This window comes from Malurus melanocephalus, unplaced genomic scaffold (assembly GCF_030028575.1).
Source record: "Malurus melanocephalus ecotype Western Australia unplaced genomic scaffold, MMel_1.1 scaffold_13, whole genome shotgun sequence".
Lineage (NCBI taxonomy): Eukaryota > Metazoa > Chordata > Aves > Passeriformes > Maluridae > Malurus > Malurus melanocephalus.
The window spans coordinates 3339031-3410226 of record NW_026623245.1 but is presented as its reverse complement, the minus strand read 5'-3'; the positions used below and the strand labels follow the sequence as shown (position 1 = coordinate 3410226).

The 71196-nt window shown below is 40.0% G+C and overlaps 3 protein-coding genes across 7 annotated transcripts in view; 1 reads left to right on the top strand and 2 right to left on the bottom strand.

The window, feature by feature from the left end:
- USP34 (ubiquitin specific peptidase 34) overlaps positions 1-21488 on the top strand; it is a 110199-nt gene extending 88711 nt beyond the window's left edge. For 3 of the 5 annotated variants that reach the window (XM_057382559.1, XM_057382567.1, XM_057382550.1), the window contains exons 58-81: positions 781-861; positions 2018-2103; positions 3234-3402; positions 3486-3560; positions 4109-4260; positions 4668-4716; positions 4811-4915; positions 5026-5070; positions 6085-6189; positions 8021-8168; positions 9146-9780; positions 10813-10970; positions 11803-11881; positions 14091-14217; positions 14562-14669; positions 15640-15744; positions 15869-15993; positions 16995-17147; positions 18067-18190; positions 18894-18973; positions 19538-19678; positions 19805-19951; positions 20388-20547; positions 20831-21488. In XM_057382559.1, the coding sequence (XP_057238542.1) occupies positions 781-861; positions 2018-2103; positions 3234-3402; positions 3486-3560; positions 4109-4260; positions 4668-4716; positions 4811-4915; positions 5026-5070; positions 6085-6189; positions 8021-8168; positions 9146-9780; positions 10813-10970; positions 11803-11881; positions 14091-14217; positions 14562-14669; positions 15640-15744; positions 15869-15993; positions 16995-17147; positions 18067-18190; positions 18894-18973; positions 19538-19678; positions 19805-19951; positions 20388-20547; positions 20831-21441 (3768 nt within the window). In that variant the 3' untranslated portion in view covers positions 21442-21488. The remainder of the gene's footprint in view (positions 1-780; positions 862-2017; positions 2104-3233; positions 3403-3485; positions 3561-4108; positions 4261-4667; positions 4717-4810; positions 4916-5025; positions 5071-6084; positions 6190-8020; positions 8169-9145; positions 9781-10812; positions 10971-11802; positions 11882-14090; positions 14218-14561; positions 14670-15639; positions 15745-15868; positions 15994-16994; positions 17148-18066; positions 18191-18893; positions 18974-19537; positions 19679-19804; positions 19952-20387; positions 20548-20830) is intronic. The other 2 variants (XM_057382575.1, XM_057382583.1) reach the window with 2 other exon arrangements.
- Positions 21489-24752: 3264 nt separating this feature from the next.
- Positions 24753-34193, bottom strand: LOC130583312 (activator of 90 kDa heat shock protein ATPase homolog 2-like). The gene is made up of 9 exons (XM_057382595.1): positions 34076-34193; positions 33791-33981; positions 30116-30201; positions 29393-29507; positions 28035-28123; positions 27730-27852; positions 26876-26977; positions 26043-26094; positions 24753-25805 (listed from the first exon to the last, which is right to left on the bottom strand). Exons 1-9 carry the CDS (start codon positions 34153-34155, stop codon positions 25630-25632), a joined length of 1014 nt encoding a protein of 337 aa, XP_057238578.1. The 5' UTR covers positions 34156-34193; the 3' UTR covers positions 24753-25629.
- Positions 34194-34859: 666 nt separating this feature from the next.
- LOC130582697 (protocadherin Fat 4-like) lies at positions 34860-69732 on the bottom strand. Its single transcript, XM_057381568.1, has 41 exons — positions 69729-69732; positions 68782-68942; positions 67187-67285; positions 66774-66863; positions 65977-66087; positions 65185-65301; positions 64070-64160; positions 63405-63514; positions 62426-62533; positions 61967-62125; positions 60947-61127; positions 59867-60000; positions 57934-58869; positions 56840-56965; positions 56441-56698; positions 56026-56124; positions 55759-55931; positions 54688-54836; positions 53456-53763; positions 52565-52834; positions 51293-51430; positions 50313-50529; positions 49540-49698; positions 49004-49155; positions 47755-47923; positions 46656-46864; positions 45540-45719; positions 44713-44932; positions 43555-43691; positions 42739-42882; positions 41423-41667; positions 40841-40950; positions 40000-40134; positions 39750-39886; positions 39381-39578; positions 38954-39048; positions 37740-37895; positions 37050-37247; positions 36282-36404; positions 35680-35890; positions 34860-35132 (listed from the first exon to the last, which is right to left on the bottom strand). Exons 1-41 carry the CDS (start codon positions 69730-69732, stop codon positions 34860-34862), a joined length of 7290 nt encoding a protein of 2429 aa, XP_057237551.1.
- Positions 69733-71196: the final 1464 nt, after the last annotated feature.

The following is a 71196-nucleotide window of genomic DNA, read 5'->3' as shown; positions in this document are numbered from 1 at the left end:
AATGTACAAGGAGCCCAGCATAGACTGAACTGCATTAGACTTCATTCAGCAGAAAGGAATTAAATTGCTTATTCTTTTATAAATTGTTTCTAGGTTGATAAATTATGTGAYATTCAGTATCTGGGTGATAAAAGTGTCTCAGTAGTCCTAAGATGTTTGRGGGAAGACATTTAATATAGGAACAAATACTCAGGTACAATTAAAATAAAAAATAAGAAYGTTGATTCTTTATTTTAAACTGTCTTTCCTTGTGACTCAAACAAAGAAGTTCTGGGGGTCAGAAGACTCAGCTGTATTACTTGCTGAGTCTAACTTGGAATGARTCATTCTCTGTTAGTTTTATAATTTTGGGTGTCTGGAGGCCATAAGGCTTTTCCATGTGTTAAAATGCAAAAGGGATCTAATTTGGGAAGCACTGCTTAATCCTATCACTATCCTAGAAGATCCTTCAGCTTATGCTTTATTGTAAGCACAGTTTTTATTCTGTTTGCRTCACTTTGCAGGATGAGTATGTTCTTCCAGATAATTTTCTAATGGCATGCAGAGCACAGGGATAAGAAGATACTGGATATAAATCTATATCGCTGTTTACTGCTGTTGATCTTTATTTCCTTTATTCAATCATGCACAGAAGACATTTAGATYTCCCTTGGATTAAAACTTGCCTATTTCTTAATAATAGTAACATCGATTTCTCTTCAGACTTTAATATCATGCAAAAARGAAGATTGGACTAGAACAAGTTTGGAACAAAACTAACACAGTATGTATCTTCTGCAGTGGTTTTTGGATCGTATGGCTGATGATGATTGGTGGCCAATGCAGATTCTAATAAAGTGTCCCAATCAGATTGTGAGGCAGGTAAGAAAAAAATGTTCCTTACAAGTCAGGTGAWTGCTTGACCTGTGACCAGAATCAGCCAATTAGGGTGGCAGTTACAGTGATTCTGACAATTTTACGGTATACCTGTAATTGATTGTTCTCCATTCTTGCATGTGATCTAGGGTAGATGTTTGGCTATGGGAGTTACTGTTTGAAACAACACTGATACGTAGTGCCAGGGCTGTACAGTCGGGATCACTAAATCACAACAAGTTAAGGCAAATTAAGGATTCTGTGACTTCCTAATGATCTCTACAAATCTGAACATTTTACATTAAAAAAACGGCATTTTTTTCTGAATTAGTTCAACAATAGTTCATCAATATCCACCTGCCTAAAATAAAAAAGAATAAATTCTTTACGGTTATTATTCCTCAAAGCTACAATTTGAAACTTCTGTAGTAAATTTTTGTGGGTAGATTTAATTTTACAGTATTATGCCCCAGAGGTTTGTTAATACCTGTTTCTGGAGAGACTTTTAAAAAAACATCCCTGTGTTAGTAGCATTTGGACATTCACAAATGCAGCTATTAGTAGTGTCACTTACAAGTGTATTTCCTTTGCAAGCTGTTAAGGCACAAATCTTAGCAATTTTATTATCTCACCTGAATTCTTCAGTTGGGTTTCTGTTATAAAAAYGATATTTCCATACAAACTCATACCTAGTTTCGGTATGCAATGCATCAGTAAAGGAATATATTTCATGGGGAAAYTCTATGCAAGGTCTTCTCCTCATGAATGCTTTACAAAGTAAAAAATACTGAGAGGAATTGCCTTCAAGTTTTCACATTAATTCCTATGAGCCAGTGGCAAAATTAAAAAAAAAAATCCTGCCAACAATATCAGTGTTTCAGAAAATAAAGATAGAAGAAAAAAGAAATATGAGCAGCAGTTTAGTCATGTTTCAGTGCACAGCAATATTTAAAGTTGGGTTTAGGGTTGGTTCCTCCATGAGATCTGTTCATAAAAACCAGGTTTGACTGTTCTGCTAAAATATGATCTCAGCTTTACCTTTGAAACTGAACCTGTAAGAGCTGGATGTGGGACTGGAGAAAGAATATTTGCTTAGAAAATWCATATTGACCTTTTTGTAAAGGACTGAAGATGTGGAACTCATTCCCTTCTCCGTTTGCAGATGTTCCAGCGCCTGTGTATCCACGTGATCCAGAGACTGAGGCCAGTGCATGCACACCTTTATCTGCAGCCAGGAATGGAAGACTGGTAAAATAAACCACCTGGAAACTTCTGCTTATTCCATGCATTGMTACTTTTATTAATTAATTACTCAAAACAGTCATGTGAAGCTGAAATAATGCTGTTTGAATTGTACTTTGTTATTCTGCCCAGACTGCTCTGATGTATTTTAAAATACTGGTAGGGTTACAAAAGGCAGTGTCAAAGAGACATTGTTTGAAGCATTCACTTCCTTAGAGTAGGTTTTCAGCATGCTCTTTATTTTCCCTGTCAGTTGGACAGTGCAAGTGTAAATCTCACTACTTACATGAGAATCCTACTGTGAATTGGATCCAGAGGCACAAAGGTGGAAGTTTTTTTTTGTACATCCAGTGAAAGAGGCTGGAGATRAGAGAGGCTAACCCTATAACAAAATCACAGGTTTTGTTAAAAAGGAGGAAGAGGCCTCTTGGATTCTACTTCACTATGCATATTATTAAGAAAACTGTTATTTTATCCTCAATTATGAAATAGTTACACTCTTTGATACATGGTGAGAAGAAGAAAGTGKTTTTTTCTTTAACTCTTGGATTGAAGTTGTGATTGTGGTAATAACTTTTTTATCCAGAGTGAAAATGGCAGAGTTAGTAATAACTATGCTGCCAGATCAAAATTCAGGACATTAAGATACAGTTTTTATGGCAGAAAGTGGAATTTAATTTTCTTTGGAAAAGTTTCTGACTTGTTTTGTTCAGTGGTAAGATCAAACTTAGGGCAGATGGCTGAGGCTGAAGGTGGATGTTTTCTGCCTTGCCAGGATGGTGTGTGTGTTGGTTCCACAGTACAAATAGCCACAATTGTATTCTTGTGAAATTTGACATGAAAATCAAGAGGATGATTTTAAGTAGGAGATCTCCAATACTGTTTTTCTAAGAATTCTTTYCCTGACCTGATTCTTGATTCAGAGCACTAATTTGATAAACCTTTCAGCATTTGAAGTGGCTGATTCTCCGCTAGGTTTAGCGGTGTTATCCAGGCTGTGGATAGGGGTAGAAAAATATGAGACCAGGACAAAGTATAAGACAGGAATTTTTTGTGAATTTCTTTGGACTGGCTCAGGATGATTTTATGCTCCATGTGCTGTGTGAAATACCTACACTGGCTCTTGTTTTTGTCAGTTCGGATGACATGGACGGTCCCGTGGAGGACATYGGGAGCCGCTCGTGCGTCACGCGCTTTGTGAAGACTCTGCTGTCCATCATGGAGCACGGGGTCAARCCCCACAGCAAACACCTCACGGAATATTTTGCCTTTCTTTACGAATTTGCCAAAATGGGAGAAGAGGAAGTGAGTATAGCCTTGTATTTGGGGAATTAGCGGTGTCCGTGCACGAATATATTTTCAAGTAATTCCATCCCTTCATATTTCAGAGCCAGTTCTTGCTCTCTCTGCAAGCCATATCCACAATGGTCCATTTCTACATGGGAACCAAAGGGCCTGAGAATGTAAGTTTGATTATCTTCTATAACAAGAACTAATTTTTCATGTTTTATATTTGTGATCGTTGGTGCGGTGCRTCCTGAACTGTGTTTCATCTGTAAATTAAAATTGCTTCTCTTCCAGAAATTTTTTCAATGTTTAATGGGATATAATGTTAAAAAATATGTTGAATTAACTCTTTTTGTTTAATATAGAAATAGATAGAGTAGAAGCAATTAAAGATGCCCTTAACTTGATGCTAATGGTAATAGTGTTAACTATTGATTGATTGCTTAGTCCTGTTGTACAACTTGGGTTCTGCAACAAAAAATTTACCTGCTTCTKTTGCTAAATAAACTGTATCTTCAGCTAACCTGCTTGCATTTGTAAACACAATTTAGCTTATGCAAAATGAATGTATCAATATGAAAATCAATTGGTTAGATACTTACCTGGTTTATTCATACAAGTTGATGAAGTTGTTTGGAATAAAGGATAGGATATATGCAAAAGCTCTGTGAAATGAAGGCTCAAAATGTCCGTATTGAAGTTATCTTTTTTTTTTTTTTCTTAGCCACAGGTTGAAGTGCTTTCTGAGGAAGAAGGGGAGGAAGAGGAGGAAGAGGAAGATATACTTTCTTTAGCAGAGGAGAAATACMGGCCTGCTGCACTTGAAAAGATGATTGCCCTGATAGCTCTTCTGGTGGAACAATCTCGCTCAGAAAGGCAAGAGCTTCTGAAAAAAAACTGAATTCTAACCTAAGCTGGTTCAGAAGGGAATCAGAGATTTTATGGGTTTGTCTGAGGGTTTTATTGTGGGCTTTTTTAACAGCATAAATAACCTTGTGTATAAGTCCATTACATTTTTAATCATTTCAAAGAAAAAAGGGTTTGTCATTGTTAACCAAGTAAAAGACTTGGGTTAAACACTTAAACCCATTCAATTCACAAAAATCCCACATTTGGATTTTTCTTTTTATCTCGTGTAAGTACAGAATTGGGTTCTTGGTCCAGTTTTATGCCAATACCTTAATTGTCTTTTGTATATTTTGAAACTGAACAATATAATCTAATACTCAGGCCTAACCTTAATCATGGCTGAAGTAAAATGATCATTTTCTTTTGTATTTTAGGCATTTGACCTTGTCACAAAACGACATGGCAGCACTGACAGGAGGAAAGGTAATCAAGTTAAAAATGACTGCTTATCTTCCAAAAACCTTCTGTGTGTATGTAGTAGTGTAAGCAGTGTACTGTATCTGCTTATTTGTTGCAGGGTTTTCCTTTTTTATTCCAACATATCCGTGATGGGATCAACATCAGGCAAACCTGCAACCTCATTTTCAGTTTGTGCCGATACAACAATCGCCTTGCCGAGCACGTGAGTATCAGCTTATTGAAAACCTTCTCTAGTAAATGTCATGGGGTAATTGTTAYTATTTTAACTGAATAAACACAAGTCTAAGTGAGTTTTCTGTCTTTGTTTTTAAGATTGTGTCCATGCTTTTCACATCTATAGCAAAGCTGACTCCTGAGGTATGTAAACATACAACCTGTCTGTTAAATAGACTGTATTTATATTTTGCTTGCTTAAATTACATAAATAATTGTTTGCTTATCAAAAATCTTGCATGGAAGGTGATCCATGGAAGTTTTTGTGCCATTAAATGAAGTCTAAYTGCACCTTCTGTGAAGTTTTCTGAGACAGAAAATGGCTGTGCCACTTAGGATAAAAATGTTATTCACGCCAAATAACATTTTTAGATTTGCCACCAATATGAATTTCTTTTAAAAAATTGGTAACATTTAAATATGTGGGCAAGAATAAGTGGAGATAAGCAATTATTGTCTGGTTGTTCAGGATTGAGGCACTATTTTGCAGTTCTGGGCAGGCAAACACACTTCTCATTCAGAGTAAATTTCTGCCCTGGTAATAACATAYTGAGAGTTCCAAATGGATTCCAGATGAAAAATACATAATTATAGTTGTAACTACTTTGTTGAAACATTGTTAAAAACTGAGTGAATCTTGGCAGTGTAAAACCTCAAAATGGGATGCTKCTGGATAAACTTTCCAGGATCCATGTTCCAAGCTATACAAATCCAAGTAACATCTTATGTGAGCTAGTRAAATCTTCCATAAATATAAACCATGGTGAATTCTTCAATAATGGGCAGCTTGATTCCCTTCCTTTTTCCAGAATAATGTCTGACTTTTACTGTTATTTCCTATGTATTTCCTATAATTAATATATATAGAGAGAGTATAAATATATAAAATAGCTGTATTTCCTATAACTTCTCCTAGACTGATTCTGTCTTGTATGATCCTGTTGCTTTGCACTGGCTGTAACCAGTGTCTTAATTCTGCTGTATCCCTGTGGGGATRTGGATATATATGGATTATGTACAGATTAAATAGCAAAGGATTAAAGTATTATTATCAATGTTCATGCCTGAAGTTCATAAAAATGTTACAGAGTTTGGGTTTTTTAAAAAAACACTCTAAAAAAAGTGGATGAAAGATATTCTTCTTTTTCTGCATTACAGGCAGCCAATCCGTTTTTCAAATTGCTCACCATGCTCATGGAATTTGCTGGTGGACCTCCAGGAATGCCACCCTTTGCTTCTTACATTCTACAGAGGATATGGGAGGTACAACATGTAAAATAAAACAGAAGCTAAATTGTCTTTCTCTTGTTGGTTGTTTTCTTCTGTTTTGCATTTCATTGTCATCCTTCTTGCATCAGTCCATTATTTTTTATTACCATTCCTCTTCTGAATAAACAGCAACAGGCATTAAAAAGTTCTGTCATAACTTTTAATTTATTATAGCAGCATTTGGGTTAATGGCTCTTCAGTTTAACTTAAAATTTTAGTTTAATGAGAAATTGCTTGATTCATAATAAGGTTCTAGAATGTTTTTTCTAGACGAATTCCACATAGTTTTCTCAGTTATCCCATTGCAAGGACTGTAAAATGTTTCCAGACCCGTTATTTGTTTGTGGGGCTTTTTTGGCCTTATGTACAAATTCCTTGAAAATTCTTTGACGTTTTTAGTTCTCTGTAAAGTGTCCATTAACACTTTCAACCCATGAAATAATGCTAAACTGAGTCTGGTGGCTAATTGCTGCTGAGGACAAGTTCATTCCCTTTAACACCCCTTAAAAAACAAGACTGGAGTTTGTAAAAGGCTTGTACTGCACAGCATTGAGACCTGTGGTAAAACAGAACCCTGCCTTACCCACTGCAGCACTGGGATATAGGACATGGATTTCTGTTCCAAAGGGTTTCCTCCTGGTTAGGAGCAGTTGTAGGATCATGAGTATTGCCAGGTGACTGATGTGATGCACCTCAGGTAAAGGGAGTTCAAACAGCACATGTCAGGGTCCACAGTGGCATCCAGCTGGTGACACAGGTCTGGGGATATCAATGGTGCAAGCAGGGATGTGAGACCCAGCAGTGATTGCACAGACTTGGGGTGTAAAACCTACTTTTACAGCCACTCCAGCTTCTGGAAGTCGTTAAGAAGTGATTGAKCTCTGCAGACAGTGAGCAATGATCATCTCTTTCTTGGACATTCCCTCCAGCCATTAGGCAGGAAACCTGACAGAGCAATTTGTCATTTCTAAATAAAGGGAGGAGATTGTTCTTAAGGTGTTTAATTTTAAATTGAGATTAAAATTTTATAAGYAGAGTTATGGTTGTGTCAGCTGCTCATATTCTTCAGGTGGATTAGAGGAACTGGGAACAGCTTTAGCAACCCAGTTACTACCTTTGAGCCCTTACACAGGGTTGAATTTTTTTCTTGTCTAGCACCTGGGCCTTGAGGTAAAAAGAAAGTGCTTTTTAAAAACTAAAAAAAGAACAAACTACATTTACTGGCCACGTGTCAACAGATTTCCAACTACACAGAGCCAGAAAAGCACAGGAAGCCACTTTTTCTCATTCTCTGAAGGTTTGCTGACTGCACGACAGCACTCATTGCCTTTGGAARGTGCTGGATAAATTTATTCCTTGAAATTTTATATCCAGAAAAAAATGTAACAGATACCCTCAGCATGAAGCTGTGTGAACATCTTTGCATACCRTTTATGTTCTTTTGATGTAACTTACAAAAACACTGATTCGGTGTTAAGGTTTTGTGTTAGATATTTTTAAAAAATACTTTTTTTATAAAGGTTGTTCTATTTTAGTGCTTAATATTTCAACTCCTGAGTATCTCATAATATGCARAAGGAATAGGCAGAGTGATTTTCTGGACTTAAACTGAACTTTCAAAAGCTCTGAACAAGGTTCAGAAGCACAAACCAGTGAAATTTAATAAGGGTGTTCTTTGTGTGCAGAGCAGCTCAGTCTTGAAGGTGCTTTGAAAGCCCCAAGTGATTTTAAAAAGAAATGTTGAAAGCTATTTTAGGGATCTTTAATACATCAGTGCATATTAGGAAGTTTAATTATTCCTTTTGATTTTTGTACTCTTCTTTAGGTCATCGAGTACAACCCATCGCAGTGCCTGGATTGGCTGGCTGTGCAAACACCTCGGAACAAGCTCGCTCACAGTTGGGTCCTGCAGAACATGGAAAACTGGGTGGAACGTTTTCTCCTGGCACACAACTACCCTCGAGTGAGAACTTGTAAGTGAATTTTAATTGAAGAAAATTAGTCACCTGTTGCAGCAAGTTACATGCTCCTGTGTTTGTCTTTTCTTCCTTTTCCWATTGTTTTAGAATTGCTGGGGTTTAAAAAATCTTAGTAAACTGTGGTGCGTCATTCAGATGTGTTACCAGTTTTGATGGTTCAGTTTTTTTCTGTTTTCATTTGATAACTTTAATGATACATTGATAGGTTCTTTATCTTAAGTAGTTAATCTACAAGGTCCAGGAAAACCTAAAGAGGGGAAAGAGGTAATTCCAGAGGTTTTCCAGTGTCCCTCACATAGTTGTACAATAGGTAAGAGTAGTACATGTTGTTCTTTCACAGTAATCTTGAGCTGAGTCATTTGAACTTGTGGATCAAGGAGGAGCCACCTGTGCTTTCTCTCAAATTCCAGAGTGTCCTGGGTCTCTGGTTTGTTCTGCCAGGAATGACACTGTCACATTGCCAGAGAACATTTTCAGCCTTTCCTGTGTCAATTTTTTTACAAAGGAGATTTCACAGTACAGGCCACTGAACTTTTAACACATTTCTATGGCTAAGATGGAGGGTCAGCTTTGCAATAGGCTTCAGTTGTAACCATTTCTAGAGAGGTAATGACCTCTTGATTGAGCAGTGGGCAGTTCAGTCATAGAAAACATCTGGGATGCATTTTGTAATGGGATGTGAGATTCCATTCTGTGGTGGGATGCACTGTGTCAGCACAGGGAGAACCAAGCAGCAGACAGGGATATTGGTGAAGGAGCCTGCAAGCACAGCTCAGCACCACTTCTAACATGCATTATACTACTCTTAGCCACTTGGATTTTTTTTCTACTATGAATATAGTAATACCAGCTTCTGTAAAATGCTTTGAAATCTGTAAATGGAACATGCAGTGCAATTTAATTGCTGTTTACATGGTTGTTAAGCAGATATGTCACTGCCAAAGGTGTAACAAATCTGTTTTTATTTGAAGCCGCAGCCTATCTCTTGGTGTCGCTTATTCCAAGCAATTCCTTCCGTCAGATGTTCCGATCGACCCGCTCTTTGCACATCCCCACACGGGACCTGCCCCTCAGCCCAGACACCACAGTAGTYCTGCACCAGGTCTACAACGTGCTCCTTGGCCTCCTCTCACGAGCCAAGCTCTACGTCGATGCTGCTGTTCACGGCACCACCAAACTCGTGCCCTACTTCAGTTTCATGACGTACTGTTTGATCTCCAAAACTGAGAAGCTCATGTTCTCCACTTACTTCATGGACTTGTGGAACCTCTTCCAGCCGAAGCTCTCGGAGCCGGCCATCGCCACCAACCACAACAAGCAGGCCCTGCTGTCCTTCTGGTACAACGTGTGCGTGGACTGTCCCGAGAACGTGCGCCTTATCGTGCAGAACCCCGTGGTGACCAAGAACATTGCCTTCAATTACATCCTCGCGGACCACGACGACCAGGATGTGGTGCTCTTCAACCGCGGGATGCTGCCCGCCTACTACGGCATCCTGCGCCTGTGCTGCGAGCAGTCCCCTGCCTTCACCAGGCAGCTGGCTTCTCACCAGAACATCCAGTGGGCCTTCAAGAACCTCACCCCTCACGCCAGTCAGTACCCAGGAGTAAGTGACCGACACCCAAACTACGCCATTCCATTGTTCCTGTTTCCACGCTCACCTGATGGCTGTTGTAACTTACTGTAGCCAGTGGTGAAAGTATTACACTGGGTTTCCTGGTAGAAATAATTAATGTGTTTAGATCCACTTACTCTACTTTGTGGGGGGTTGTTTTGGGTTTTCCTTGCTGCATGGCAGCTGCAGAGCTGCTGTTGTTTCCTGGAAGCAGACACTGTTCAGCCTCGTCATAAGGAACAAGGACTAACCTTTGATGGTGGCCTCTAGAAAGAGGGTTGCATTATAACACACAATGTTGGAGGAATGCCCAGTTTCTTCTTTGTTTTCTGTTTCTGGAATAGGGCCAAGATTTAGCCTGTTGCATTCCAGTGGAGGACAGCCTGGTGTTCCCTTGGGAACACCCACACACCTTTGGCAGAAYGCTGGGAGTTGTGCTGTCACTACACAACAGTGACACCTGCAGTAGAGAGCAGGTGCTGGTTCAAGTAGTCCATGTGTGATGGTCAAACAACAAAGAGGCTTACAAAAGCTGGAAGAGACAAAGGGCTTGAGTTTGAATGATTACAAAGTGAAGCTTTGGGATCTTTAGGGGTGTGCAGGGACAGAAAGAATGCAAAGTTTCCTGTCAGTGTGGAGAGAAGGAGGATCCATGGAATCTTCCAYGTTGAACTTCTGGCCAGATCAGCCCACAGAGAAATTTTTATGCTCTGACAGGCCTATTGCTCTCCTTGCTGGCATCTCCCCTCAGAAGTCTCAGTTTGTCTTGCAAGGGACCTGAGTTACTCCACTGTATTTAGTGTTTCCCAGGCAGGTTTTAGCACAAGCAGCTTTCCGAATGTTTGATCCCGGGGATGGGGATTGCAGATTGCTTTGCACATATATGGGTGTATGTACATATGTGTGACAGTGAGCTGTGCTCTTAGGAAGCATCAAAACATCTAATTTTATAACTTTGAAATGAGAACTAAACCATGACATACTGAGAGAGCTGACTCTAACAAGTATTTCTGTGTCTTTTAGGCAGTAGAAGAGCTGTTTAACCTCATGCAGCTGTTTGTAGCTCAGAGGCCAGACATGAGAGARGAAGAGATAGAAGACATAAAGCAATTCAAGAAAACCACCATAAGCTGTTACCTGCGCTGCTTGGACGGACGGTCTTGTTGGACGACTCTCATAAGGTACAGCCCTGTGCTCCTCCAGCATCTCAGCTGAAATTCCATGCTCAGCCTCTCACCATGAGCAAAGCTGTAATTCCAGCTGCTGTTCTTGGCAGTTGTTACTTTGGAGCAGAAATGTGATATAGAAATTGTGCCTGGGGTATGGTTTTATTGTATCGTGTCTTCAAAGAGTTTTTAATTTCTGGTCTGAGGGAGTACTGCTGAACGTGCTGCTTGGGCATTCTCAATAGAACTATAAATTGCCTGTGCATGTAGGTCAGGTCTGTGGTTTTGAATGGAGCTGTTGATGCACTGAAACCCTAGTGGAAAGACAAACTCTGTTACCTGGAGGGGCTACATGTATTCACCTGTCACAAAGCACAGCTACATTGTCCCAAATAATCTTTCTGTTGTGAGAAATCATTTATTAGCATATCCTTTCCCTTTCCCTTTCCCTTTCCCTTTCCTTCCCTTGTTGGCATAAAATGTTCTGATAAAAATGTTTTCAAACATTTAAAAGGCCAAACATATGCTTGTCTGAATCTATTTAAATGTATCATTTAAGAAACATAAACTTCAGTCTTTCAAAGTACATTGTTTTGCACATTTTTGCTTGGGTTGTATAGGAAATACTTCTGTAAAGGTTATTTATAAATTACTTTTCATAACATGAAGTCAACAGCAGGGGCATTTTTAAATTAAAAAGTTGGGGGGTTAATGGTGAGAAGAATGATATTATTTTAGGGCTTCTTTGTTCTTCTGTGATTATTTTCCAAAATAACAGCATGAACGTAACAATTTTAAGGTTGGGAATGCAATTTTCAGTATTCTAAATGTTTGTATTTTTTTCTAGTGCCTTCAGAATATTATTAGAATCTGATGAAGACAGACTTCTTGTTGTATTCAATAGAGGATTGATTCTGATGACTGAGGTAATTACATTGTTATTTAATTATAGCAAACATCTCACCTTGGTACTTCCCCTGTCAGCTTTAATAAGATTTCTTTTTACTACTAAAAAGATCAGGAAATTGTTTGTCTGCTTCTCAGGACAGAAGAAAAACCACCAACACATCATGCTGAGAGGAATAAATTCATGCTTTTTTGGTGTCATTCTCTTTATTGCAGATAATTGGGAATGAATGGCTGAGTGCAGTCAGACAACTGTTACTGGTTAAAAAGCAGAAATAACTTTAGGATACTCAGCTGCATTTGTGGTTAATATTTCTGACTCTTCCTTGAGGCCCTCCTGAGGCAGTTCTCCCCTTCTTGGCATTTGTACTTCAGTTTGCAAGGAGTGATCTGAAAACACATGAACTCAATTTCTTCCTGATAAAACTAAACTTAAAATGTATTTCTGAGAACAYTGAATGTATTCAAGTTGTAAATGGGCATTTGGTCCATGAGGCCAGACCAGAGTTAGTTCAAAATTGAAAAGAAAAATAATGAAATAATGCATCTCTGAAATGGATACAGTTGGAATGTCAGCCCCTGCCTTCAGCAGCTTCACTCTACAGATCCACATGTCCTGATGAGTGGAATATCCTGGACTCCATTCAGCACTTCCATTATTGAGGTGATGGATGAGAACCTGTGTTTATTAAAAACAGTGGCGGTGCACCACAGGGAAGGATCCCTTTGAGAACAAGAATAAAAATCTGCATGTGTTRGAGAAAAACAAGATTCAGTTCATTCTTGGCACATGTAGAACAATGTATTCAGGAGAGATATTAAACTGGTAAAATCCATGGTGCAAGACAGGTGGCTCAGAGGTATTTGTGGGTGTACAGAAAATATAATTTTGGAATAGGCTGCTGCAGGAGGGGGCAGCCAACACAACTGGAAGTCATCAGGAGGCCTTGGAGCAAACATCTGTCAGAGATATTTAGTCTGCCTGTAGGCACACGAGTGATGCTTTGTGATTGATTCCAGTCCCRTTTTTATATGGTTTATGTAAAAAATTCTCTTAACTCTTTTTATGTCGCTGTTTAGCATTTTCTGGGAAAAAGTGTGGTAGAAGGAGCTGGAATTACAGAAACAGTGCAGTGCTATTTGAAAATTGAGTTTTCAGGAGCTTGTTATAAATATAAGCCTATAGATTAATTAACTGTAGTTAATTACTTAAGAATAGCTCTTCCTCTTTGTTATGAAAATGCCTCCATCCAATAAACTGGTTGTAAAAAGTCAGGAACTGAGCTCTAAGGTTATCCATAYGTGAAGCACAAGTAGATTAAGATATATAGAGATGTATGAAATGAATTTGTTTGGCTTAGTTAGCCCTCATCCAAACTAAAAATGGATAATTAAGTTTATGAAGAGTGTGTAATATAAAATGAATTTATCCTKTGTGAAACATTGCTAGAAATCAGATAAAACTACAGCTGGAGGTTAYCTGGCCTTATGTTTTCATTTGTTGGCTGGARAAGTTTTGCCTGGTGACAAATAACWGCTTTAAGAGTTGTCACATCCAGAAAAGTTTTCTGCTTAGGGGTGGCTGTATCTTTTATCTTCACTGTGATATAAAAAGGGCATGGCGAGGGTTTGTGTCCTAGGGACTGAGGCTACTGTTTCTTTATCTTTCCAATACCGCAGCAGATTAAATAYCTTTTCTTACATCCTGTGCTAGAATTTTTGCAGTTAGGAAATGAGTTGCTTTTCCTTTCCAATATTTCTATAAATCACAGATGCCCAGAAGGTATAAAAGGAGACGTAATTCATCTGATGTACGACCGTATGTCCTTCAGCAGCATTTTGAAAAATGACTGGCATCTGTCTTAATCCTATCTTTTTTTCCCCCAAATTAATATATCTCTGTCTGTCTTTGTACACCTCTGGTATTGCTTTGTCTGCTGGTACAGAAAGTTTGGGATTACAAGGATATAAATCCTGTGTCTCAAATGAAACTTTGTTCAATGGGATATGAATAAAGGTGTGAAAACTTGGTAATTATTTTGAACTGGTAACACAAAGCTTTTACCTTGGAAACAAATGAACTTTGTGATTAYATCCAACACCATATATTTATTTGAGCATAAAATATCTTGTTTGAGCATAAAATAATGTATCTGCAGGATAAAAAGAGTAATACTAAYAAGTACCTYAGTTTGGCAAAGTTGTGKCATTTTTTTTTCTTCTTCCCAGTCCTTTAACACATTGCACATGATGTACCATGAGGCCACAGCTTGCCATGTGACTGGAGACCTGGTAGAGCTTCTGTCAATTTTCCTCTCGGTTCTAAAGTCCACACGTCCATAYCTGCAAAGAAAAGGTTTGATTATAATTCTTGAAAGGATTATGCCTCTTGTCTGTTAATCAGTTTTTCTCACCCAAACCCTAGTGTTTTGTCTTGATTATTACCTGTGTTTAAAAACTTGCTGTACAATAGATATATGGCTATTAATAGATATTAAGTTGTTAGTTAATTACTGACTTAATATGAAACTAGATTCCATAAATTTAATAATAGTAGACCAATGTGATATAACAGTTTCCTAGATAGACTAAGATCATGCTAGAGGAAAAAGGGATTGCTCAGCAGTAAAATTCTGTGCTTTATTTAACGAGCTTTTGAGCCATCAGCTAAGCAGCCTCCTGGGATGTTTGCATTTGCAGATGTGAAGCAAGCTCTCATTCAGTGGCAGGAGCGGATTGAATTTGCCCATAAGCTCTTAACTCTGCTCAATTCCTACAGTCCTCCCGAGCTTAGAAACGCCTGCATTGGTAAGTCCTGGCCATGCAGAACCTGTCCTGCACAGKGACCTGCTGTGAGATGGAAATGCCACTTATGCAAGTGCACTGCTACAAACTGTGGAGGTCGGGGTTGTTGGTGCAATACTGTCAGTGCATTGGTACTGATGTTCTTACTCCAAAGAGTTCTGGATTTGTCAGGTTTCCTTSAACATTCCTGTGTTCACTTAAGGCACACAGACTGGGGGCACAAAAATCAGCTGTCACTTTGTGAGAACAGTTTGCCACCTGATAAGGGTGTCAGTGAGTTTAGAGTCAAATCCCAAATCTTACAYTAAAATTTGAACATGAACTAAAGCTCCCCTCAGAAGGGAGCATGGAGACCAAGTTACAGAAAAAGCTTTTTCTGATAGGTTTTATGGTCCATTACTGTAAAGTATAGTAGTGGAAGTAAAGCTTAAGTAGCTTGTAGAAAGGAATAGATTTGCTTTTTAARGTGTAGACATAGATATTCTATACAAATGTCTCTTTTGCATTAGCAGAGCTGTTTCAGAAATGTCCAGGCTTTTCTAGTTTAGGCTTTTTTAATATTTAATGGATTGCTGATAAAGGCCTAGTACTGTGTCCAAAGTACCTTTTTTTGTGTGATTTGTGTGCATTTCCCCCTATTTGGAGTATTTTCTCGCTGTCCTCCTGACTGCTGCTGGTTGCCATTTTCCAGGCATCAAASCTGCTCTGTTAAAGAAGAAGCAAAGAGGGTAATTTTACTGAGGTTCTCCTTTCTCCAAGCTGGCCCCTCCCTGGTGGTTGCTGCACCACTGAGCAAGGTCTCACCCAGTGGCAGAGGTGAAGGGAATTGGGATGGAGTCAGGGGTGTTGCTCACAGCAGAGCTGCAGCAAAAGGGATATGAGACAGAGTTTGCAAATGCATGAGCCTTAAGTTGTACTGTTTGCTGTTAAGAAATAACAATTTGTAATAGCAAAAACAACTTTTTGTTTGTAGATGTCCTCAAGGAGCTTGTACTTTTAAGTCCTCATGATTTCCTACATACTCTGGTTCCATTTCTACAGCACAATCATTGTACATACCACCACAGTAATATCCCAAGTAGGTATTTCAGTGATTGTATTTTGAAGTTCTCTTACACTRTTATTACTCTATCGTGTTCCTTGCTGATGTCAAATATTGACCTTTTTAATATATCCCTATTTTATCCGAACTTACACTACAGTGTCTCTTGGACCTTATTTTCCATGTCGTGAAAATTTGAAATTAATAGGGGGGAAAAGCAATATTCGTCCTCCGCGTCCCGAACTCAACATGTGCCTCTTGCCCACCATGGTGGAAGCCAGCAAGGTATGTAAACAAGGGGTCCTATAAAAAATTGTTCCTCTGCCGTTTTCCCATTTTTATAAAAGTATTCTAAGAATCCAGTAGCTCAATGCATTTACCTTTTCTTTGTAAACAAAGCGTAATTCTTCTTCAAGATGTGTTGTCCTCATATACTCCATTCTAGATGTGCACTCTGGAAGCACCATTTCCCTGCCCTTGGTGATACACAGCTTCATATTCCAGACACCATAAGGGTTTGGGCCTTGTGTTAGGAAAAAAACCTATAGCACACATTTTGGTAATTTTGCAGTCTGTCTGTGGCATTTATAAAGGAAATTGAGGCACCGCTTAGGGTTTGTCCAGATGGGTTTCACACTATTAAGGTTTATTGCCAGACAGCCAAGTAGACCCCACAGGTTCCGTTAGAGTCCGTTCAGCTGGGACTGAGGTGTAATCTCCTGTTTGTTTGGGTAAAATCCAGGGCCTGAAATGTCATACAGGGCTTTTTAAGTTTTTTCCCATTTCCCTTCTGTGGGCTTCCTGATGGGATGCCAGCTTTGGTGGGGCTACTCTATAGTGACTTGCCACATCCCGTTGTTACAGCTGCAGCAAGGGTGGGATTCAGCTCACGTCACTTTGCCTATCTAAAAGGTCAGCATCCAGCTCTGACTAACCACAGTTACCCAGGGAAGGAGAGAAAGAGTTCCCCTCCTTCCTGTCCCAGGCACCTGAGTCTGGATGAGGCAACTCCCTCTCCATTGAGTGCAGYGAACAGCAGTGACTAGATTTTAGATAGCTAAAGTCAGGTCAGGTGAATCCCACCTGAAAAGGAATATGTATGGACAATCATTTGAAGCAGGAGAACTGGTTACTTGCTGTACGGTAACTGTGGTTCTTCAAGATGCTTTGTCCACACAGATTCTGTGCTCCTCCTGCTGTGCTAATTCCGAGTMCTGTCCTAGGGGATTCTTACGGGTGAAGGAATTGAGTGGTGGTTGAAGCCGCCATACCCCTTGTGCCCTCAGGTACAGTGGTCGCAAGGACACACTGGGTGCAGGCACAGCCCCAGTGGACACAGCTATTCAGAAAGAATCCAATCTCCTGCACATGGGGCCTATGTGCACGTAGATGGGAATCTGTGTGGGCAACACATTTCGAAGAAGCACGGTTACTGTAGGGTAAGTAACCCTTCTTTTTTAAAGCTTTCAGAACGATGCTGTGTCTATTTGTGCACCATCAAAYTGACTGTGTAATCCCAAGTGTTTGAAAAAATGTTAGAGAGCCGTAAACTGTCTGTAGTGGGTTTCCCCATCATGTATCCAGAGGTAACAGATGTGACACTACATAAAGTAAATATTTGGACTTCAGAAGTTGTCATATTACATGACACAGTATTTTACCCTTTATATCAAATTCCTAATACATTACTAAAAAGCAGAGTATTTTTAAATCTCTAGAACCATATCCACAGTCACATTGCCCTGTGGTTTTGCATGCTTGTTTTTCATTCAGTTGCTTTGTATAAGGTTGCATTTGTTTGCTTTAGTTTTAGAGGTGTCCTCTTGGCTCTCTGCTCTACAGGAGCTGATGCCATTTTAAGCTTATATGTGTCCAAAATACATTAAAATATTGATATATATGTATCACTGGGTTTGAGACCTTCCTAAAAATTCCTGACCTCTGAAGCTTAGTCTTGAGGAAAATTCCGATTTCTACAGATCCTGATAAATTACGATTTAAAAAGCAGTCGTGTATATGTATATTTAGGTGTCTGTATGTGATACAAAGTTACTGCATTCTTTCTTTGTCCTCTTTGACTTACGATATTTGCACAGCTTTGCACCTTGTCGGTGTTGGCTCAGAACCCTCCAGTAAAAAAAAAGATTTTCCTGGCAGGGAATTGCATTTGCCWTCCCTCCTCCCATCACACCCTGGTGCTTGCCAAGGGCTGGCTGAGGAGGCACCTGGAGATTCCCAGTGTTTTCCTCTAGTACAGGATGAAACATTGCAGGGCAAGTAACAGGAAGGGAGATGCTTAGGGAATCYGGGTGCTGTCTGTGGCTTTGTAGGTTAAATGAGGCTCTCTTAAATCTTCAGGGCAAAGACGATGTGTACGACAGGATGCTGCTGGACTATTTCTTCTCCTACCACCAGTTCATCCACCTCCTGTGTCGAGTTGCAATCAACTGTGAAAAGTTTACTGAAACTCTAGTTAAAATGAGTAAGTATCGAGGTGGAATAGCCAAAGGAATTTTCTTTCTGCCATAACTTCGAGTGCTTCTCCATTAAGTTTTATATTTGAGTTCTTTAGAAAAAGCAGAGCTTGTGGAACTTGTTGTGTTTGGATATTACTTTTGTCCACAAGACTGYTACCTGTACATAAGATAGTGTAGCCTTACCCATGACTGGCATGATTCAAGCCTGTCCAGAAAGGAACTGAGGTAACCACTGAGAATTCAGTCTTGTTGTGCACTTAAAGCTTAATACAGGACTCACYAAGGCTTTTTTTTGGGTGGCTGGCTGGCAGTTTAAATGGCTTTGGATCAGATCCAGAATTCTCAGCATCTCATTAATGGCAGTTAATTGACAATATTTACATTTTTGTGTTTCCATACAAACCGGAGGGCAAGTTCCTCTGTGTGCACAGACCTGAGTGTCACACCAATAATCTTGTCAAAAAAGCAATGACAGAATGTTCTTTTATTCCCTAAATCACCCTTCTGCATGTTGTTTGTCACACTTTCCCAGTGTATTTGTTAAATGGCTTGTAAAACCTGACAGACACTACATCTTTCTGGTCATACAAAATACTTGGAATGTGATCCTATAAAATGATAAAGCCCCTTGGCGCTGCTTTTCTGYGGAATTCCCCTGTCTCCCATGAAATTCTCCCACACTGAACTTCTTCCCTCATGCTGCTGCAGGTGTCCTGGTTGCTTATGAAGGTTTGCCGCTTCACCTTGCGCTGTTCCCCAAGCTCTGGACTGAGCTTTGCCAGACTCAGGTAAGAGTCAGCTTGAAAACCAACAGAATGGAAACACAGGCAAAACACACTGAATGTGGCACAGAGATCCCAGAATTGTAACTAGTGGGTAGTGTATAATAAAATACCTGTTTATGTTGCTGTCATCTGATAAAATCTGCTAAATCAAATATCAAAAACTGAAATTGTATTTACTCCCTGTACACCCTGCAAAAGCTTAACAYRGCAGCTCCCCACAGGWGCACTGGTGGAATGCTGGRTGTGCAGAAAGCACCTGCCTCTGAAATTCCAGCTTTGTAGCTGGCAGAAACACTGGGATGATGAAGGAAMAATAGGAGATGTCAGAGTCTGGGTATCAATGCAGAGGACCCTGTGGTTGGCTCCCAGATCAGGACGCTCTGCCMTTTCCTGTAGATAACCTGGCCTTCCTGGGAAAGGAACTTCAKTACAGGAAAATGGGCAATAAGAATTGTCAGTAACTGATTTGTACAATTTACTGACACCTGATAGATATGAACTATTTCTCAGTGGGCCTGGCCTGCACATCCAGTGCTGACTTTGCCATCTTCTCTCTCTGTTTGCCAGTCTGTAATGTCCAAGAACTGTGTAAAGCTGCTCTGTGARGATCCAGTTTTTGCAGAATATATCAAATGTATTCTGATGGATGAAAGGACCTTTCTTAACAACAACATTGTCTACACCTTTCTGACCCATTTCCTTCTCAAGGTGCGTGGTYTTTCAGCACTAATTACTATTCCAAGGAATGCAGTCATTGATGCTGCTTCATTTGGGGATGCTTGTTTCACAGTTCCATTTTTTTGTGGCTTTTAAAAAACCCCTTTTTTTCCACAGGTGCAAGGGCAGGTGTTTTCTGAAGCAAACTGTGCCAACTTAATCAATACTTTAATTACAAATCTAATAAATCAGTATCAAAGCCTAGAATCTGACTTCAGCAACCATAGAGTCGAAATTTCCAAAGCAAGCTCTACATTAAATGGGGTGAGTCTTCCCTAAGCCATTCCAACGCTGGCCTCATTCAGGAGGCAGCTCATTTCCTACAGAAACTCTTCCAAGCCCTGTGCCAGGTGTCAGACACTCCCTGCCTCAGCTGGGCTCCTGGGGAGGGCATGGGAGGCTGGGAATATTAACCTGACTCTGGGGAGCAAAGTAATGCAAGTGCAGGGGTGTTAATGGTCAAGTGTTGTAACCCAGCAAGGTTTCGTATCTCAGCACAGTATTGTCACCTCCAGGTCAGATGTGTGTTAAGGTCAGCAAATGGTGAGTGGGGAATTTCACTGGAGTGAGTACCTCTTAGAATGGAGTATTTTGACTGTTCGTGACATGCTGAAGTACCTCCTTATTGCACAATCTCTGTGTGCAGGATTAATCAAACATCAGTTTGAAATGAGGCTTAAGTTTGCTTCTCTGTTTCCAGGACCTCCGAGCACTTGCCTTGTTGCTCTCAGTGCACACTCCCAAACAGCTCAACTCGGCCCTGATTCCAACTCTGCAAGAGCTTCTAAACAAATGTAGAGCTTGTCAACAACAGAGGAACTCATTACAAGAGCAAGAAGCCAAAGAAAGAAAAACTAAAGGTTTGGTGTTGCTCTAATGAATGTTTTACAAACTTGTATTGAATTAATGTAATACATATTTTATCACTGYAGGGTGGGCCATTCTTTGGCTCCAGTTCCACACAAGAAATACCATTTTATTCTGGAGCTAAAATTCATTAATTGCATGAATCTTCTGTAAGAAAATAAGTATTTCTTGAAATGCTGTTTAATGTTGAAACGGATGGGACCGTGAAAGGCGTGTTACTGGGCGGTACGGCAGGAACTGTGCCCGTTCCCTGAGTGAGTTTCCCTGTCCTTGCAGACGATGAAGGAGCTACTCCTGTGAAGAGGCGGCGGGTGAGCAGCGACGAGGAGCACACCGTGGACAGCTGCATCAGCGACATCAAAGCTGAGCCCCGCGAGGCGCTGACCCCCACCAGCACCTCGGACAACGAGACCAGGGACTCCTCCATCATYGACCCGGGCACGGAGCAGGATCCGCCCTCCCCCGAGAACAGCTCTGTCAAAGAGTACAGGATGGAAGTGCCCTCTTCGTTTTCCGAAGACATAATGTTGGCTGCGCGCTCACAGCACACGGAGGAGCAGCCGGGGAATGGGAAATTTGAAGAATGCAAAGAGTTCAAAGACCTGCAGACTTCCAAGGATTCCATGGGAGCGGAGGAGGACTCGGAGTTTCCTTCCACRTCGATTTCAGCGGTTTTATCTGACCTCGCAGACTTGCGTGGCTGCGATGGCCAAGCCTTACCATCCCAGGACCCCGAAACTAATTTATCCATCAGTTGTGGCCATTCCAGAGGACTTTTTAGTCATGTGCAGCAGCATGACATTTTAGACATCCTGTGCAGGACCATTGAGTCTACGATTCACGTGGTCACAAGGATATCCGGGAAAGGAAACCAAGCTGCTTCTTGACATTAGATGGAGCATGTCTGCTTTTAAGTCTTTTTTTTTTTTTTTTTTTTNAAAAATGCTGTTTGTATAAGTTTTGCTTATTTCTGTTTTGTGCTTCAGTTTGTCCAGTGCTCTCTGCTTGAATGGCAAGATAGATTTATATGCTTAATTCTTGGTCAGGCAGAACTCAAGATTATTTTTTTTAAATTTTATTTTATTTTGCATCTACCGTACACTTTCTTAAAGGGCAATCAGATAATGGCTATGTTTTATGTAATTAAGAGTTCACTGTAGTGGCTTTCATTTAATATGGCTGTCTGGGAGACAGGGCCTCCTGGCCCTGTATGATGTAATTTAAACTTATGGCATTTTTACTGTGTATAATATGGTGTCCTCTGTGCCAGTTTTGTACCTTATAATCGAGGCAGATTGCCTCAGATCGCTGTGGTTCTTATTATCAAAATTAAGTTTACTTGTATACTAAACAACCACAAGAAATTTGATTCTGTAAAGAATCCTCTTTAGCTGTGGCCTGGCAGTATATATATGGTGCTTTATTTAACAGAATACCTGTGGAGGAAATAAAGCACACTTGATGTAAAATTAATTGTTTTATTTTTATTGACATGATCAATTGCTACTCTGTGCACTTCATTAAACTGATTGTGATGACTTTTCATTTGTTTATAATATGTTGCTTCAGTCTTTGGATTTCTCAGCAAAGAACTTCGTAAGTGAAACAGCAACAGGGAAAAATGATGGTCAGATGTTCAGATTTGTGTAAATGTTGGTGCTTGTTTACTGTGCACAAAGGTCGTCACACATGGAGGGACTGGTGGCTGGTGTTGGAACATGAAGTGTTGTCAAAAGCCAGCGTACCTTGGCATCTCATTTCCCTTATTTTAACATCTCTTCTATYATTTTTCTCCTGCACCATTTGTAGACTTTTTTCCCTCTGCTCTGACTGTGCTCTCACTTTTTGACAGCTTCTGCACCCCTGAAATGCTGGAATGCCTTTATCATCTCTCCCATCATATTTCCCTGTTATTTCTGAGTAATACCAGTTTCCTATGTGACCTTTTGAACTGTCAATGCTACTGGTTTTAATATCTCATTAAACTCCATTTTCAGCTTMATTTTCCAGTTGCTCAGCTCATTTGTTGTTCTGTTGTCTCCATCTACCTTGGTCKTTTCTTTTTCAAAATTCTGTCATTCCATCTGCCATTTACTGTAGTTTTGCATCACTTGCTTCTCCTTGAGTCTGTGATGCTCTTGCTCCATTTGAACTCACTCTCAATGGTTTTAACCGTCTGTAATTAATTTGACTTTAAAGTTTACAGTTAATATTCCGATTTATTTAGCATTTTTATCTTGCATTTATAGACACTGTTGACACTGGTAAGTGCTTAGATTGGTCTCCTCATTATTCAGATATGAAACAATAATGGTTTTGTTCTCTTTAGTAATAATTGTATTACTTTTTCTGATCAGCTTCTCCCCAGACTGTAAATCCAAAGAAATCAACACCTTGTAGTCAAAACTACAGTCAGAATTCATCTGTCAAGGAGAACATTGGCCTGTGGATGGATCAAAACCTGAGATGCAGCAGCCATTGTAACCCTTTAGGTGAGTAGTTTGTTAATTAATTACTGAATTATTAAACCTCTGCAGCTGATGGTTGGTCTCTTGTCTGAGCTGGTGCCCTCTGCAGTCTTTACATCTCATGCAGGATGGGATCACATCAAAGTTGTGCCATTCAGGCCTTTGGGGTGTTTTTTTAGTTCATTTTAAGTAGACTAACTATAAAGCACACACAAATAGCGCACCATTAATCATGCCAGGATTACCAGAAATATGATTACTCTTACTGCTCTTCCCTTACATCACCTCCTAATTTCCCCCTTGAGTATTTCTGTGCTTTTTACAGAGAATTTTCTCCCAGTAGTTTTTTGAACAAAAGTAAACAGTACCCACACTAATGTATCTTACTTTTCCAGAGCCTGTTTCCAGGTGTTTGTCCTCTGTCTCCCTCACCTTKCATACTCAGTCATTTTTATTTCCGTACTATTCCTCTTCTCTCACTTTAGTTCAGTTTTCTGGGTTGGATTTCTTTGCCTTCAAAAAAGTTCTCCTCTCCTGCCTTTCAAAACCCTTTAACCCTAAACCCTTTAATCTCTGTCTTCTTCAAATCTCTTAAAAGCTTTCCTCTTCTTCCAGACTTTATCCCACTTCTCATTTATTATTACTTATTTCCTCCTGGAATTTCCACCTCCCATTTAACCCCTTCAAAATTAACCTTTTAAATACCTTCTCCATGCATCATCACCCTCTCCTCTGGCACTCAGCCTGTTGAAATCTGTAAAGACTTTTGGCCATGATCTTAAAAATCATGTAAAATTGAATTATTTTCCCTTTCTCAGCTAAGGAGTCACTTAACATTATTTTATTTTTATTGTAAAGTCTAGGAGAAATTTTAGCACCAGTTTTAGAGCATCACGGGGCTGTTCCTCCTCATTTTCCAAGGATTTTGGCAGCCCCACACCTGGGGTGGGCAGGGCAATGCTGGAAGCACAATTAAGTCCTGTGTAACAACAGTAACTGGCAATTGCTCCATTCCAGCGAGGGCAGGGAGACAGGAAAATTCAAAGGAATTTGTTTGTGACCCTGAGSTGGAAGGGGATTTCAGGCAGGAGAGAAAATGGGTGAGGCACAATTCCCAGAGACAGCAGTGGGGCTGTAGTTTCACTGTTTGAAGAAACCTGGAATTGCATACAACCACATACCCCCAAGTATTAAATTGTTGCAATATCTCATTCATCTACCCACAAACCTGCTGAAGCCTGAACTGTCTTAAACCCTAATTTCCCTTTGTCAGCCACTACCCTTAAATCATTTTGATATTCAAAACATCAGGCTTTTCTTCCTTGAATATTGAGCAAAAAAGGTAACTAAGAGCATTCATAAACAGATTCCAAAATATGACATTACTTAAGAGGCTGTTCCCCACCTCCCCACCTGGACACTTCAAGCAGCAGCAGTGCAACACCCAGTGAGTGCTCTGTGCTCTCCTGTCACTGTGGGAGCTTTGTCCTGGTTACTGTCACAGACCTCACCTCAGTTCAAAGGTGTTAATAACTGACTGCAAACTTTCCAGGAGAACCTGGCCTGTAGCAAGGAGCAGCACACATCTGTATCCTCTGGATTATGGAAGCCTTTTGAGTGGTAAGGTTGCCAGATTTTGGCATTCTGTAAAAATAAWATATATAGGACTTTACTTCTAAGAAGCTTATTCAGTGGGGCAGTATCAGTTTATGGAGAAAATCAATGTGATGGAAAGTCACATTTTTATTGAGCCAAGCACGTTTTCCAAAGGCAGCCTGTGCTGTTGTGGTCAATTTGTTTCAAATTGCATATTTCATTTTACACTTTATTTATAAAAGCATTTCAGAACTAAATTATCCTTGCTCACCTCGAGATGGTTTAATTAGGAATTACAATTTGTTCCTGTCAGAGTTCTCTTAACAAGTGTTCTCTCTGAGGTACAGTATGCAGAGGGCTGTAAATCATTTCAGTGGGAGGTTTTACAGAACTGCAGAAAGAAAGCACTATTATTGTTTACTTCTTCCTAAATAAATGTCACACTGAGGTCAAGTAAGGGAGTACAGTGCATGCAGACTTAATAATTACATGACATTGTTAATTATCTTTCCTAAAACTGCAGTTGAAAACAGTCTGCAGTTAAAAGCATCTAGCAAGGATTCCAAGAGGCTGTAAATGATACCCCCCAATTCTTGAAATGATCAGCAGTTTTGTAATCCCTTTCAGCTCACCTCTGCTGGGAACTCCGTCTCCTACAGGGATTTAATTTTGCCACTTGATACATTGARTATTAAGGAACTGGAAATGCTTCCAATTGATTTGTGTAGCTCCCCAGCCTCTGAGGGCAGGGTTCACTGCAGCAGAATCATCAGCACTCTCTGAAGTTGCAGGCAAGCAGAACAGAGATCACTGTCCCCGAGTAAAGCTCTTTGTATGCAGAGTCTGACTTGCCTCTCATTCTCTAAAAACCCATAAATAGTGCTTAAACTATGTACAGTCTCATAGAAGTGGGTCTTTATTCTTCCCACAAATAAATTATTTCTTTTTTTTAAAAACCAAATGTTAACAAAGTATAAAAAGTAATGCCCTAACAAAACTACAGTGCTGTTATCATTCCATGGTGTCTTTTGATTGCTGCAGTAAAATATGTATTTCTTCAAAATATTGCTTCTTCCAGCATTGTCTTGTACTCTCTTCATGGGAGACGGGAACCCCTTTGCATTCCAACTCCAGCTCCGACTGAGCCGCCAGCTCCTGGAAGTTCAAGGCCACTGTTGCATAATGTTCTGAGGGAAGAAAACGGGACCTGTCAGTGAAGTGTTTTTTGAAGAGCAACATTTGYTGTTGATTTCCTCTGCTCTGCCTGTCTGAGCAAAGCCTCTATTCCCAGCTCTCTGGACACGGGGCTGTTCTCCAAAGGACATGGAGCACAGGAGTGTCTAGCCAAGGCTGCTCCCTGCCACCTTTGTGGCTTCTCCCTGCCCAGGAGCCCTCTACTATCAGAGATCCTTGGAAAAACTCACCATCAGGCCAGCTCCTACACCGCCACTTCAGGACAATTCTTTGGCTTGGGACCTGTGGGAAGATAAGAAGGTTCTCCTCATTAGCACTGGAGAAACTCCCATTACAAAATAAAGGGAGAGGAGGATTATCTTATGGAATATTTGACACATGCGTGTAAACAAGAGCAAGACTGGGGTATGGTTTTGAAATAAACTGTTTTCATGGAGCTCTCAGCTTGCTGCATTCCTCTCTTCTGTTTTTGCTATGTGAAAAGATCAGGACTTATTGGTTACTGCACATAAAACATTTATTTTTCTGCAGACTTTGAAACAAGGACAAAGCCCAGTTTTCCCCACGGAAATCTGGGAGTGTGACTGAGTGATTGTATTACACAACGCAGCCTGGCCCAGTACACAAGTCAGGTACTCCCTCAGATATTCTGAAAATGGTTTTTAGGACATTTTAAAAAATGCAGCTGAGCTCTAATTATCAGGTTTTCCCTTCAGCTGGGTACAGGGTAACATTTGCCCTGAATAGAAGAGAGATCATTTCTCCAGTTAAAAAGGGATGTGGATTTGGGAGATAAACCTTACACCTGCTTTCTTGCTCCCCCTAGTTACAAAGGCTTATGCTGTTTTCTCCTCCCCTGCAGGTCTTTAGGTATGGTCAGTCTGTGCTTTTTTGATGAGATWGAAAAATCACCCTACATCAGAGCAGCTGTTTGGCTTTGAAATATAGGAACTGAAATAGTATCAGAGAAGCTGCAATGTCAAAAATTTACACTATTTAGCTCAGAGAAGGAGCCACTACCCCTCCCCACACTATTTTTAAAGTATAGAGTAGAGCTTTTTACCAGTTCTGTRTATTCACCGCTGACACAGCCCTCAAACATCTGAAGTTTGCCTCCTTTCTCTGCTTCAATCACGGCTGGGCACTTGGAAAACTTCTGTACCAACTAGCAAAAAAGAAMAGAGCACAAAATGCACCATGTTGAGACAAGAGGGGGATGCTGAAGGAATTCACTGAACTCTGATCTCCCTGTGAGTCTTTCTTTAAACACTCATGGGGCTTTGGATTTTATACAGCATGGCTGGGGTGGTGGCTGGGGTGGTGGCAGGGTCCACTGAGGTAACAGTGAAACTGTAAATGCTCAGAAAATTGCACTGGTCAATACAGAGCAGCCAGCACAGACACTGGTCCCCAGCACAGACACAGCTCTAGACAGAACTGGCTGTTCCCAGACTGGGAAATGAGGGAAATGGAGCAGCAGCTTTAGGAGGATGCCAAAGAGCTGCCATTTCTGTTTCCCAGAGGGAGCCCTGGGATTGTAATTTAAAGTTGTCCCAATACCAGCCCAGACTCTTTTGAAGGACACAAACCCAAAAGTAGTGATTGTGTATTTCACACCCCATAAGCAACAGTAACATCACCTGCAGTAATTTATTTAACCACCTGCAAGCTGGGGGGAACAGCAGTGCCATTACTGAGCCCTTCAGGCCCCTCAAAAACACCTACATCAAACAGCAAAGCCTTTTTTAAGGAGAGCACAGGGAAGCTGCACCCAAACTTCACTTTGATTRCCTGGCTTTGTTAAGGTAACAGCTGGCAAAAAAAGGTTTAAGGCAACCTGATAAGCTCTCATCAAATGGAATTTATAGGTGACACCGTGCCTGTTTGGTTAAAATGCCTCCTGAAAGTATCACTTACTTCCTTATTTGTGAAGATGCTGTATAGTTCATCAGCTGGAGAGTTGAAGACTTCCCTCATATGTATCCTCACTGTTGGAATTTTTACTCCAACCATATCTGGAGATTGTGGTGTAACAGAGTCCTGCAAAACAAAAAAAAAATATTCATTGGAATGAGTATAAAATCAGGACTGTTACTAGCTGCACATTTTCAAACACAGTGYGTGAATACCTGCTAATTATGCAATGTATTTCTGTATTTAATTAACAGTATTATTAATTCAGGAGTCAGTAAATTCAGTGAAAAAAACTGAAGGCAGCATACCTGCACAGTGTTCCCACTTGGTTTTCGCTCCGTGGCCAGTTCCTGACCAACAGGAGCTTTTGTTGGCAGAATCATTCCCAAGGTGAACTCTGAAATGAAGAAAAGCACTTTTCAGTGTGAAAATTGAGCTGCTTAACCCCCCGAACATTCAGACACACAGTGAAGATCACCAGACCCTGGAGAACGGGTAAAACTGTGCAGGAACACTGAACAGGAGATAAAACCCAGTCCAGTTTCCCCACTTTTACCCTTATGTTTCCATCAGGAACAGATCTAACAACCATTTCCCTTAAAAATGCTTTTCCAAGTTATCTGAGCCCAAATTAATAACATCTGCACAGACTTCTGAGAGCAGAGCAGATGTTTAGATCAAAGAGCAAAAATATCCAAAGAAGAAAAGTCTGGCAGAAGACGGGAGTGAAACTTAATACAGAATGGGAGCCATCCCTGTCAGAGGCTGCTTTCTTCTGAGTTTCCAGTTAAAGAACCTTTGGATATCCTAAAAATCATACTGGCCAAAAACCTGCTGGATCCAACTTGGGAAAATTACACGGCATTTGACAAAAAAAGATGTAATAATTTAACAAAGTAGTTTACCATTACAGGGAGAACCCTGGTATCTCATATATAGATGTATATACACACACACATATTCTCATTTTAAAGGAACAGTTTCACTGGAATGAAATCAACAAGGATTAAAATCAGTTGAGAGCAAACATTTGCCTAAAAATTTAATTATGTTTGAGAATTTTTTGAACACACCTTACTGGCTCTTGAGAAAAGCAGCAACTCACAAAAATACCACCGTTCAGAAAACAGAAAGGAAAATTAAACTTTGGTTCACCTATGGTTTAGAAGAACAAGTTTACACATTTAGAGATAGTYTGGGATAATAAAACCTTAGATTCTCAAATGATAACAGCAAACTTAAATATGAATAGAGACTGTAGAGCAAAAATACAAAAGCATTTCAGAAAGTCAAGGAAATAACTAATTAAGAACTAAAAAGAGCGCAAAAATAAGGCAGAAGTTCAGGCAAAGAACACAGTTTTCTAAAACATTTAGGTAACAAAAAGAAATCCTAATATTGGCCAATCTTAGAAAGGCCAAGCTGAGCCCTGGCGGGGCCTGTGTGACACAGCACGGCCTCAGTCACTGCAGAACCTTCTGGGCATGGCCATGGTTGAGAGCAGGAAAGATTCTGAGTGTCAGGASTGACTGATTTCATCTCAGCTGGTGCCTGTTAAATTCAACACAAACCCAGGGATTTGTCACTCCTTGGCAAAGTTGTTCAGGAGAGGCACCTGCACAGGAACACTCTGGAGGTGCTGCTCAATTCACCCGTTTTCATTTACCTGTTTTGAGTGCTTTCAAGTAGTCCCTCAGGGCCTCTCTGACTTTGGTGGTTCCTTCAGTTCTCATCAGATCCTTCAGAACATCACCTTCCCCTTTCTTCTTGCTAACATTTATCTAAAAATAGACAAATTACAGCATTTAAGAGACCCCAGCCAGGAGCCTCTTGGGTTCTGGCAACAAAGAAAAGCATTTGGGCTTTAATTACTATGCTCAGAGGACAGCTGCAGTTTCAAATTCATCATCTTCTTGGGTTAGCCAAAATCTGCTAAAAGTAAGTCCTCTTAAGACATAAATAAATGTATTTCCACTCAGTCCAGTTCATCAAGTAGAGACAAGAGCTGCTACTCAGCAGAGGCTGAAGGATCTGTGGAAGCCCAGTGTCATCCATTATCCCCACACGGGGATTCCTTAAGGTCTTAAGGCTTCGGAGTGGTTTGCTGTGTTGGTTTGGTGGGGTTTTTTAAGACTACAAACAGATTTCATCTCAAATTTGTACTTAACACATTGTTACAATCAGTATTTAGCAAAGCAAAGTGCACATTCCTCATCAGTAAATCTGAGAGCAGTACAAGTYGTAATTCCAAGAATAATAAACAAAAGCATGAAATCAACTATCCACATRTAATATCCCCAGTTAGTAATAAATAAATCAAAATATGATGCCTATATACTTTATTTAAGAATTCTGAACCTGTACAGCCATAGCAGTGTTTCACACCTACCTCWGTATCATCTACCTCATTTTCTTCTGACAGGTTAGGAATTTCAACAGATCCCTTATGTTTCTCACCAGACTCTTTCACTGTACCTGTATTAACATAACGAATTCTTAAATGCATTATTAAAAACTATTTCCCCCACAGCAAGAGTTTTACACGTGGAACTCAGTTGTACAGAAGTGTTACCAGAAGGGAGTTRCCTCAAGGCTGATTTGAAGGAACTGAGCAGCACCCTAAGGCTCTCCTGGGAGCTCTGTTCCCTATCCAGGTGCACCGAGGGATGGACAGGGACCCACCTGCTCCAGCACTGCTCTCCCCTGCAGGTGACAACTGCTCTGACACCAACACTGAATGTGCATCTAAGGGTGGCAGGGGAAAAAAATCACCTCCTCTTCCCCTGAACGTGTCTGCTCCGGGCTCAGAAGCACCCTGAGGTGCCAACCATGCCCTCTTCAATTGTGTGAAAGCTCCCAACATGCAGGCATGTGTATCATACAAATATGTATCATGGAGATGCACACAATGAACATTTTTTATAGTAGGAAAATCAGGCACATTTAGAGTACTTGATATTACTTTTAACCACTTTACAATCACTGTGCACTGCAGAGAGCCCCAGCAAGGACAGGAATTAYGCTCCACTTCTGCATCCCTTAGGGCCAAGGCCCACCCACTGAGCTGCCCCTGATCCACACTGGAAAGACTGAGTGTAAGATCTGAGGCTTTTTTTAATTACACTGGAGACTCTCCCCCTTGGCCTTGCAAAAGCATTTTGTTATTCAAATTGACTCGCTAAACAGATCCCGATAAAATCTCTTCAGAAAGCAACAACAGAAACATGCAGGTCTATCAGCTCAGCATCAGGACTTAAAAGATCCAACAAGATGCTTCATCAGCAAAACTCTCAAATTCCAACAGCCGAGGGGTGAGCACAGGGGGATTATCATGAAGGCAGCTGCAGTATTTCTGAGGATTCCCACTTTCACAGGCCCTATCTTGATCCCGCTGCTACTAAACATCACTCTCATTATTTTAATTACTTCTTTGAGCCCCCGTGTGATCSTGGGGCAGCCACAGAACCCAACTGGTCGAGCTCCCAGCGAGGGAGTCTAAAAAATGCCCAKGTGTTCCCTGGCAAGGAGGAGAGTGAAGGACTGTTGGCATCACCAAGTGCCAAGATCCCTCCCCACTCAGGGCTGAGGCAATGAGGGATTGCACAACAGGCAAAGTCTGTTAATCCTCAACTACAAAACCACATCCACACAGGGAAAGCTGAACTAGACCTCAAGCCTCCCTGGAGAACCTGTCACTCAGTAAAGCCATGGGAACTSGTTAATGCCATCCTTCAAACACTTCTGGGCCCACCACAAAGCCACCTCAGTGTGCTCTTCCCAGCTYTTTTCCAGCACCAGGATTAGTACAGGAAAACCACACAATGTGTTCTTTGCAGACAATAAAGCAGGTCTTATTTTTGGTTGCTCTCCACAGAAAGGAAGTGGAAGCACGCAGGAAGGAGTTTTGGGGAGCAAAACACAAACCTGACTCCTTTCAGCTAATTCTATTAGCAATTTTCACAAAATAAAGTTTCATGGTGAGAGTGTCTGTGCTAGGCAGCAAAGTCCAACCAGTGAACAAACAGAGCTGSTGGCTCAACATTACGTAGGCAAAATATTGGTGCAGCTCTAAATGTTCAGTACCACTTTGTAATGTAAACAAAGCTTTACTRCCTTTTTATCAATCAAATTATGTGTTGGAATTCCATGGGACCTCGGTAACAGAACTGACAATTATTTTATTTCCTGCCACTCCAATGTGAAGCACACATCTCAGAAGACCCACCTATAACACACCTGCTTTAAMAGGACAAACGTTTTCATAATGTTTTCATAACAATCCGAAATAATCTATTAAAATCTTAATTACATCGTTTGAGTAATGACAGAACAGCCATTTAGCTCAATTTTAGTGCCATTAAGTATCCTCAATTCCTCGTTTTTCTCTTATCTAAATTGCTAAGCACAACGTTTTTCCAACACTGGACTTTCCAAACCAGCTGCAAATCTCAGGGTTCTTATCATYTGTCCTTACATACCCACATTTTAATCATAACTTGAAGTCCCAGTTATCCTTGAAGACCTGCAGAACTAATTACAGCAATTACAGTTTTTTAGCTGTTCAGTCTGAACTCTCACTTCTAATTCAGACTCTCAAAACACACAACATGATGGCTATCACGAAAAGAACCATCAGCCTCTGTTTTTTTTTTTTATAATTTCCTGTCTAGTAGCCAACTTCTTTAAAATTAAGCTCTCAAAGCCACAATTCACTCAGTGTTAACGAAGCACCCAGCACAAGTCAGAGCTGTCTCTAAACACTGACGAACATAAAGACCTTGAAGAGAAACAGTTTAGAAGGAAMATACACAGAAATAGAAACAAAATACTGTCTGCCCACTTTTAAACTTTACTCTCTGAAATAAGCCACATAAAGCCAAACTAACTTGTGTTTAAAGCTTAAGGTGATTGTAGCTGAACTTAAAGAAGTCAAAAAGCTGGTTACAATTCTTTTATTCACACCGATTTAAACTGCATGACAGAGTATAATGTTTGCCTCTCTGTTAACATTTACACTCCAAGTAGGTTCTTATTTATAACACACTTGAAACACTCAAAACTACCTAAAACAAACAACAGCCCTTATTTTAAAGTCCCCTCTCATTGTGTGTGCAGATTTCAATTCCAGACCTGGTCTCAGCAATATTCCAGTCAAGCAAACCWCCACACCCGAGGCCTGAGAAATAAGGAGAGTATTCAGGGAAGCACAGCCTGTCACTTGGCACTACAATATCCAGGGACAATATTCCATGCAGGAACATTCCATCTGCTGCTCCTGCCTCCTACTCCAGTGCGAGACACAGGCCACAATTTGCTGTCAAGTTTTAGGCCTCTCATAAATGGAAACAATTCCTTGGTACCACCAAAAGCCAAAATGCAAACCAAAAGCTTGTCATGGGTCAAGCACAGCAGCTCCAAGAGCGGGGACTGCAAACGGATGTGGCACAACAAAAAAATGCATGGGCACAGCCCCCGTAGCCCAAATAACGGGAATCTATTTCCCACTAAAGAGTTTCAGCCTCATGTAATTCGCAATCCTCAAAGTAAAATACAGTAGTTTTTATACACGTCTGGAATGTGACGTTTGCTAGGTTTGCCTGCTCTCCACAGGAAACACACAGCTGTAATTTGGGCACAATGGAACTAAAGCAGCCCAGGCACTCTGCTGTCAATGCCGCCACAATGCAGGGATTCATTTCTTGCAAAGTCAAGCGAGTAACCCCGTGCTGATACACCGGGAACGCAGTGCTAAGGAATATGWGGTGGAAAAAGCCTGGCTGAAGGGGCAAGAGCCAAGCTCGGGTTTCAAGGTTATTTAAGAATACGCATTTACACAGTTGAGGCCCACGTGGCTCCCGCAATCTCGCCACGACTCTGACTCACTGCAGCTCGCCGAGACATTTCCCCAGCCCGGAGGGGACAGGTTCCTCTGCAGAGGGATGGCTCCCGACCGCAGCAGGGACCCCTTTGGCATCGCTGCCAAAGCCACCTCCCCGCCGGGCCGCTCACCGGGACACGCTGCCGTGCCCCGGCCATCCCTCGCATCCCCCTTTCCTCCCCGTACCTTTCCAGCTCAGGCGCAGGTTCCACTCGTAGAAGAAGATGAGTTTCCCTTTGCGGCTGTTGCAGGACGCTTCGCCCTCCACGTGTTTGAGGTCGCCGATCTCGCAGCGCCCGGCCTCGCCCTCCACCACCAGCCCCTCCAGCACCTCCTTCAGCTTCCTCTTGGACCAGCTGGTCGCGTCCCGCTCCGTCCTGCCCCGGGAGCGGCGGGGTGAGCGCCGGCCGCCCATTCCCCCACCCCCCGGCCGGCATCCCGCTCCATTCCCGCGCCATTCCCGCCGCTCACCAGTGCCAGTTGTTCACGTTGGTGGCGTCCGCCCGCTCCTCCACGATCCAGCGCGGGTCCCCCTGGCCCCACTTGGCCATGGCGCTGCCCCGGCCCCGCCGCGGCGCCGCCTCCGCCCGCTCCCTCCCTCCCTCCCTCCSGGCCGCTTCCGCCGGCACCGCCAGAAGGTGCCAGAAACTTCCCCGCCCCGCCGGAGGAGGAGGAAGGCGAGGCCCTGCCCTGCCCTTCCTCCCMGCGGAGGGTGGAGGGAGCAGCGGCCGCAGCGCCCCGGGAGCCGCGCTCTCCCTCCGGGTSTGAGCGGCCGCGGCTCCGCGCCTGTGCCGGGAAAAGCCGCGCCCACGSGGCTGCTCCCTGCCCGGGGAAAGGCACCGCGGAACGGGAAAAGAGGAGAAATTCCCGAAAAATAGGAGAACTCTCGATTTGAAACACCACGGCAGGTGCTTATGTGCAAAAGAAGAGAATGACTGCTGTCCCAAGATTACTCCAGTCTGAAGCAATGACAAGGCAACGCCTCTGGAGTCTTTGATTTTATTGTCTTGCCGGTTTGACACGTGCCAAAAGAAATTAAATACACTGAGAGGTAGCGCTGCTGCTGGGGAAGCAGCTCTGCAGTACAGCACTGCAGCCCTTCCCGCATGTTGCTTGTTTTCTTCCTTATCCRCCCCTTACAACAGCAGCAGAATTAAAATCTGGATAGAGCACCCATATTCTTAGTGTTAATTTAATTCTGTTCCAATGAGTCTCATTGTGTTATTTCTAAAAAATTTTCTTCATCGAAGTGTTCCTATAAAACAGATCCATCATCACTAGACTCATCATCTTCAGGTTCATCTGCACCAGAGTCATCATCACCAGAGTCATCATCTTCAGGGTCATCATCACCAGAGTCATCATCTTCAGGTTCATCATCCTCAGGCTCATCTTTAGGCTCGGCATCCAAAATCACTGCCACTTCTGAAAATTTGACCCCTTTCAGTTCTCTCTCAGTGGCAGGCACTGTGGGATGAGGTGTTAAGGAAAGAGCTGACTTCTGATTTGTGTCAGCCAGAAAGGAATCCTGCAAAAAAAGCATGAAGCAGGTGAGGCAGAAAACTACAAATGGCTGAGTGTGGACAAATTTTAAGCAGTAGAAATCATAAAATTGTGTATAAATGTACATATGTGTTCTGTCTCTGGAGCTACCAAAGAAAGCATTGGTTTTAAGGTTCTAAGTTTTAGGAGTAGCACCTGAGAACCCTTTACTGTACACATTCCATAAAGACAGAAGAGAGTCATCATTTCTGGATCAAAGTCCTCSTCATTCCAGGCAGGGACAAGCAGCCACTCTTGTAATATCTTTTTATAGAATCAGAATGCTTTGGGGTGGAAGGGACCATAAAAGATTGTCCAGCTCCAGCCCCCTGCATGGGCACGGACACCTTTCACTAGACCAGGTTGCTCCAAGTCCTGTCCAGGCTGGCCTTGAACACTTCCAGRGATTACTTCACAAGATAYTTCTTTTTAGTTCCATCACAGWTTTACTTTTTTGATAATGCCTTCAGTTATTTGATGAATAACAGTAAAATACATTTCACTCCATGCTTTGCAATCAAACAGCTCATTACCTGGTTTGTTGTGAATCCTGCAGTGGGCTGGGCCTCTACATTTCTACTTTCAGCAGCTTTTTCAGATGCTCCATTTTGCTCACGTTCACTCTTGTAATCCAGCAGCACTGTCTCCAGATAATTGTCTTTTTCAGGGGTCTGAATTTCATCTTTTTCAGCATCACTTCCTCTGGTGCCTTCCAGGTTGTCAAATGATATCATCTCAGTTCTCCTAAGAGAGTTAAGAGAATTCATAGCACCTTGAGCTGAGACAGAAATCTCAGTCTCTCTAAAACCAAGAGCAGCATGTACACTGATCTCAAAATTAGTGGGATTTTTCACAGGGGAATGTTAAGTAGCTTCTTGTATCCTGCAGGTTCTTTTCTACATAACAATTAACCATTTGCTAAAGAATAAGTAAGAATTTGCCTTTGATACAAGATTAAAAGATATTAACTCTGTTCAARTCTAGAGATTTTTAATTTATCACTGTGAGGGGCCTTAAAAATGGACCTATAGCCTAGAAAAGATCCTAGGAAAATCCTATGGTACCAGAGTAAACTAGAACCACAATTTTTTATATGTTATCTTTTATAAATTTGTGATAGCAGCAGTCTACTTACCCATTATTGATGTGCTCCAGTTTCTCTAAGCTTTTCAGACTTCCATTTTTGTCAACTGCCCATGGGTTATCGATGCCCTCCATAATTTCAACTTTTTTAACCAAATCCTGTTTCTCATATTTTCTGAAAATAATACATTAAATAATAATAATAATAATAATAATAATAATAATAATAATAATAATAATAATAATAATAATAATAATAATAATAATAATAATAATAAAAAATTTTTTAAGATTGGCATTACAGTTGTTTTAGAAACAGAAAACTACTTATTTGTGTCGTAAGTTTAATACACAACATTTACTTTCAGTATTATTCTGGGAATTAATTTAGAGTATTTCCTGTTTTTCCATAATGGTAGCAGTGTAAATGTTTACTTCCCTTCTGGAAATTGTTTTCCTCTAACACGTGGCCCTGGTGTCACTGAAGTTAAGCAGCAGAACCTCCCTTGATTTCATCATTCACAGAGTCAGGGGAGACTCCTGGGTGTATTACAGCTGCTTGCAATATCCACCTTACATTTCATAGTTTCTGCTGCCCACTTTTTACTGTTTTAGAAGTGTTTATTTCTGCTTTTGCTGTGTGACAAACACAAGAAGAAACAGCTTCCAGATGTGTGTGGTGCATCCACCGTAGCCGATCTTGGGTGATGCTCAGTGCAAATACCAGTATTTTATCAGACAAATATTTTTCAAGTTGACATTTAATTTAACCAATTATCTGTAGATCTAAAGGACATTGTTAAGGTAACCCTCTGTGTACCTTTTCTTTTTCAGATCCAGCAGGACATAGGCCAGGAAGGCAAAGAAGGTGGCGGCGAGCAGGACCCCAAGCACGATGGAGGCCACGAGCTCCGGGGACGCCGGGGCACCGGGAGCCTCCTCGATGGCAGCACTGACAGATGCTGAAAATACCTTCTCCAGTTCCAGCTCGATGTCACCCTTCTTCTCCCTCAGTTTTCTGAGGAGAGAAGGGTAAAATGTGCATGAYTTACCAGACTTTCATTTTGGCTGGAGGAGTGGTGAAGAAAATACAGAATATCCCTCACTGGTCTGCCAAGACCTTTTCCAAGGTTTCAGATTCAGTGCTGTTCTCAAGCAGMCRGCCCTGGTGCTTGTGGCCTAAAATRCTGCAAGCCTTGGATAGCTGAACTGGATCCACATCACTGTCATGTTACCAAAGAAATGTAAAATTCACCTAAAGTGGGAGTTTTTAATCAACATTCTGCCACTGTGAAGTCAATGTATATTTCAGTTATATTCTTTCTGCTTCAGCTTTTTTTTTTCTTAAACTGACTATTAAATCTGTTTTGCACAATTAAACAGCCTTATGCATGTTTTTGGCAAACTCTGAAAATTAGCTTTCAGTAAATAGTGAAAAGGCTCTCTGAATTCTAAAGAATCYTATCTGCATAAGCCCTGACACCCAGAAGTCAGACTGTGCCATACAGACCTTTTTACATCTTCTGCAGGTACTTCCTGGTGTGCCTCATCAAAAGCAAGGAATTTTACTTGGGTTTCATCAGTGCTGCTCCTTGCTTCTCTTTCAAACTCCTTGGAATAAACATGAACGATGTATACATTCCATTCAATTTGATCTTCCAGGACCCTGASATCATGTGAAGAAAACATTTTTAGTTAACTGGGCCATGACAGATTCTTTTACTCTGGAAATTAAATGAAGTAGTATTTAATGCAACACATGGCAGATATTAACTGATGCTAATAAAAATACCTGGGCAGCTATTTTGATCTAAGCAATCTAAGTAAAAATGCAGGATTATTATCAGCAAAGRAATTAAGCTATTTACCCAAAATTGTTGGGGGATTGAGTGGTAGAGAAAAATAATATCTATGGATTAATAGAAACAGTAAAGGTGGGGAGGAGAGAAATGGAGTCTCATAATCTTCACTGTTTTCTTCTTTAGCACAGAGATTTTCATGCTGGATTGGACCAGTGGTCTATCATTCTGCTAGCAATCAGTACCAGCTGCTTCCAAGGAAGTTTTCCATTTAATTTTTACCAGCAAGAAACTGGTGCCATAATAGCAGCAACATCACAAACTCATTTTTCCAACCTTCAGAATGATTTCCCTCTATAAGCACAGGATTCAATCTTTCCAATGTAAATATATGCTTATGTAGAGGCAAACAAAAGATCTTCCATCTTTGTTAAAATGCCAAGAAGGCCCAATTATGTTTTTAATTGTAGTGTGGCCATCACACATCCCTGGCTAATCCCCTGTTCCTGCAGGACTGGGATTTCCTGGAGAAGCTCTGCTGCAGTGCCATGAGGGAGGTTTTCCACCTGTAGCAATGGTGGGTTTGATTTGTGGTGTCTGTACTATGTCTCCACATTTTTATCTTGCTCTTCTTGAGAACCTTTATCTAGGCTGCTCACAAACATTGAGGTGGGAAGAGACCTCTTGAAATTGCATAGTCCAGTGATCTCTTTGACATTTGTCAGCCAAAARTTTACAAGGCAAAAATGGGTGGACTCCTGTGAATTCCCTCAAATTATTGTGAGCTACATGAAGTTGAAGGCCTGGCTTTTCCTGGGCACTGGCTGTATCACTTTCCTGTAGGCWGTCAGACCCCTATCCCAAAGGGATTCTAAATTTATCAYTAAACATTGTACCAGSATAAGCTTCMTGGCTTCAAAAATACCTTTGTACTTCAGCAATGTTTCTTTCCACGACATTGATCTTCTGATTGAGCACCAGCATCACAATATTGCTGCTGGAACTGGAATCAACAGTTACCTAAAAAAGAGTCACACGTGAGATTTTCTAAAGCAGTTGTCCCTCTCTTAGATTGATGCAAAAAAAATACCAAACACTAAACAATAACAAAAACGGTCTGTTATGAAATAATTGTCCTGCAAAAGTCAGGTTTTGTGGCAACATATTTTTATATGTCAATGAAAATGGTAACCTCTTAATTCTAGTATGTAAATATTCATGTATCTGACAGCCTTATTGACAGTGGGGTTTKTTTGTTTGTTTGGATTTTTKTTGCCATTTCCAAAATGTCCTTCTTGTTTACAATTTTGACATGGAAGTAAACCAAGACTGTACATTACAATCTTCCTTACATTGACTGTTGTCTGGGCTGTGAGTCTTCTTGTGCCTTGGTCCGCAGCTTGGACTTCCAGATAGAATGTTCCAGCCTTTCCTGCTACAGAAACTGTAAAAATCTGCCCAGTGTTTTCATTGATGTCAAATTCGTTGGTTTGGTCACTCACTAAGCTGTACAGCAGATGTCCATTGTCTCCTGAGTCTGGATCCATGGCCTGGGTTTAAAAAAGGTGATTTGTGACACTTGGCTTTTGGGCTGTGTGTTGCTCTTCAATCAGTGAGCCAGGCTCTCCAGAGTGGATTTAAGAGATCCTTTAATCCAGTGAAAGAAAACCAGATCTTTCCCAGGGTTTCTGCCCTGGAGAAGAGCAGAGGAAATACCCTACCTGGACTGTAATGACAGGGTACTTGTAGGGCACAGAGCTGGGAATCCGGGCAGAGTAGGAATTGCTGGAGAACACGGGCTCTTCGTTCACATCCTGCACGGAGAGCGTCAGCATGGCCACGTTCTCAGCAAACAGGTCTGTGACACACACCAGTTAGCAGCAACAACAAATCCCAGCCCCAATTCCAAAGGCTGGGCCACGCTGGGGCTTTGCAACATCTCTGCTGCATCCAGGGAGAGCAGAAAGTTACCTGAACGCAGGACTCCTGCAGCAGATGAGACTTTTTCGTTGGCTTTGACTAGAATCACATACTGAGAAATGGCCTCATAGTCCAAATTCACTGCTGTTCTCAGCTCACCACTTTGAGGATCCAACCTAAAGTGACCTGCAAGGAAAAATACAGATTTGGCTGTTGCAGCTGCCATTTCACTTGTATCCCACTCTACCTCTCGTGTCTTAGTTGCTCTTGGGATGATTCCGTGGCTCCTCTGCTCTGAACAGTGTGAAATTCAACACTTCCACTGGCCAAGCAGCAAAGGCATCACAGCTGGGCTCCTACCCCAGGCCAAACAGCTTTCAAACGTGGAAAGGAGCGGTATATGTGAAAAATAATTTCACATTATTTCACAGATGACAAGAATTGCATCTGCTCCTTGCACAACTCCATTTTTTATGTATTTCCATGTTTTCTCTSGGGTTCTACGTGCTTCCTTTGTTGTGGGCCAAATGGAGCCTGGGCACAGCTGCAACGGCTGCAGGAGGGCAGATGCCTTAACACAAGAGCAAGGAAATAATGCTTGGCAGGGAGGAAGCTGCTTGTGAACARCACTTTCTACTTTGGCTCTCCCAGTCTCTAAATTATCCTAGTTTAAGACTAAAAGAAGTCATTTTTTAGCAGGTTACCACCCTTTCTCAAGCCAAAGATCAGCAAAGTCAGTGCTGAAAAGCTCTGAAAGAAGTTAAGTGTACTCCTTTTTAAAAAAAAAAATAAAAATTTAAGCATGCTCTCCATCTACTCATTTATGCACAGCAACACCTGCCACGCAAAAGACAGGTTATGATGTTCTCTTGGCTATTTTAACAGCACTCACCTTTTTCATTGCCCGATACAACAGTGTAATCCATAGGTTTTCCTGAAGTTTCAATCACAGCAAAAGCATATATTAAATAATCCACTCCTGTGTTTTCCGCAACAGAAACGCTAATGCAGGAAATAAATGATAAATCATGTCAAATTTGCCATCAGTTGTTGCCCACACAGGCTTTGAAATTTAACTCTTTAAGAGAGAGTTCTCTGTTTAAAATCTTGCCCTTTCCCCCTAGTTATTTGCTGGGTCTGCCCCACTTTCAGAGTGCAGTGCAAATCCTGGTTTTCCAGCCAGATTTTGGGTTATCCTTGAGAAAAGCCAAAGGAAGAATGTTTTCGAGTGTGCAAGGGGAAAGGGACAAAGGATCTGGCTTACAAAAGCTGCAAAATAAATAAAAGGCAATGCCTCAATTAACGTTCACTGAACCCCCAGCGTAGCAGAATTTCCTGTGTTTTGCTTTAAAAAACCCCAAACTGATGTCCTTTCTTCTGCATGGAAAAATATGAAAATGAAATTCAACTTTGCCATGTTTTGCACTACCTGGGTAACACATCCCAGTTCGGTAATTTAATATGAAAGCCTCACCTGATCTCACTTTTGTTAAAGYGAGGAACGAATGGACGGTTGTCAAACACATTCAGAGTAACCACAGCGGTGTCATTTAAAGGAGGAGAACCTTTGTCCTTTGCCATCACTGTTAAATGCATCTCTCCAGATCTCGACAGGTTCCCAGTTGTAATTATCTTCCCCTCACTCGCATCCTCTATCAGGAAGAATGGGCTCACRCTGGGATCTGGGAGGATGTAGTACTCAATAAGGCCATTTTGCCCCTGCCATGAAAGAAACATGATTTCATGGGACTGGGAGTATATTTTGAAGGGTAGGGTAAACACTGAAACAAGAGAGTCACAAAACATCTAATGAAATTATTTTGGAAATAGTGATTTTTTTAAAGAATGAAAACTTGGGTTTGCTATGGTAGGATGGGTGCCAATTAAAGAAAAAAAACACAAAGCAGAAGAAAATTCACCACAAATTGGTCATTTATACAGTAAAAAAGTGGCAAAAAGGTCTAATGAAAATAAGTGGATGTGTAGAGGGGGACAGAGGGGTGAGGGTGGCACATGGAGGACAAGTGCCACTCTGTGCAGCTGAAGGAGGAGTTTCATTAGTGTCTCAATGCAGATCTCACACGGTTCAGCAATTTTCAAAAGCAATTGSACTTTTTATACAAGATCATTGAAAAGGCCGATTAAAAAGGCTGTTATTTGCAGCAATGTACCACAGCTGCAGCTATTCTAACCAAAATTATGCACGAAGAAATAGGAAGGCACCTGCTACACCTATTTTGTTGTCACTTTGAGATGTTTCATCTTGTAAATGATATAATTACCAGTGATGTTGTCATGGTGACCTGGTTGTCTACTGGATATCCCTGCCAGTGCTTGGATACTGTTTGATGGGTGTAGTAAAGRTACATCAAACAAAATTACATTTAAAAATGGGGACAGAGCTGGGGTGCCACACTTCAGAGSAGTTTGACAAGCAGACATTTTCTTGTTCAAACTACTTTATGATGCTTAGTTTTTACAAATTCTTCTACCTCAAAAGTTCAAATAACTTCAGAGAAACTAAATTGCTTCAGCCCTTGTATACTTCTGGTATACACAGGTGCAGCTCTGTGTAGTAAAGGCAAAAATTAAAGCAAACACAGCTGAGGAAACACGTCCTGAGCCAGGGAGTACGTCAGTGTCAATGCAGAGCCATCAAAACTCCTCATTTCCAATTCCCAGAGCTGATAGTTAACCAGGATTCACTTTCTGCYACATTTGGTGCTTCTGGAGCAGGAKGTCTGTGTGCTGCAGCCCAGAGCAGTGCTGGGGTCCAGCAGGAGGAGTTACCTGATCGCTGTCGGTGGCGCTCACGGTGATGACAGGAGCMCCCACAGGGTTCACCATGTTTATGGAAGCGGAATAGGAGCTCTGGGCAAACACTGGGGCATTATCATTCACATCAATCACTGCAACACTGACATGGGTAGTTGCCTAGAAAAAAAAGTGCATTTTAGAGTATTTRGAATGTCTTGTTTAACATGTTTTTTTCTTCCTTGCACATGCAGCAGAAAGTATAAATCCAGTTTTGAAAATGCTGCAGTAAAATGTTGYTTGGGTTAAATCTTGTGAACTCAAYATCAGAGATCACTGYGGGATTTTAATGGGAGAGGCATTAATTCAATGTTGCAGTAGGATTCTACTTTTGTCTGAATGAGTAAGAACAGKTTATGTTTAGGAGACCAACGTGTACTACATGCAGTTAAGGAAACCACACATGTTCTAGTTCTGTTGAGTAAGTGTTTAGTATCTTTTCAAATAAAAGAAATACAGCAGAACTAGAACCATCTGCTGAAAATACGTCTTCCATGAAAAATTATCCCATCACTTACACTTCTAACAACAGCAGGCAAAGACTCCAGTTYCCCAGCACAGGTCAGTCAGCAAATGCTTCAGGGTCAAAGCCTATCATGCATAACTTTGAAGCTTTTCACATAATTAAAGTATACTGCTACTCAGCGTGGTTAAAGGCTGTAGAAATCYGAGTCTAAACGTGGTGAGGTGACTCATTTATTCCACACAGTAAATGGCTGGGACAGATCTTCCTCCCAATAGTTCAAAATTCACTCTGAAGAGTGGCTGTTCATTACAGTAATGGTCTCTTACCTGGTAGAAAGGGGCAGATTTATTGTTGACTGCAGTCACTGTCAGGCTGTATTTATCTATGGTTTCATAGTCTGGAGARTTCTTTATCTTAATGATGCCCTGTATTTCATCTATCTCAAATGTATTTTCCCCATCACCTGAGAGATTTAAACAGGCATCATGCATTAATACATCTTAAAAGCCCTTTATTAACTACACTCTTAAATAATGTTTSCTTGTGTCCCAAGCTCACCAAAACCATTTTTTAAGTAGTGTATGGATAACGTAGAAGAGGAGCAGAAATATTTTGAGTGGATGGGCATTTGAAACCTGAGCTAAGAGAATGGGTGAATGGGTTTTGCAGACACATCTGTCACCCTGGTGATGGACAGCACACTGGAGTTCAGGGGTCAGTCTATTGAACAAGATCCTCCAAGCCTGTGCAAGTTTTTGAGGCACTTTTGCAGTGTTCTGACCTTCTCTAGGTTCACYCTCATGTTTGCTGCTTGCAGTGGTTCGAAGGCATAACTGGGTTCCTGCCAAAACCTCTCACAGGAGTTGTCTCTGAATTTAYTGTCTCTAATGGAGGTGGGCTGAGTGACCCAGAGATGTAAAGAGAAATCAGTTTGGCTGCCAGAAGATGTGGCAGTGACTTCTGTTGATTTTAACCAGCCTCAAAGCCTGTGTGCCTATTGGAAATAACAGACTAAAACCATGTAAAACTCTATTCACATGGCTCATGATGGTCCTTACAATTAAACCAGTCATTTCAGCTCCTGCAGGAATCTAAATTTCCTTAAATTTCCTTAAATCTGTTGTCTTCTTCAGTGCAGGGATGAATCAGACCCTGGACCCTTATTCCTCACTCAAGGAAACTTTTTTTAATCCAAATTACTCCTGTTGATTGCAGCTACAGCAGTCAAGTGCCTAAAGATTTTTTACATAGATGATTTTAACAGGATTAAGAATACAATTAAAAGCACAATTTTTAGTATCTGCAAAGTTCCTATTCAGGCAGTTTGAAAATTGAATGAGCATAAACTAATAACATTCCAAACCAGGTGCAAGTGAGCCTTTTCTTGGCATTTGTGGAAAGAGGTTAGGAAATAAAATGGATAATACTGTTTATGCTCCTAATTGTATAGAAAACAAAGTGATAATGGCAGAATTCSTTGTTACCTGTGAGGCTGTACAGAACAAAGGCATTGTCTCCTGTGTCCCTGTCTGATGCTGTGATTTTTCCAACAATGAATCCCACAGGTGCGTTTTCACTGACACTGAATTCAGCCACCGGATCAAAGACAGGAGGCCAGTCATTSACATCCGTGATCTTTATGACAACTGTGCAGTAACCCCTCTTCTTCTCAGGGATTCCATCATCTTCAGCATAAACCACAACCTGTAGGTTACACAGTTATTGGCGAGGAGAAATCATACAAAGAGGTTTTTGCATAAGGATTAAAAAAAAATCCTGGTCAATTTTAAACTTTGGAATATTCCTAGAAATGTAAAGTCCGGTTCTGAATTYACCTCAAAATGATTATTGAAAACTTAAGGAGTATTTGAGTCAAYTTAAAATGTCTTTGTAGAACCAACAATTTCACCAACATTTTTGCTTGAATCAAAACAAGATCATAAAAAACATCCAGCAGTGGCAACAACAAAAAGAGGATGAACTGAGAACCATATCTGCAATATCTCAGTCCAGCCCAGATTCAAGCAWACAGACAACACTGAATACCATGAGCTGTCATTGTGAAATTAGTTATTCATGTGCTGAAGTGTTTGCAGGGTGGGTGAACAATGAGCTGAGCTTGAATTTCATTRTAGTCCAAAGGCAGTGGCTTGTTTTAATAATGCCTCTCAGGTTGAGATGCTCAAGCTCTAAACCAACACAGAAATTGTTCACACATTATCAAACTAAACTAAAGCACAAGTGTCACCTGTTATCCAAGAGAAGGACAAAGAGCTCTGAATAAAGAAGATTTAAGAAATCTAAAGCAAACCTGATACTCTGTAGGTTCCTCTTCATAATCAAAGGGGGCAGTGGAATAAAGGATTCCAGTTGTTTCATTTATCCTGAATTTTAGTCCRTGTCCRTTGAGAATGCCATATGTTAGGAAACCATTTCTACCTGTGTCATTATCCTGAGCTTGCAGCTGGACAATCTGAGTAGGAGGTGAATTCTGTGTAGGAAGAAGGATTGAGGTTCTCAGAGATTGCTTTGCTGCAATTTCTTGAATTATGTCAGAGGGGAAAGTAACAGATACAGCAGTATAGACATTGCAAAACCAAAATTATATAACTTGTTAAGCACAGAGAGTTATTTGTTTTCTCTATTTTGCAGAAAATAACTATTTTCCTTCCCCCATGTCTTTACCCATAGCTGCAATTYTCAGAAGAAAAATTATGATTGCAAWAAAAAYRTTAACCTCAAGCATCTGACTTGYTSTTATTTCTGTTTWACAGCCTAWGAAACTCAATKAATGTTCTCACATYCAAAATCATCTTTCTTTCTSAACACTATTTGGCTAATAATTAGTCTTATCAAAATAAATAATGTAATTCTTCCTTTTTAAGATGTTACTTGCATCAAGATTGACAGAAGATATCAATGTTTCACTTGCACGGCCATTTGAGACCTTATCTGAAGTTATTTGATCCAACAGGGCATCCAGCAATTCCCACTGTGTAAATATTTCACACAGAAATCAATTTTTTAAGGTTGGGAAATGTGATTCTAGCTCTTCTCGATAAACCAACTGGGAACATTAAAATTAGGTGTAATAAGTGAACTTATATTTAGCTCASTGGTAGAAATGGACTCAGTTTGAAATCAGTTGTGGCTGCTAAAGAGAATATGTGTGGGTCAGGTGGAGATCTCAAAGGCAAGGTATGTGCTATATAAAATACTAACACAATCAATGTGCTTCTTTTTTAGAAAAAAAAAAAGCAGCCAGCAGAATAAGTGTGGAAAGTGTTGTTTGAAAATTGAAGAGTTGCCTATTTACAGAAGGTTCACTTATATACTCAACAAAAGATTATTTTTCATYATTTATTATATTATTATTATTCTTTTGAATATTTATTTTTGGGATTTGGTTGGGATGATGTTRTCTTACCTCTGCCAATTTCTCTTCTAGTAGAGAGGATGGGAAAACTGGAGGRAAATCATTTTCATCAATAACTTCCACCTTCACGTCAACTTCATTAAATATGGCAGCATTGGATGAATCTGTTGCYCGTACCTTGAAATTTACTGGAAAATCTTCCAGTTCTAGATTCCTACTTGTTCTTATGACACCACTGGAGGAATGGATAATGAAATATCCTGTTAAAAAAAAATGAACCAAAAATTATTCTAGTTATGATTTTATTAGTTGAAACTGAAGATATGAATCCTCCAGTGAAAACTGTACATTATTTATATAAATATTGCATGTTAACAGTATTCATCAAATAACAAAATGAAATTCAATGTTTTTACGAGGTTGAGAAGAATGTCAGATATATTCAGAGCTGTAAGTAACAAAAAGAAATGATTCAGAAGGTCAGATGGGAACCAAAGGGGAGAAAATTCAATCCARTACTCTCCAGTCAGGTCTTCACCTTCCTCTGAGACAGTCAGAGATTATTTGCCCCTGTTTCAGTTAGAAATTTTTWTATTTCCTAGGAGCTCCTTTTCTTAATGAAGATGAGGAATTTTGCAACTAACTTCAAGATCACAACTTCATACAAAAGAGTTTACAAAACAGAAACAGAAATTGGCTGTTTGATTATTCAATAAAATTATCTCTGTATTTAGCAAAAAAAGACCAAGCACTGATGCATCTGACCATGTGTAAACTTACTCTAGGCACTCACACTTGTTAAGAAAATGTTGCTGAGTTAGTTTTTCTACTAGTTTTGGTTCTGTTAGTTATGTTTTCTCCCTCCAGTGTAACTTTATGCCTGAGCAGGTAGCGACTGCCCTTCCTGCAGCAGACACAGCACACAGTGGGTGAAGCCAGCCTGGTATCGTGTGGCTCAAGCTGTTCTGACAGAAATTCAATCRGGTGCCCACAGCTGATCCAGATCAAACCTGGGGTCATTCACATCCAGTATTAATGGCCGTGGAACTGAAATAAGGGCAAAAGGAAGGAGAGAAGGAACAATCCCCACGCTCGGTGCTGTGCTCGCTGTTTCACCCCCCTCTTCTGTCATTCCACATCAAGAGCTCACCCTTCTCATCTCCAGAGACAATGCTGTAGTTCACAGGGAGATTGTACAAGACACTGATGGACACAACAAACGTGTCTGGGGGTGTCTTCTCTGACAAGGGGGCAGGGTGATAGGCTGCTTCCGAGAACACAGGGTAGGAGACATCCACGGGAACTACGGTGACTGACACCTGCGGAGAAAAGGACACGGCTCAGGGTTATGCTTTCAGCTTTAGCAGAAACTTTCTTATTGAGATGTGAGACAGCACAAGGCCAGGCCTTGGCCAGTGARGAAAAGCCTGGGACTGTTGTGTGCCCAGTTTGACACGGCCCTGAAGGCAGCAAATATTTGTGGAAAACACCAGCAGCCTCCTCAGTTTAGCTTTGCTAAATACAGAGAGGGATTCCAGTTCCTCACATTCAGSACCTTTCACTAAGGACTTCCTTAAGTGAGCAGCTCTCAGAAGGATTCACTGATGTCCAGTGAATAACCAGAGCAGGAACTTGTAAGTACCGTATTTTAGAACTATGATAACTGATTCATAGAATTAAAAAAAAAAACCCCAAAAAAGCAGGTGGCAAACAAATAATGGCTACTTCTTCACCAAAATAAAAATAAATTATTKCTAATTATTGCCAGAGAGCTGCTGTCCAGTTTTCTTAAGAATGATGGCTTGGAAGTCTACATTTTGAGGCTGTTGAAGATAATTTTCTAAATGTCTTTATCCATACAGATTTCTAGKTCTTTTTTTAATTCTGATATTTAGTGGCAAAAGATCACCAGCAAGGTATAAGCACTGTGTAAAAACATTTTTTATCATATTTAACTTTCTCATTCTTCAATTTAGAAATTATTTTTTTCTTACATTACAGGAAAATAAACAGGAACACTTATTTGCCATCTCCTGTTTATTTATCACATACTTCCATGACATCCTTTCTGACTGCCTCATTCTTTGACCTTGCTCAGAAGTCCCCACTGCTCTAATCCTCCTCCCTCACAGCCTGGAGCTTTTGTCTATCTTCTCTGAAATGGAGTGATCACAACAATTTTGGGTGATGTGCCAGCAATTGCTAGGGCAGTGTAASTTGGTAACTGTTATCTTGTAGCCTGAAACAGCAGTGACAGTGASTGTCTGACATTCTCATTCTTGGTTTGCATCGTTTTGCCTCACTGATACCCATTTCCTGGGGTAGTTATGCTCAGTTTAGAATAAAACAATTTGAGGAATAAACTGTGCAAGTAGACATTGAGGTAGAAATTTTAGTACCTTTACAGATGTTGACAGAGGTGGCAGACCCGAATCTGTGGCGGTGACATTCAAGGAGTAATACAGGGGAGCAGTTTGTTTGGATAAATCCCTTGTTAACCTGAGCTCTCCTGTGGTACTGGAAAGATTGAAGAGGCCTTCTGAGTTTCCACCTGRAAACAAAAGAATTRTTGGAGAYGTTCCCTGGAAKCAGRGACAAGTGACTGAASCCAGGTTGAAATCCTGACCTGTACRTGTGACCTGGAGCACAGACAYCCCCTCCRGCCCCCCTTGGCTCTAAACATGGCCAGGAGTGAATTCAGCACGGGTCTCTCAAGACTTTGATCCATCAGGTGAGGATCTCCAAGGACACCATCTSTGGGAAACCTGCTCCAGTAATTATTGGTCCTCACAGAGGATGTTTTACCCCTTCTGTCCACTCAGAACCTGCCAGCTCAATTTATGACCATTCTCTCTTATTCTGGTGTCATGCAGCTTGGTTTACCAGTATCAAGCATCCCACTAATAAACAGCCATGAGATTTTTTTCTAACATACCTGAAATACTGTAGAAAATRCCTTCATCGTAACCCTTGCCTTCATCACTTGCATTGATATCTACTACCAGTGTGCCAGCTGTAGAATTGTCTAGAAGGATCTTGTAATACGAGGGCTGGTCAAACATGGGTCCTTCTTCATTGACATCTTCCACAGTAACTGAGAAAGAATCATCACATTTGGTGAGCTTTACCTAAATGATTACAAGTTTGGTTTATTTTTTCAGCTAATGTAAACTAACACAGCTCCTCTGAATGAGAGTATATGAGGGCTGCCCAAACGCTAGGATACCAACTTCACAGAAATCTGTATGGCTTTTTTTTTCCAACTGAACAAATTTGTATAATTATTTTAGAGAAAAARAAACAACACCAATCAAGCACTGTTATTTTAACAACACTAAAAATCACTGTCAACACTATTTATCACCCCAGAAACTGCCCTTCTGTATACTAGCAAAAAAAACCCTGAATTATGTTTTTGGAAACCTTTTCAATCAAAATGTCAATGGGCTCTCTGAAAGTAGAAAAAAATTGTGAATATATTGAAAGAAGTAATGTCAGTTTGTGTGAAAAGTCTTCGTTTTTGACATGGCAAACATTTTTGAAAAAAATTTTGTCTCGCTGTAGTGGAAAGATCACATCATCATTTCTGATAATTTACTCTAGCAGACTGCATTAATGCTGGTTCAGAATTACACTGGCTGAAATATTCCCTAGGGGAAACTAAGATTTTTTTTCTGTGGTAAAAAAAAAGCTTCTTTTCAGAGCTACCTGTAATGTTTGCTGTGTCCTGGAGAAGTGGCTCTCCAGGGTTGAAAGCTTTCAGAATAAACATATACTGGGAATGACTTTCATAGTCCAGAGGTTGAAGGGTTGCAATATCTCCAGAAAGTTCTCCAATGTGAAATGAAGCTGTCTCTCCAGTTATGGTGTAATGAATGATGGCATTGTACCCTACATCTTCGTCTGTGGCTACTGCACTCAAAATCTAAAAAAATAAGGGGAAAAAAGTCAGAAAAAAATGTTTAGAGTGGAATAAAGAGAGTGGCAAAACATGCACACAAGGCTGGTATTGACCCATAGTGTTTACTGAGTGAATTACTCATTAATTGATTAAATGCAGTGCCGGAATTCTGGCACAGCTTGTGGCAGGGCAGTTACAGATTGTCAGGGGACACCTCTTCCCTTGATTCCTGCAAAGCATTAGATCATATCAGCAAGGCAGATMTGGAGCCAGAAATGGATACACTGGGAGGCTGCCCACGGAAGATGTGATGCCYCWTTCCTGGAAATGTCCAAGGCCAGGTTGGATGGAGCCCTGAGCAAGCTGTTCTAGTGGGAGGTGTCCCCCAAGGCAAAGTGATCGGAACAAAGTGATCTTTAAGGTCCCTTCCAACCCAAACCATGATTCTTAGACACAAAAGCTTAAGAACAGAAATTCTGCACAACATCTACAGAATTAAACATCCTTAAAAGATGTTGCCCATAGATCCTGTGAAAACTCCATCTGTGCAGTGTGGCATCACTGCTGAGGACAGGGGGGAAAGGGGGAGCAGCTCCCACTCTTTTGTGAGAGTTTTAGAAAGAATCAGTGGGACAGGTACTCCACTGTCATACAAACCAAACATGCTGTGTGATTTCACAGATCCCAAAAAGTAACAAATCATGTTCAATGAGAGATTACTGCCCTTCCCACGTTCACACAGAGAAAACAAATGCAGAGCAGCCTGTTGATTGTTAGTGCTACACACCACACGTGGAGGCTCATTCTCCTTCACAGTTACAGAGTAGGATTTCTGGGRGAACACTGGTGGGTTGTCATTCACATCTTCCACAGTGATGCTCACATCTAAGCTTGCAGATTGTGGAGGTTTGCCAGAATCCGTGGCCTGGGAAGGAACAACTTGTCACTGAAAACAGCACTACTTGGACACAAGCTTATTTTGTCAGTTCAGTTTTGCTACAAAAATCATCAGCTTTTGCCTCGGAAGTCTTTCTGCTGGACCAGTTATCCCTCAGTGACACTTCTCTAGCCCTGTGCTTGATTAGTTGCCACATCTTCCTGCAGCTGGTGTTATCCCATCACATGCTCTGCCTCATTTCATTAACAATTAATCAAAAGCTCAAGCCTGGATGCAGATCAAACGTGTCATATGATCAGATGTGGCACTAATCAACACAAAACTGTGATGTACAGTTGTTTGTGCTGTGGCACTTAAAAGAATAAGGAAATCCCTTGCATTTTGAAGGTTTAAAGTGCCAACAAAGCAAATTGTGAAGAGCATCCAGTATGTGCAAATTCACAGTCAGTTTTACACTGCACAAATATCTGCCATAGAAAATTCTAATCTGTAGGTAAATATAGACAATTTTCAATCAGTCTTAAAAGGTGTCCATGTCAATTAACTTGAAATTTTTCATAAGATACTGCCCAATTTTTTCTGTCTCCTCTGTACCTTCCACAAGTTCTCTGACCTGTTAAAATATTTGCTAGCAGTAAAAATACCCTTCAGATATAATTGTACTCAATGGCCAGTGCTGGAACACTTCTTTTTATGCACAATAGTTGATCTGATTAGTAGCAGTAAAAATCAATTAAATCARCTAGAATAAATGGATACCCTCATCAATGCTGAATGAAAGTTTATACTTTTGGGTTTTTACTTGAAAAAACTCATTTCAGGTATTTTTTAAAAGGTCTAAAAACATMTATTTTGGAAAATGAATTAAATAAGGAAAAGGGACACATAACTTGGATTGGGCTCAGGAATGCTTTTCAGATGTCACAGTCAGCTGTTGTATGACTGTGACCTTTTAAATTTGGGATTTGTGGCTCATTTATTCACTAATATAAATTTAAAGACCAGAAAACAGAGTTCTGCATACAAAACATAAGGAACTGTCAAAATTCATCCATGAATTCTAATGGAATTCTCTAAGATTATGTGATTTTCTTGTGATGGTTCAGTATTTTTTTTTTATTTTGAGAATTCTRTGAACTTGTATCAAATTCGCCAACTTACCATTATTTTCAATTCATAACTGTCCATCACTTCTCTATCTAAGGCTTTTTTTATTATCAACTTGCCAGTAGAACTGTTAATATGGAATGATCCAGCAAAATCATCTTGCAGATRGTATCTTATACTCGCATTATCTCCTCTATCGAGATCAGTGGCAGAAAATGTGCCCAAGTCCAGACCAGCTGCATTCTCAGGAGCTGATAAATCAGTTTGGATCGATGCTGAGAAAACTGGAGGGTTGTCATTGATGTCTTCAACTCTCACAGTTACCTATATTGAAAAACAAAAAACAAAAGAGACAAAAGAAAAAGAGAGAATAAAATCTAAGCTATAGAAGCTGTATCCRAAGGAGAATTTCGATTAATTTTAGTCTATGGAAGCCTATGGAAAAACAAAAAAACCCATTTTTTTACATTTTCAAGTAAAAAAATGCCCCAAACCAGATATATAATAATTTCAGCATTTTTCAGCATTTGAGCATTCTCACAACCTCTACATTTTTTGTTTTTAAATTCTCAGTTGGAAGATAACATATATGTGAAATAACTGGAAGAGGTGAACAGAATTCATAACCTGGGGCTTTTTGGCTCATCTACATCATGCATTTGACAAAGCTGTGCACAGAACCAGTTTTGGTGTTAATCAGTTTCTCTGGTTATGGGCTGTTCACAAGGAGCTCTCAGGGAGKGACACAATCTGTGAAGCTGACAGTATCTCCAGATGGTAATATCTCCTCAGGATATAAAAAAAGGGAAATTAWATAGAAGGCTCTCAAAGCTTCACATTTGAATAGCAGGAGACACGCATCTGAATTCTTGTCAATTGTTATTATTTTTTYAAGATATTTCATATTCCTTGATAAAAAATATTTTGAAATGCATATAAGCATACCAGAGCCACAGCTGTGTTGGGTGGCACCAGAGAATCCACAGCTTCCACCAGGATGCTGTACAGGTCTCTCTCTTCCCAATCCAGTGGGGCAAGAGCCACGATGTCTCCTTCGTCCCCAATGAAGAATTTGTCCCAGTGGGTTTTTAGGGAGTACCCAACCCGCACAGCGATGCTTCCAGTCAGAGCCTTCACAGAGCCCACTGCAGACCCTGAGGGTTTGTTTTCCTCAATGCTGTACTCATAGCTGGACCTCTCAAAAGTCAGTCCAAAGCTGGTGTCATTTACCAGCAAGTAGAGAGTGACAGAGACTGAAGAGAGAAAACAAATTCAAATAGTGAAGGCACTGCTAAAATCATCATGATCCGTGCTCTGTGCCCTTAAGCTCTTCAGGAAGTAGTAGAAAATTATAGAAATTATCATGGAGGAAAGAGAAATGATAAGAAAAAAGAAGTCAATAGTAATAAGGATTACCATGTAACACAAAACATGATGTCTTTTTTACCTAATTGATTTTCCAAAATAATTTCACTTCCCTGATTACAGAAATACTGCTTCAGTATGACAGGGGAGCAAGGATCACCAGTCTGAAGCTAATGGGATGTGCAYATGTTTCACACTCCTTTAAAATCTGACCCTTAATTGCTTTGTAACAAGAGAGGAGAGATATGGCTTAAACCAGGAGTGCAATTTCTGTCATGACCACCCATCCTATTTGAAAAGAATCAGTTGTTTCTCCTGTCCATGATAAATCAAAGTTAACGTCCAAAACACACATGAAAAAAAATGCAAAAAATACTACTTGATTGAATATTTTTTGAAAGAACTCAGGTGAGGGTGATTTTCCAGCTTCTGTTTGTTTAAATGTTTCTAATTTTAAGAAGATAAAGGAAAACTGAAAGAGAAACATATCATCAATATTATCTGAATATATAATTTTAGAGGGACTACAACTATGAAGTCCTGAGTTTTGTACCATAAGTACAACTGCAATAAATGAATTTTTAAAAATACTATTTTCTAACCAGGGTTACCAAAGTCAAGTTTTCTGTTAATATGATTGGCTTGGAGGAGATCAAAATGTAAAAAGCAAATATTCATCATTGCTGAAATGTGACAAGTTTTGTTTTCCTTAAATTCAGTTTGAGTTGACAGAAATTAATATCAAATTTAAACGTTTGCAAGGGCTATGTTTATGTGGGTAAAGAAAAGAAAAAAGGGTAAAAGTGGTTTACCATTTGATGTAAGCTGAGGAATTCCATGATCAGTAGCAACAACTGTCARTGTAACAACTGTGTCAGCTGTGATGTGGTCCAGGTTACTGCTGAGAGTGATTTCTCCTGTGCCATTATTTATATGGAAATCATCAGAAGGGTTCATGAAGCTGATTAAAGAGCAATCAGGAGAGTATTCATATTAATGACCTTGGAAGTGCCATCTACTTACTGCTGTTAGGAACACTCAACAAACAACATTTGCCTATTTATAAAGAACAGCTTTTAATTGCTGTCTTAAACTTAARTATAYTGGCCTTYTATTTCCAAGTAAGATTTCCATCATGAAAATGTACAGCATTTATGCTTTCAGTTCCTGTTAAACCCCAAGGCTTTTATGTTCCCACTAGGAGAAGGCAAATACTGCACACTCAGCTGCATATTCAGGAGTAGAAGAAACCCAAGTGACATTCATCTACTAATTCCTGGTGTTCTATGARCTCTCACAGATTAACTGGATTTCTCACAAGTAATGTGTTTTAGGTAGAATGCCAAGAGTTAAAAGTAACCTCTTTCAAGGCAGTAGTTTGAAACATCCACAAGTTTACTGCTCATTCATCTGTCCTCAATCTATGCTTTTCATGTCAAGGTGTCTTGGTATTTTCCATGATATGGAGCTTATAGAAATATCTTTCTCCATTGATTTTTCKATACATAGTGCATTAAGGAGGTTAATTTCTTATCTCCTCCTCCCAGCAAACAGAAGATACATAAAAAGAGTCAGAGATTAATTTACTTCCTACCCAGAAACTTCAGTGTATTATTCAAAATTTCAGAAATTCAAACAAATCTTGTCTGTGGGTTTTTACTGACGGTTTATCATGTGGTTGTGCCCTCTCTTATGACATAATCATGATTTGATAAGCKCTAAAACACACAGTCATGACGATCCTTCTTCCTAAGTTTAGAAATCATAACTGATTATAGTACGTGTAAAAAGATTTATGAAAAGACCTTATCCCTCTTATGATCAATAAAAATACCTTTCTRTTACTCTCACAGCAGATACTTATTAACCACCCAGAAATGTACCTGTAGGAAATGACMGCATTGTTCCCAAGGTCAAGGTCTGTGGCAGACACTGCCAGGACAAACTCTCCCTCTTTTGCTGTTGCCACACGGACGCTGGCTGAGTACTGTGCCCTTGTGAACTGAGGAGGGTTGTCATTCACATCCAACACCTGAATGCTGACGTGTGTGAAATTCTGGGGTGTGACAGGAGAAAACAGTGATTCAGAAAATGCACAGACATGTAACTGTGCAAATAGAAGGGAGTTCAAATGAAGCATAAGCCCTTACCTGCCTTTGAGGCACTCCATTATCAGATGCCACCAGGAGCAGCTCATAYTTCTCTTTCCTTTCTCGGTCCACARAGCCAGTAACCAGAATGGTTCCATCCTAGGGAAGGCAGTGGTTCAGTGYATGGATCATTTGGAGAACTCTTGTACACAGAACTCTCAAAAGAGTCAAGGGATTGAAATAATCTGTTCTCCTTTGGACTAGTTCACATTCCAAGCAACACCTGACCAGGAATGTCTTAGTTTTTGAATATCAACATGTATTTCCAACCTACAGGGCAGGGCACATGCTGGTTTTGGTGTGTATTAGAATGGYACTGCCTGTTCTTTTTACCTGATATATTGTATACTCTATGCCAARTAACTTCATGAACAGCAGTATCTAAATACTGTTCCCACCACACCCAAACCCTTACCTGCTGGATGCTGTATGGATTGTCCCCATCCTCAGCTGACAAGTAATAAGTAATTCGTGCGTTCTCTCCCTCATCCAAATCAGAGGCAGTCACATGTCCAACTCCAGCAGGATTATCCACCATGTATTCCCCTTCCAGAACCTCAAAAGTGTATGGCTGCATCTGAAACTCTGGGTTGTTATCATTGACATCCAGAACAGTGATGTGGAACAAGGCACTTGAATTAAGCCCATCTTYTACACTGTCAACTGCCCATACCTGATAAAGAAAGGGGAAAAAAARGAATTTTAGTTGACTGCATTGTTATTTTAACCTCTGATAAAGAGAYGAAAAGGCTTTCAAGTTCAAGGGAATGAAGTAGAGATGAGCCAGAGCTGCAGATTCTCTCTCCAAATTTACTTGTAAAGTGAATCCAGATGTAGTCTCCCTGTCCAGTTCTGTGTCATTCCTTAATGAAAGTGTTCCAGGGATATCCACAGTAAATGAAGTGCTGTTGTGAATAAAGTATCCCTGGGAAAAGCCAGCCTAAAAAGAAAACATAATTCATTTAAGTTTAAAATTATTAACATTTAAGTTCAAAAAAYAATCTTATTAATACTACTGCCTGACATTTTTATAAGACTTCTCATTACAGAAGTACAAGTGATCTGCCAGGTTTAATAAATTAAACCCTGCACCCTGAGCTATTGGAAAAGTAGACTTTTTTTGGCAAACAGGAATTGGGATATGTGGAAGCATTTATGGGCTTCCCTATTTGTGTCCTACACATTCTGTCTCCCTAAAGCTCTCCAAGACTTATCCCCAAGATGCAAAGGGCAACAAAACAAAGTTAGTGGAGCCTGAACTGAGCATTTATGCCACTTTAAAACTGACACAAGCAAGAATATTGCAGCAGATCAGGAATCTCTTCCTCCAAAGCCTGTCCCTAGAGCCACAGCTACATGCAAAATGTGTTTATAAAAAAGGGAGAAAGAAACAACTTGTAAAGCAGAGGGAATTTTTTWAATTTCCTATTAGAGAAGAAACAACTCAATCAGGGTTACAAATTGCCTCTCTCTCTAACTAAGCTAATATTAAGGATAAGTTTACCAAGTTTGGTTTACCAAGCAACACTCAATCAGAAAATACTATTTTGACATGAGAAGCAATAAGACAAAAAGTAAAAAAAAAAATATTCTCTGCCTGCTGTGATGTGCAGATAAGCAAACAACACTTCCTGTCCTGGATCACAGATGCAGGGGGAGGGAAGCTCTCCCCATCTTCTCTGATACAACCAGTAAACTATTTTGTACAAGATCTTATCTTCCTTGGTTAGGGAATTTTTACTGCTGGCTCCAGAGAAAGCAAGACAAAGTTTTCATGAGCCAAAACATATTTAGTGCCAACCATTTAAGAGATCTCTTTTTGCCCATCCACTACTATGCTTTTTTGCTGATTAATAGAGAAAAGCATGTCATTTTGATTTATCAGGATGAGATTAATGTGGTACCTACCTTGTCCTTGTCAGCAACACTGAATGTGTAGACAGGACTTCCCTTCTGATGGTTTTCAAACACAAACACATCATAAGCTTCCTGACTGAATTCTGGTGGGTTATCATTGACATCTTCTATTTGAACAACTACAAGAGTTCCAYTGCTGAGACTCGGCTGACCTCCATCTGACGCCTCCACTTCCAATTCAAATTCATCTGTGGTTTCATAATCCAGCTGCTGGCTCAGGCTGAGCTGGCCTGTGCTTGAGTCGACAAGGAACATGGGAGAGGAGGTTTGAGGTCGCTGCTCAACAATTCGGTACGTGATGAGGGCATTGGCCCCAGCATCCCCATCAGCAGCAGACAGTGTCAGCAGTGCACTTCCCAGCTCTTGGTCTTCAGGGACCTTCACTTCATACCTGCTGGCTGAGAAAAGCGGGGGGTTGTCGTTCACATCCTCGATGATGATGGTCAGATGGAGAGCTGTCGACAGCACGGGTTGGCCTTGGTCACTGGCAAACACTGTTAGGTTATAGAAACCTTGTTCCTCTCTGTCCAGCATCTTTTCCAGGAAAATGAATCCTGAGCTGTCAATGTCCATTTTTCCTTCTCCACCCTTCAGACTGTAAACCACAAACCCATTAAAGCCCTCATCCACATCAGTGGCTGACACRCTGGTGACAATCGCTCCCACTGTCTCATTCTCCGAAATGGCGATGGTGGTGTTGGTTGTGCCAAACACGGGGCTGTTGTCATTGACATCTGTAACTCTGATGAACACCACGGCATAGTCAGTAATGTTTCCATCTGACAAGGAAATGTTGAGAGTGTAAGTTTTCTGGGATTCGTAGTCCAGAGGAGCTGTTGTTGAGATAACTCCACTGTTGTTGATGGCAAATGGAGCAGATTCCGTCATATCAATGGATATGTTAGGGTTTAAAGCCTCATACTCTACCTGTGTAAGATACAGCATATTAGCAATAAATTATTTAAAACAAATGAACCACTCTCTGAAAAAAACAATAACCATTTTAACTACGTCCAAATTAATTTTATGGTTGATGTTGTGGCTTGGTATCAACTTATGGTTGATTCTGTGTCTTGATTTTTACTTCTAATGAATTTTCATTCAGMTACTTGTTAACTTCACAGATTATTTAAAAGAAGTTTAAAAATCAAGCCTCAATATGCAAARAGAAATGCAGAGGACTGCCTTTTATTGAAATGTGAATAATTAAAACACATAATAAAATAAAAGACTGCACTTTAAGCTTTGGTTCTGCCTTTATATGAAAAAGGGGGCAAATAAACTTGAGATGTCTGTAAACTAAAACACTAAACACATGAGCTTCTCACTGCTTTGATATGAGATCTCCCATGTATGTTCAGAAAAGAAGGAGCTATCATGGTGCATTCTGGTGCTCTCCTTGTCTGAGCATTTTTTTGATCAAGTGCTAGAACCTTCTTTCAAAATGCCTTAATGATATTTCTGTGATGAGGATTCTCATATCATGTCACAGGGTTTTAGATTTATCATAAGAGATGAGGGAATATTGCCTATGCCAAGCTTTGAGCCACTAAACCCTCTCTGGAGGGTGTYCAAAGTCAACAGAGGGCTATGCACAAAAATTTACTTTCTCAAGCAGTTCTGGGGTTCTGGTTTGATTTGGAGAGTTGCTTTGGGGATTTTTTTCATTTTTTTTTTAAATGTTAAATGGTTGCAGATGCTACAATTAAATTTTTGCAAAGGTTTAACTGGAAGCAAACCCACTTTTGTGGGTGGTAAGCTTCATCTGAAGGATGTACTCTGCTGTACGTGAAGCTTGGTACGTATCTATAACATCATGTAGTTGTCCATAACTCAGGGAGATAGGGATATTTAGAGCATATCCATCACAGGATTTTCTTAGAGCTGCCAGAGAGATAAACTTTATCAGACATAAAGTCCTTACTTGTACTACTTCAACAGGACCAACCAGCTCTTCTTCCACTGACACATTGTATGTTTTCWGAATAAACCGTGGGCTGGAACCTCCAGCTGCAAAGATTTCCACTGGCACTGATGAACTTCTTGGAGTGGTCCCACCTGCAGGCAAAAGGAAACAATTTTCCAGCAGATGCAAAAAACACCTACATCCAAAAAAAATCCAAACCAAACACTTTTCCATCAGTACTGCCTTTAATTTTTTTTTAACCCTTAGTGCTACTGTTATGGTACTGCCTCAGAGGTCTTCACCAGGACCACAGACAAGGGATGGGCTCTTTTTGTACCCATATTCCCCTCAGTACCCATTTTATCCATGTGGCCATAAATTTGAAGACATAGAGCTCATATTGACCAAACCATGGAAGAATCAAAAGGCTGAAAACCACTTTGTATTCTCATGCTACCCGAAGTGGGATACCATTCCTAGATTACATTTATTTCTGCCCTTACTCGGGTCATGAATATTCACTGAGTTCTCTGTTATTCTCAAAAAACAAAGAAAYCCTCAATAACTATGGCTAAGGAATGCTGCTTGTGCTGGTCATCCTAAAAACGAACTTGGCATCTCCAGTTTACCCACATGGATGTGCAAATAAAGGCCAAATTACTCAGCACATTTTACTTTCTGTTGACTCCTTATTGACTAATGAGTGAGTTATAAATTTTTCACTTCTGCCTGATCTTCTGTTCCCTATGCTGTGTAACACGAGCCAGTCAGTTAAAGGAAGATGTGATATTATATATATATATATATATATATATATATATATCTTATTTCACAGGTCCTTCCCACAGCCATAAAGAAAACTGATTTTCTATAGTACCATCGGCAGAAACAGAGTTTTGCCAGAGATGCAGCAATTACTTTGGATGAACAAGACTTCCTTCTTATCTTCAACAAACAAGAGCAGACAAAATTGCATTGTATTTTTCAAATAAAGTCTGGGAACTTATCTGACAGCATTCCTTCAAGTTAAAAACCAAACGAAAGCAAAACTCATCACGAGGACTAGCTGTGTTGACCAGTTCTAAAATCCTGTCTTACCATCAGTAGCTGTTATCCACAAGACAAACTTCTTAAGCTGATTGATTTTTAATGGGATTACTGTTTTTAAACTGATTTGTCCTGTGGTTGTATCCAAGTCAAAGTGCCCATCGTTATTGCCACCAGCTAAGTTGAAGCTTATTTCTCCATTTATGCCATCATCTGGGTCATCAGCAGAAACCTGGAGAAAAAAAAAATTACTCTAGTTTCTGTGCTTTTATCATGCTTCTATCCAATTTTACCCCATTTTAGATATAAATAAAAATCAGGTAGATATAGCTGCAGTTAAATTTGGTTGTGCCTTTGARTCTCACCTTTCTATGTAATTCCTGGGTTAAACCAGTGACAAAGTCTGCTCTTCRATGCACACACAATATCATTCCAGCAGCACGAGCAAAATCCTGCTGCTRTGGAACTCATGTGAATTGCATCAAGTTTGTGTCTCAGAGAACTGGTTTCACAGTAATTCCAAAGTCACTGGAGGTAGATTGTTCAAGAGATTTCATCAGGAGCCATGAAATCTGCACATCTGGGTATGAGCATTGCTAGTGACTCCCCCTAGATCCCAACTCCTGTTTCCTATTTTATTTGGTTAATTTGTTTATTATGTTAGAAAAAGTATATTGTATATGAAAATTATGCCCAATGCTCCAGCATTCAGCAGCCTTTCCAAAATATTGTGCCATTGTTTCAATTCCTGGACTCTAACAACCCTCAGTTTTCATTAAACAGTTTACAATAACTGAATTAAATAATCTTATTTTCTGTCATATATTTGTGGAACTCAGGATGTCCACAGCACCAGAATAAAAATCCTTTATAATTTATTCCCTGGTCTGCAATAGATTAACGTATCCAGGACACTATGATTATGGATCATCAACAGCTTTGAAAAGAAAGGTGGATTGTTTCTGAACTGAGAGGAAATCAAAAAAAGATTCCCTACTTAATAGAACCGTTCCACAAGTGAATGCATGCATTCAGCTAAAAAATGTCATATTTGCTTAGTATTTCTAGTACCTGAAGAATGGCCATTCCTGCAGTCATGTTGRTATAATATATATCTTGTCTATATGGTGTGTCTCGAAAGGTTGGGCTGTTGTCATTTTCATCCAGCAGCAGTATGTTGATAGAAGAGTTCACCTCCTTGTGAGGTGGCAAATGATCTCTAGCAGTGACCTGCAAAAACRATGCMGTGAAAAGATTGTGTTGTTCAAATGCATTTTCTGTRTGTAGCAAAAAGGATGAATGAGAATTACAATTYGAGTAAACTGTGTCACCAGTGCTATTTCTCTCCTGTTAAATTTGGAGTGAAAGTCTGGATTTGATTTTCAGTTAAGCTGCAGATCCATCCTAAAGGTTCAGTTTCCTACCAGGAGAGATCAGGTGTCACCTGCTGGCCTCAGGTTCACCTCCTTTCCTCAGGAGTCTTAAAAGTATTAAAAAGTCTTTTAATACCTGTAGGTGAATGGAGGGTACCCTCTCCCTATCCAGGAGCGTGGAGTCCCACACAGTCAGGATCCCAGCTGGACTTAGCTGGAAAGGACTGTCAGCTGGAGCGAGGGTGAGCATTCCCTGGAAGCCTCCCTGCAAACAGGAAACAGATTTGTTTTAAATAGGGCAATCACTGAGCTAGTCCCTTAGGATGCTTTCTTCTTTTTTTCCACATGGGGAAGATTAAATTTTCTGGTTTAATTGAGATTACAGTCTGTCCTGTCCCCACCCACACGCCCCCCCCAAAAAAATTAAAAAGACAGAGAAACAAACAAATAACATGCAAGAAATAACACACAGGTTGAGAATAACTTGCAGCTTTGYGCCCATTTTGTACTTTGGCATTTTCAGATTTGGGAATTTGTGCAAGCCAGAGGAGTTCCAGAGAGCCAAAATGTATTCTTTTTCTGCAGTACTCTACCTCTCAAATTTGCTTTGCTTAAGCACATTTAGGTAGACAGAAAAAAAATTCTATTCATGATAGCTGTATAGCACAAATACATTTTATATTATATTTCAGAAATGAAATATTTGTAGCAGCCATAAAAACACTGTCTTTTACCTCGTCTTCATCAGTWGCTGTTATTTGAAGAACTTCCATCCCATTTGGGAGATTTTCTAGAAGTGAGATATTGTAACTTGATTGWGACAGAACAGGATCATGGTCATTCACATCTCCAATAGTAACCAGAACTATTGCATCAGCTGTTTTGAAAATATTGTCCTGCTGAGCTGCCTAGAAAATGGAATTTATAGCTGTAAATTCCACACCGTGGTAACAACAAGCATAACACAAGGACATGATAACTGCATATTTATAATTAATTAATTTTTCCTTTATTTTGATTTTTAAAGGACAGAATGGAGCCTCAGTACTAATTACTATGAAAAATACTATTAACAGCAACTTGGATTTATGTATTATTGTCTGAAATTGAGACTGAAATACCAGAACAATCTGTACCTGAATGCCCACGACCAGATTTGGACACAATTCTCTGTCAATTGGGGTCTTTACTTCCAACACTCCAGTGTCATCAATTGAAAAGTTGTTGTTATAGGCTGGGGGGTTCACTGAAAAGCAACAAATGGGGAAAGGTTAATGAGAACAAACCCGAATGTCCCATCTGTCCTTTTTATGAGTGTTAACTTCTCAGCCATAGCAAAAATGAATAGATATTTCACATAAAAGTCTGTTTTTCAAACACTCTGTCCTCAAAACAATTCCTAGGAAATTCATTCACACTTCAAGAGACTCAAATTAAGCATTTCATAAGGTTTTCACAATTCCTTCAGGAGGAAGAAAAGCTCCTGATGGAATTATCTCTCTAGATGGTCCTGAATGCAAATTCTTTGATCAAAATTCAGCCTCTAGACTGGATTACACTTGAAATCAGGAATTGATTTTTTTATTGGAAGGAGGATAAGAATATCTAAACTTTTTAGGAGCAGGTGGACCCTTCCATAGTGACTGAGAACAGGTTGTTTTAGCCCATGGATCAGCACTGCAGTGAAGTTGTGTGCACTTCAAGACATCTCCTGCACTTCCTTATCATTCTCTCCAGTAACAGGCAAGTGAATCATCAGGAATTACTGTGTCAATGGCTAGAAGAAAATAAAGGCTCTTACCTWGTTTGATGCTGTAAACTATTTTTTCATTTATACCTTTGTCTCCATCTTGAGCCAGGATCTTCCCTGGGAGAATAGACAGAGGACCCACCTAGAAAATATTCATTAACCTGATTAACTTGAAAAAACACACACATTAACTTCAATTTTTTCATTAGATAAGTCACTGTTTTTTATGATAAAAATATGCATTTTATCACTGTGATCCAGAAAAAATTCTTTCTTTGCCATAGGTGCTTTACAGAGGAAAATTATGACTGGAACACTTGATGGATTCACTGTGTTTGAGAAACRCCAGATTACGAAGCTGCAGTCACAGATGGAATTTATGTTAAGAACATTGAATATTTCAGTTCCATTACTCTCCTGCAAGTCTATACTGCAGCCCTAATAAAAAAAGTAAATTAAAAGATAAAAATATTCAAGAAGAGGTRAGATTATTCCTTTCAGAGAATTAAAGATGAGCTTCTAACAAAAGGGACACCAGAAATGTCACTCTGAAAGTATATGTGGTTTAAAATAAGTTAACATGAAGGTAATGACATAGAAATTGGGAGAATAAAGATAATGAACCTTTTTAATTTTAGTAGATTCCTCTGATAATACTATACTGTTGTTTTTTTTTCTTAATACATACAGAAATCTGAGTGAAACAAATACATTCCACCAAGAAATCTGTACTCTATATAAAAAAAAAAGTTACAAAAGTAATATAGACCATAGATTGCCATTCAGATCCTTATTTTTGCTCATCTGTATGCAGTATGAAGGAATTACACTATTTAAAACTAATTAATTTCAGGACACATGGACAGCCAGTTGCCCTTTCAAGTTTACAATAAAAGCCCTGTTAGAACAGGAATTTAGGGGTTTTAAAAAAAATTGCCCCAAAATACAAAATAATCTGTTTCTATCACAGAAAATTCTATGCTTCATATATAACATGGCCTTTTTATCTGGTYATTGGAGGTCTACAGCTGGTAACTTTTCCACCAGTCAGCACAGAGCAAAGCAGCCCTCCATCTTCAGCTGCTCAGGGATGAAGAAACCTTGGAAGAAAAACAYCATGGAGAGGGATATTCTATTTACAGCAGCATTTAGTGAAGAGTTTTTACCTGGTTTTCACTGATATTTCCATGGTACACGGATTGACTGAAATAGGGGTTCAATGTATCATAATCTCGTACATTAATTATTAATGATGCAGTGTCACTCTGGTTTCCAAGTTTTTCCTGCATCCCAAGGGAAAGAAGAAAATAAGAAYTATTGTCATGAAAGAGTCATATCTCAATGGGAAATACAGCAGAATATTATTACATATATTTTGCAGCATTTTTAACCTGAGAACYCTCAGTCTCTCAGACCTTTTTATTTCTGGAAATCCAGTTATAGCAATAAAACTATGAACAGGTGATCTTTCTTTAGTTACTCATTTTCTATCAGGCACATAGAAAATAATAATAGTATATTTGCTACATCTGTATTATTTGCATATCACAATAATCCTTGCAAAACAACTTCTTTTTAGTTCTAAAAGAAAACGAAGACAAATACATATTCAAATCTCAATAAAGACAAACAAAAAACTGGTAAGATGAAGCAAAAATATGAGAGATCTTCCAGAATGAATAGGTGAAAATGTGTTACAATAGTGGAGAATGAATATGTACAATATTAGAGAATACACACAGAAAGAAATTTGGGTAGGTATTTGAGAGGAAATTTAAGCAATGGCTCAAATACTAAGAATGTGCTACTTTGTCTGYAGTATAAGCCAAGTTGCAGACACAACTTTTGGGTTGGGAACTCCCAAAATCGTAAATTTGTAGAAACTGGGCTGCCTTAATAAAGGAACTACCATTGTAGAACTATTGTGGGTCTCATTCTTCTTTTAATTTATGTCATACCTTTGCTTGGACTGTTAAATTGAAAAAGTTGACCATGTTGTAATCCAATGTTTTTTTCACTGCGACGTTTCCATCTCCTTCCCTTATAGAAAAGTAATCAGAGTTTGGGCCCTAGTAAATGARTAAATCAAATATTTAGCATGATTGATGAATAAATCAAATATTTAGCATGATTGATGATGAAATAAATTTTCTTTTCTCTTTTTATCGCATTTATTATTGGGCTATTTTTTGTACAGGTCGAGGAATGCCTCAACCACCACAACTGGGAAGAAAAATGCTGATCCTCTTCCACACAKTCTATTGTCTCTCCCATCAGTGCCAACAGAATTTCTATCTGATTTATCTTATCCTACATACAGGGGAATGGCATCAGCTTCCCTCCACCAGGCACAAAAGGAGCAGAGACAGCAAGCTCAGATGGGATGATTTCCACTGCAGATATCTGAATTTATTTGAAATAATCTTAGTTCAGTTGTCTTGAAGACTGGAGATCAACAGCAAATCAAATATAAACTTTAAAAAGAGGGGAAACAGCTTTCACTGTTTCCCGTTGATGCTACAAAGGACCAGTGAGTTCCTTAGCTGTAGCTGAAGATCACAAATCATTCCACAAATATTCAGGTCYCACTGCATGCCAGGCTGATCTTGTGGTGTAATTTAAAAAGTCTCTTGGAAGTTTTGCAGATTTTTAATCTTCACAGTGCAAGGGAGCACCCTGGGGATCAGGTCCCAGACTATGGATCTATGAAAYACAAACTGGTGCTCGCAGTTTCCAGCTAACAAAGGTCACTCACCCAAAGACTGTAAGTAAGGAGGCTGAATTCTGGTGAAGTATCATTATCCTTAGCTTCCACTTTTATAACTGTGGAGTTTACTTCAGCTACCTAAGACAAAAAAAAAGATCATCAAATGCTCAGTCACAAGCCCCTTTCCATATCCTTCCCAACTTGGAGCAGGAAACTTATGCCACCTGCTTAGTAAATCACTTCCCATAGCCATTTTTGGCTGGGAATTGTCTCCATCACCCCATTCCCACAGCTGTACGTGCAGCCCAGCCTTTCTTTYCCAAACCCATGGGAAGGAGCAGGTAAGTCCCAGAAGGGTGCACGTAATGAACTAATCCCAGTGTRGTCACATTAGAACGTCCCCAAAAAGTAATTTTAAAATATCATAGGAAAAAAAAATATCAGTATTTGCCATAACCCACCTCTGATACTGAAGCAATATAATTAGATTGTTGAAACTGTGGAGCATTGTCATTTACATCTATTAATTCTACAGTTCGTCCATTCTCTATCTCATCAACCTTTGGWGTGAAAGCAAAAACACACGTTAGAAATGACAACAGTGAGGTGGCAGCATTCTGCTGACATTTAATTTCATATTAAATGAGATCCTCAAAGAGACATTTCATTAAACTACCATTTAGAATTAGGGAATAGAGAGAATTAGACTAGCATTCCTTATGTATGATTCCAAAAATTAACTTTTTTAAATTTACCTTAGTTTCCTGTGAATAAAAACTCTCCTATCAATCAGCAGATTTCAACAAATTATCTTCTACGAGGTACTCTGAAATCCCTGCATCATAGCTTTAAATTAAATAGTATTGCAAAAAATAATCATTTGCATTAAATTAGACAATAAATAGAATTGATAAGGCATGGTTTGTACTTACTTCTCCAGTCTTTTGGCAAACAACAGCATACCAGAGAATTGTACCCTAAAATTGAACAAACAAGCCAATAAGTATAATAATATAATATAATATAGTCTATGAACTAATGATTATCAAAGAGCATTTATGCCAAAATTCTACAAAATTWCTTCTAGTACTGGAATCCACAGGTGTGCTGTACTAAAACACTCTGCTTAAAATTAACACTCGGTTAAATAAATCTGCTTAAATTTAACGCTTTGGTAAATATTATAAAGTTTATTTGACTGCATTCATCTACTACTGATACCCACCAACCTCTGTACCTGACTCTCTCCTTAGAAAAAAAAACAGAAAGCAGAGAACATGTGCCAGAAGCATGAAAATTGTTTAATCCATTTGGAAAACATCCAAATGAGAAATGCAAATGTAAAAATGCTGTAAGGACATTTTCATCTATTACAAGCATTGATTGTAACAGTGTCTTTCACAATGTGCCTGGTCCAAGTCTGTCAAGTACAGAGCTACTCTGAGATGGCAGCATCCAAAACACCAATTCAGTGCTACTCTGAAATAGCACTTGTGTGAGAAATTGTCTTTATTTACTCTGMAGTACTGCACCATTTTCACATTCAGAGGCAACTTCAGCCCGGAAAAACATTGTTACTGCTTTCTAAATTCCTGTTAGTTCTCCAGAGCAAGAACTGCCTAAGAAAAGGATCTATCCTTTTGTACATGAAGCAACAGAGGCCCATAAATCTATCAGTGTGTGAAGTTAAGTCCTTATGATTAAGGATTACTTTCTACCAAATTATACCTGCTCTACTCAATTATATCTGCTCAATKAAATAATTAATGTTCCTGAGAGGTGAGGGCACCTATCATAATGCATATTTACAGCTCTCAGTATAATACATGACTAGGAAAGAACCTGTCTGGCTGTTAGATGACAGGGAAGTGTACAGTTATAGGAAATTGGAGACATTTAACAGATATTTCTGAGAGCTGTATACTGAACTGTATTCTAACAAGTCACTTTTTTAAAACACCAACCTGTATTGTGAGAAAATGAACCATAATGCTATTTGCTTTCACCTGACAAGAAAACCTTGATCTCTAGGCTTTATATGCAGTAAAAATAATACCTCAAGAGCCTCRACATCCAGTGGGTTACGAGTCCTCACAGTTGCATTGCTAGATCCAGGATTATACACCAGCTCCACGTAAGCCAAGTGCTCAGGGAATAAAAACTCTTGCAATTTCAGGTTTACGTTGGGTGGGATATCTGTAATCCATTCTATATCACCTATAAAAGAAAGTGCAACAAATTAGATTGCTTAATGGAAAAGAAATCCATAGGTTCATTTCCTGTGTATTGACAACTTGATTACTGGTGACCTTTGGTTGCATTTCATATTATTTTGGCATTTTCAGCTCAACTGTAGATCTGTTAAAATCTGCTTAAGTACTCAGCAGGTGTATTGATACATTTTTAAAACAACATAAACCAAATTTTTCCAATCTATTCACACARTATACCCAGAATTAAAAAGCTTGGCGTAATTTACACCTAAATTTCCATCATTTTTTGGAATATAACTTTATGCTGCAAAACCTTTTTTCCCCCACGCTTACTGTAAGAATATAACGAAGTCCGGGAATGTAATCAAAATCAGCGATAGGCTGCACAGGATAAGTTTCAGTATTTTCCAATCACAAGGGCCTTTCACATATTTTAGCTGAATCCATCAGGCAGGTAGAATCTAGTGTGAATCTGGATTCAGGTGGAAAGTGTGTGGCCTCTCCCTTAATGTGTTCCTGATTGTACAGGACACAAACACAAAACATTGCAGCCTTCGAATCAATTCTTATGTGATTTACTACAACCACACATTTAGGAATTATTCTCCTGAAAATATGATGATCTATTTGTAATTATCAGGATTCCTGGTAAGACTGACTGTCATTGCAGTAGTGTGTGTACTACTTGCTTGGTTGAATACCAAATCTGCTTGAAAGTATGTGGAAACGTATCTTTTTAAGCTACCCAGCATGATGCCATGGGCAATTTTATTTAATAAAATTCCCTTACTCATGTCATCAAGACATTTGTGTTTATGGAGTCATATTTATCTTCTCATGGAACACATTGTGTGGATTGCAAAGCCACAATCCCCTCTCCTTTCCAAAGTCTTTCCTGAACAGCCCAAATATTCCCCACAATTTTCAGGAAATTGCAAGCTGTGTATCTTTTTTATCCACTGGTTTTGCACTCCATCACTACTGATTTAGTTTAGTAAATGCTTTCTGTAACAGTCCCATCTCTAATCTCCAGACAGCCTTGTGCTCTTGGTCTCCAAGTGTTTCAGGAACACAACCTTATCTTCTTCCAGCGGCAGGGAGTGTCTGGAATGCTGTCTGCTACCAGCCCAGAGACACTGGATTTTAACTGTGTGTGAGGAGAAAGTCCAGTGAGCTGGATACGCAGGGCTGGGTCTCAGGGGCACAGCTTCGTGTGGCATCACCCTGACGTGTGCAGTGGTGAAACTGCTGGAAGGAAACCTTCCAGGAAAACCAAATCCACCTTTGCCTGCTGCCATAGACTGTCTAGTCTTCCATGCAGAGCTGGATATATTTAGTCAGTCAATATCAAGCAGCTGCCTTGGAAACAGCATTCCCTCCAGAGGAGAAAGCTCAACAAAAGGAAGTACCAGGAAAAATTAAAGCTGGGTGTCACTCTTGCTTGTTCATCAGATATGCCAGCAGGTTCATTCACATTYATAATGCACACAAAGAGCCAGAGCTCTTACTGGCTGCTTAAAAATTAAATGGAATCAGAACGAAAGGTAATTATTTTCCTTTCTAATTCCATGCAAGAGTCAGACACAGCAGCTATGCTTCCACAGCTCCAAAAGAAACGTTTCAACAGTGACTGTATAAAAATCACTACTCTGGATCACATTTGTTTTCTRTGTGTTTTGAAAGCCAGAAGCAGTGAGGTTTGGCTGTGGACAGTCAGCATGTKCCAGGCACGTGCTGCCATAAGATCCTAAGGATTATGACATATCCCAAAGGGAAGGCTTTAGCCATAACATAACTCTTTGCCCTGTAAGACTGCTGGATAGCCATTAGGGACATCAAATATTAGCTGGACAAGGGGACGTGGGAACATTTTCTGTACTCATTTCCCATTGCCTAATGAGTCTATCCAGACATTGAAATCCTTGAATCAGGGAATTTGGGAGTTTATATATCTTTATTTATTTCATTGAACAGTTTGTCATGTAGACAGCTGCTGCATCCAGTTAACTGTTGTAAATCAATTAATAATACTGACCATAAAATACACTGATTACGTGAGGCATTAAAGTGCTGTGTGCATGTGGGAGCAGATCACACAATTCTAGGTTAGAATCCTGATTTTACCTTCATATCCATCCAAAAAGCTTGAGAGCACCTGTGGGCTGGGTGGTACATCACAGTTTATAGTTGTGGTTTCTGAAAAGAAACAGAAAAGTTGTACACAAAGAACACAGAGGAGCCACATCCAGAAACAGCAC